A 72,089-nucleotide genomic window follows, 5' to 3' on the forward strand; every position below is an offset into this window, starting at 1 on the left:
CGTGCGATGGGGCGCTGTGCGGAGGCTTGCGATAGGACAGCAGCAGCTATGCGACGAGCGCATGGGCTGCGCGCACATGGCCAGCAATGGCTGTGTGCGTACGGCCCATGGGCGTGCAACGCGTAGGGTGTTTGCGTTACGATTAGATCGTTTTGAATGTTTAATTTGAAAATTTCAGTTCACGTAATTTTAATTAATTTTAAAATTAATAATTTGAATTAATTTCTTGGATTTTAATTTTGAATATTATAATTATAATAAATGGAATTTATTCTAATTATTTTACTAAAATTAAAATCATGAATTAATTTAAATGCGACTGAAATTAAATTAAATTTTTGGATTCAATTATAAATTTATATGAGCTTTAAATTTTAATTAAATTTGTATGTTTCCGGTTAGACTAGAAATACAATTTTATGTTTAAAATTAGTAAAGCATATGAATTTATTGGTTTAAGTGGGAGCGCTTTTTAGTCATAAACTCTTGATTAGGTCTACAAATCCTTAAGGTTAAAACAACTTGATTAGAATTAATAAGGACTGAATAATTGGTAGATTATTGGTGCCCTTGATTAATTGCTGCAAATGTTTACGTGATGCATAATGTGTTTTACTAACCAGCTATGTGGGCCATTCATGATAATGAATGGGTGAATGGTATATATTGTATATGTACTGTTTTGCAGGTTATGAAGTGACTAGTATGGCCCAAATAGGATAGAAAATATGGTCTGCGTACCATTAATTTGAATGTAATTGGTCTAAAGCACCAAAGTTATTTTTCAATTCAAATATGGTCTGCGAACCATCAAATAGTTGTAATTAGTTATAGCTTATCCTATTTGAAGAAAATGGTGCCTCCCACGGAGATTTTCAAGACGGACTTTGAAGTCAAAGCTTCAAGATGAAGTCGGGCCATACTAGATCACAAATATCTTATGCATGTTTTAAGTTATTTATTGTTTTAAATATGTCTTAAAATGCATGAGATCAAAAGCTTGATTATGTTGCATGATTAAGGATTTTAGTTCACTTAAAATCTAACCAACATAGTAAGAGCCTTAAGTTCCAAACTTAAAAAAATTGAGTTAAAAGGTGCCATGCCAAAATATACACTTGCTTGGATATCCTTTACATCAATCTAGTAATAGTTTTCGCTCAGCGAGGTGTTACTTATTGGTCCTAAAGGGGCAAGGTACACAAATAATTGTGAGTACATGTTAGTTTTGGTGAAACTCAACGATATAAGTAAGGAGTCCTTTTATGTCGTGGCAAATTCGATAGGTTTACCTAATAAGTTCTTAGACGTACCTATCAACCAAGAATAGTTTCTAGACTATTAGCAAAAGGCTTTTGCTTACCTAAGATGTTCTAGGATTAAGTCGACAAACTGTGCTTAGTTCTTCAATGATTTTAGGATCTTGGAATCATTTTATTCACACCTGCCGGAACACATAACTTGAATAAAATGCTTAATAAACGCTGAATTATGCATGTATGCTAGAATTTAAGTTTATTAAGAGAAACTGTGAATGGTTATTTATTTGTTTATTCTTTTCAATTGTAGTTTTTAATATGGCAAACAACAATTCATTCAACATTCGATCAATTCTCGAAAAGGAGAAGTTGAACGGGAAAAACTTCCTTGACTGGCAAAGGAACTTGCAAATAGTTCTTATGCAGGAAGAAAAGGAGTATGTCCTAGATGAGGCGATGCCCGAAGCTCCAGGCGACGGGGTCACTCAGGCAGCCCTCAATCGTTGGATTGATGCCAACAAGGATGTGAAATGTCTAATGCTCGCCACCATGAGTGCGGATCTGCAGAAAACGTTCATCAACTCAGATGCTTTCACAATCATCAGTGAGTTGAAGAACATGTTCCAAGATCTGGCTCGAGTCGAAAGATTCGAGACTCATAGGCAAATTCTTAAGACCAAGCTTAAGAAAGGCGAGCCCGTAAGTCCACATGTTCTCAAAATGATTGGACTCATTGAGAATATGAGTCGGCTGGATCAGCAATTTTCTCAGGAAATGGCTATAGACACCATCCTCCATTCTCTTCATAGCGGGTATGATCAGTTCAAACTGAACTACAGTATGAATAGTCTGGACAAAACGCTCACTGAGCTTCACGGTATGCTGAAGACCGCTGAAAAGACGCTCAAAAGTGATAAGCAGGATGTGCTTATGGTGCGTGGGGGCAAGTTCAAGAAATCTGGAAAGAAGAGGAATGCTAAGAAAGGTGGCAACAAGGCCAGCCCAACTAAGCAAACTGGCGCCAAATCTGCAAAGAGGAAGGTCAGTCAACCCACTTCTGAATCCGAATGCTTCTACTGCAAGAAGAAGGGGCATTGGAAGAGAGATTGCTTGAAGCTAAAGGAAGATCAGAAGAACGGAACAGTCGTTCCATCTTCAGGTATTTTCGTTATAGACTGTATACTTGCTAATTCAACTTCTTGGGTATTAGATACAGGTTGTGGCTCACACTTATGTTCCAATCCACAGGGACTAAGAAGAAGTAAAAAGTTAAGCAAGGGTGAAGTCGACCTACGAGTGGGAAATGGAGCATGGATTGCTGCATTAGCTGTAGGAACTTACTATTTGTCGTTGCCCTCCGGGCTAGTTTTGGAACTGGAAGAATGTTTCCATGTTCCAAGTCTTACTAAAAACATCATTTCAGTTTCTTGCTTAGATGCTAAGGGATTTTCCTTTTTAATAAAAGACAATAGTTGTTCGTTTTATTTTAAAGAGATGTTTTATGGATCTGCTAGATTAGTCAATGGACTTTATTTATTAGATCACGACAAACAAGTATATAACATAAATACCAAAAAGGCCAAAAAGGATGATTCAGATCTCACCTATCTGTGGCATTGTCGATTAGGCCATATAAACTTGAAACGCTTAGAAAGACTTCAAAGAGAAGGAATTCTAGAACCATTTGACTTAGAGGATTATGGTAAATGCGAATCATGTTTACTTGGCAAAATGACAAAGCAACCTTTCTCTAAAGTTGGAGAAAGAGCAAATGAACTATTGGGTTTAATCCATACAGATGTATGTGGACCAATGAGTACAAATGCTAGAGGTGGTTTCAGCTACTTTATCACTTTCACTGATGACTTCAGTAGGTATGGTTATGTCTACCTAATGAAGCATAAGTCTGAATCCTTTGAAAAATTCAAGGAATTTCAGAGTGAAGTAGAGAATCAATTAGGCAAGAAGATTAAGGCACTGCGGTCTGATAGAGGCGGTGAATATCTGAGCTATGAATTTGATGACCATCTGAAAGAATGTGGAATTCTATCAGAATTGACTCCTCCTGGAACACCACAATGGAACGGTGTGTCAGAACGGAGGAACAGAACCTTGCTAGACATGGTCAGGTCAATGATGGGTCAGGCCGAACTTCCATTAGAATTTTGGGGACATGCACTAAATACAGCTGCACTCACTATAAATAGAGCTCCGTCTAAAGCTGTCGAAAAGACTCCATACGAATTATGGTTTGGAAAGCCTCCAAATGTGTCTTTTCTTAAGATTTGGGGATGTGAAGTATACGTCAAACGATTAATTTCAGACAAACTTCATCCAAAATCTGACAAATGTATCCTTGTGGGCTATCCAAAGGAAACAAAGGGGTATTACTTCTACAATACATCTGAGAACAAAGTGTTTGTTGCTCGAGATGGTGTCTTTTTGGAGAAGGATCATATTTCCAAAATGACAAGTGGGAGAAAAGTAGACCTCGAAGAAATTCGAGTCGAACAACAAACTCTAGAGAATGCTCAAGATGACATTCAGGATGAAACTCAGAGATCTTTAGAAGAATCTGGTGAGAATCATGGTCAATCTAGAAATGTTACCCCGCGTAGATCGCAAAGATATAGATCTCAACCGGAAAGGTACTTGGGTATTTTGACGAACGAGAGCTATGACGTTCTATTACTTGAAAGTGATGAACCTGCGACTTACAAGCAAGCTATGACGAGCCCTAGCTCCAAGCAATGGCAAGAAGCCATGCAATCTGAATTAGACTCCATGTCTGAAAACCAAGTATGGGATTTGGTCGATTTGCCAGATGGCTACCAAGCCATTGGAAGCAAATGGGTTTTCAAACTGAAAAAGGACAAGGATGGGAAACTTGAAGTTTTCAAAGCTAGATTGGTTGCAAAAGGTTACAGGCAAGTCCACGGTGTGGATTACGATGAAACCTTTTCACCAGTTGCAATGCTAAAGTCTATTCGAATAATGTTAGCAATCGCTGCATATTACGATTACGAAATATGGCAGATGGATGTCAAAACTGCTTTCTTAAACGGCGTTTTAACAGAAACTGTGTTTATGACACAGCCTGAAGGTTTTGAGGATCCAAAGAATGCTAAAAAGGTATGCAAGCTAAAGAAGTCAATCTACGGATTGAAGCAGGCATCCAGGAGCTGGAATATACGTTTTGATGAAGCAGTCAGTGACTTTGGTTTCATCAAGAACGCGGACGAATCTTGTGTATACAAGAAAGTCAGTGGGAGCAAAATTGCTTTCCTAGTATTATATGTCGACGACATATTACTTATCGGAAATGACATTCCTATGTTGAACTCTGTCAAGATTTGGCTTGGGAAATGTTTTTCGATGAAGGATCTAGGAGAAGCACAGTACATATTGGGCATCAAGATTTACAGAGATAGATCTGAAAAGATGATTGGACTTAGTCAAAGCACTTATATCAATAAGGTGCTTGATAGGTTCAAGATGGCGGACTCCAAGCGAGGCTACCTACCCATGTCTCATGGAATGACTCTAAGCAAGACTCAGTGCCCAAAAACACTTGATGAGCGTAGACGAATGAATGGGATTCCATATGCATCATTGATTGGTTCAATAATGTATGCTATGATATGTACACGCCCGGATGTTGCGTACGCACTCATTGCTACGAGCAGATACCAGTCAGACCCAGGAGAGGCGCATTGGACTGCTGCCAAGAACATTCTGAAGTACCTGAAAAGGCACAAAGATGACTTCCTGGTCTATGGTGGAGATGATGAATTAATTGTTAAAGGCTATACGGACGCAAGTTTCCAAACCGACAAAGATGATTTCAGATCACAGTCTGGGTTTGTCTTCTGCCTCAACGGAGGAGCAGTAAGCTGGAAAAGTGCTAAGCAAAGCACCATTGCGGATTCTACAACTGAAGCGGAGTACATTGCTGCACATGAAGCAGCAAAGGAAGCTATATGGCTAAGGAAGTTCATAGGAGAACTTGGTGTAGTCCCCTCCATTAAAGGACCAATAGCCCTGTATTGTGATAATAACGGAGCTATTGCACAGGCAAAAGAGCCTAGACACCACCAGAGAGTCAAGCATGTACTTCGTAGATTTCACCTTCTACGAGAGTTCGTTGAAAGAAAAGAAGTCGAGATAAGCAAAATTGGAACTGATGACAACATATCAGATCCATTAACTAAACCTCTGCCGCAAGCGAAGCACAACTCGCACACTGCAGCTATGGGAATCAAGCATATTGGAGAATGGCTTTGATGTCTCTGTTTAATGTTTTAAAGTTTTAGAGTTTAAATCTTTGTAAAACATTATTGGTTAATCATTCACAATAAATGAAAGAAATTCATTTTTCCATTTAATTTGTGGTTTATTAAATGATGAGTCCCTTCAACTTGACGATATATTCAAGATAGACTGTCAGGACCAGTCCTGTGACTAAGAAATGTCTATCAAGTGAACTTGAATGTCAAAGGTTGAAAATGGTCCCTAATCGGAGTTTTCTATAAAATTGGACGCATAGAAAACGTTAGACGATTAGAATGCAAGATGACTAGTAGTTCTGTTTCTTGAACTATGTGGACATGGCAATGTCATAATCATTTGCATAGATACTTACTTTGGGAAGACTAGTATCGGACAAGACCTATGAAACTTTACTGTAAGAGATGAAAGTCTGTCATAAGTAAATTTCATTAAATTATTAGACACTAAATCCTCAATACCTGAGTGATTTGAGATTACTTGTTTGAGAACTGGTTGCTTTGACGTTGACCAACCGTCGCACCGTAAAAGGAGGCTATAAAGGCAACGCTCAGGTAATCACCTATCAAACGAAGTCTAATCTCAAGATCGCAAGATTGGGATTGTCCTCCCATAAATCGGGAAGAGATGCTTAAAAGTTGTACAAGGCCACTCGGAGAGCTAGAAACTGTGAAATGCATGGCCGTGCTCGGATGAATCATAGGCTATGATTATCTGTTTATTTGATCAGTTGAACTCTGAAACCGAGGAACACCTCTGGACATAATAAGGATGACAAATCTTACCTTATGTTCAAGAGCAAGCATCGAGCGACAAAGGAATTAGGAAATGCACACTTGTCCCTAAGGACAAGTGGGAGACTGAAGGAAATAATGCCCTTGGTCCAAGTATGCATTCTATGTTAAGTCTAATAAATGCGGTTCAGTATTAATTAACAAGTTAATAATTCAGTGAGATCAAGTGAGCTGAATGCCTAGCTAGAGGCTGCTTCAGTTCAAGTGGAATTAATGATATTAATCCACAGCTTACTCTTGACTGAACCCGTAGGGTCACACAAATAGTACGTAAACGGATCAAGTATTTAATGGCATTAAATACTCCATCTATGAATATTCGGAACCGACGGATCTTGGTTTCAGTGGGAGCTAAGATCGTCACAGGCAAGAAATGAATACTCCGGAAACGATGATATTGCCGGAAACGGAAATATGGATCGTATCGGAAATATGAATATTATCCAAGTCGTAGATGTTGCCGGAAACGGAAACATGGTACGTATCGGAAAATATTATTGGAAATGGAAATATTACCAGAATCGGAAATATTGCCGGAAACGGAAATATTGTCAGAATCGGAAATATTACCGGAATCGGAAAATAATTCCGGAAACGGAAATATTAAATATTTGTTCGAAACGGAAATTAATTCCGGAATCGGAAATATTAAATATTGTTCGTATCGGAAATAGATTCCGGAAATGGAAATTTAATCGGAAGCGTATCGTACGAATTAGCATCGGACGAGGCCTGCCGGACGAAGGCCCAGCACGAAGCCGGGCCATCGCCCAGCAAGCACGCACGCCACAAGCCCAGCGCGCACCAAGGCCACGGATGCGTGGGCCGCGCTGCATGGGCTGCTGCTCGCATGCGCATGGGCAGCCCTTGTGGCTGCCGTGTGTGTGTGTGAGTTTGTGCTCATGCGTGATTCCTAAAACTGCAAGAGTTAGTGTGTGATTAAATTCCTATTCCTAATTAGATAAATTAATTAAATAGAATTCATGTAGGATTCTAATTTCAATTAATTCGTATCCTACTAGGATTGCGATTCCTTTTCCATAACTCTATAAATAAAGGCCTAGGGGTCATTATTTATATACAAGTTTTTAAGTATTCAAAACTAAGATTTTTAAGCAGAAAAATCAGCCAATATTCTTGCCTACCCAACCGAAAATATTAGAACCTTAAGGGCGATTCTAGTTGGTCAATCTTAAGGCGGATCCGGACGTGCTGTGGACTATCTACGGAGGGACGACACTTGGAGTCCTAAAGACTTGTTCTTGTTCGGTTCGGGCGCAGCTAGGGAAGGCACGCAACAAAGAGTATGCATCTAAACTATGCTAAATGATTATGTGTAAATAATATGTTTCCTGGCTTTATGGTTTTTCCGCATGATTTATGAACTGTCATATGAATCATAACCTAACATTAATTATTGTTTATAATTAAATATCTTGCACTGCAGTAAATCCTTTTAGAAAGGTAACAGTAAATTTCCTCGATTGGTAGTGAATCCAAGAACGATTCACGGAAATGAGAGAAAATGAGCAATTTAAAATGTACGTTTCTTATAGCGACTTTTATGGTTGTTTTCGAGTATCAAAATCGAATGGCAAACCAATTGGTGCTTGTGAATTCAAAATACACTGTAGTTTTGAGATCATAAAGCATTGAGCTTAAACACTCAGCTTTACCAATGGTTAACAACCTAAACATCTTTGTCCATTTAATTCTCGAATGAGTCTAGTCCCTAGACATTCGAATAGATCGATGCTTAGAGAACTTTAGAAGCTTCTGGTAAGATCATCTAGTTGAAACAAAATATTCAACATAAATTAAAATGGTAAAGAACCTTGTTGGTGACATTGGACATGTCTAACAAAGTATAAAAGTCAACACTAAAGAATTCAATTCTTAAGGCTATAAGAAAGGGTACAAGAAATAGGAAAACAAAGGAACAGATGAAAAGGAATTTACAATTCCGTTTCTACCTGTAAGTTTATGTTTAAAGAAAAGTGACCTAGCAATCAAACTTCCTTGGTATCATATACCGCTTGAGGTTCTTACTTCGGTAATAACTCAAACAATGGAAGCTAGGATACACTAATGACCTACAAGTGGGAAATGAAGCATGGCAATGCTACATTAGTTGTAGGGTCATCTAGTTTGTTTTAAGTCCTTTCAAAGGCTGGAACTTAATGGCTATTTTGTTCCATAATCAACATACCTAAATTTCTGTTTTCAAACACAGAAAGACTCACATTCAAGAAAAACAAAAAACAATGTTTGTTTGTTTATTTGAAAGAAATGGTCAATTACAGGTTGAGTCAATATGCTTGATTAAAACAAACAACTCTTTAAAGAACTTTACTAGGTTCAAACCAACCCCTTGATTTGAGTTCCACTAATCTTTGGCATTGTTGCTTAGACCATATCAACAAGTTAACATTCAAAAGCTCTATTTTGATGGACTTTTGAAAGTTGATTGATTTCTAGATCATTTTAAGACAACAAGTCTTACTTGTTGAAAGTAACAAAAGATATGAACTATTGTTAGAACGCCTAGACAATAGAGTTCAAAGCTAAAGAAAGATTTTATGACTTTATTATTTCACATGGATTTGAGTGAATATAGGTTTATTTACTCAAATGTGATATAAGTTGAATCTATTTGGCTAGTTCAAATATTCAGAAGTATAAAATCCACTTGGCAAGAAATCATAAAGATCTAGGTTAGATCATGTTGATGATTACTTGAGACCAAATATGATCATCAATGATTGTGTGTTGTAATTTCACAATCTAGGTCCATAAGATATGGCATATCTTAGTTGGAATAATCGAAGTCAATTAGTACTTGATTCGATCAATGATGAATCATAAAGACTTTTCCTATAATTTCTAAAACAAAATGCTCAACTACCACCAAACTAAACCAAATTCGTCAAAGCTATTGAAAAGTAATTTCAGGATATCTTTTCACTTATATATATCTAAAGAGTTGCTAAACTCAGTGGGAGCTTAGTGTTTGTTATTCAACAAACTAAGGCCCAATTCTAGATATATGTTTCATTGTGATTTATTCAAATGAGACACAAGGGTATTGTTTCTACCACGAATTTTTGAGAACATAATGTTTGTTTGCTCGAAATAATGTCCTTTTGGAGATTCGTTTCCAAAATGACAAGTGGGAGAAAATAGACCTCGAAAGTCTTAGAGGCAAACAACAAACATAAACGGACATTCCGGAGGCTTTTCGAAGTGCTTCAGAAAATCCGAACTTATTCTGTAAGGACTTTACAAGTGGCTTTAAAGAATAGACATCTCTTAGAAGACTTTACAAGTTGCTTCAAGGAGAACAGAATATTCAAAGGACTTTCAAGTGGCTATTGATATTCTATTGTTTGATGTTCTATACCCAAGTAGGCATAGAATTCAAGTCACTGAAACTATGAGATTCTTCTATTAGATAGTGAAGAAACATAGAGATCAGGTCAATGAAACTATGAGATTCTTCTATTAAATAGTGAAGAAACCTACAACTTGCAGTCAAACTATTATCATATAAATTAATGAGTTTGTGACTTGTAAGAAAGCTATGACGAAATATAGATTCCCTAAAATGGTTAGAGGCCATATATAGACTCAAATGTTTTAGATGGTTAAAGGCCATAAAACATAACCAATGTTTTGATGACAAAATTGAAATTTTGTTGATTTGCAAGAATAGTTTCACACCTATTGGTTGCAAGTTTGTTTTAAGGATAAAAACCATCAAACATGGAATTGTGTTCACACACAAAGCTAGATTAGTTGCTAAAGGTTACAAGCAAATTCATGGCATGGATTGTGTTGAAACCTCATGCATAATCGTAATGCTCAAGTCTATAACTCAAGCAATGATTGCATATTGGTACATATGACAATTGGATGACAGAACGTATTCCTCAATCAAATGTTGGAAGAAAACTATGTACATGGCATGTCATAGGATTTGTGGATCCAAATAAATGCTTGAAAAGGAATGCTAACTTATGAAATCTAAGTACAGATTTAAGCAAGCAATTGGGAATTGGAACTGTATTTTAGTGAAGCTAATAAGCATTTTAGTTTCATAAAATATGATTCTTATATATATATAAGAAGTTTAGTGGGAGTACGTAAAACTTAATTGGTCCTATGTGTATCACACACATATCTCTCTATTGTAAAATAACATTCAAATGCTAATGACTTAGATTTGAGATTATTCATCAATGATGGACCATGGAGAAACTTAGTACATACTGGGTATTAAGATCTATTTACAAAGATCTTATGATATTGTTTTGGATTAAGTAATGGCATTTACTAAATCAAACACGAAAGACTCCATTGGAGATATTCGACCCATGTGAATAAATCTAAGTAAAAGAATGTTTGAACTATGTATAAGCATTTACTAAGTTAAAACATCAAAGGATCTAAGTGAGATTCTTAACCTATATTATATGCCAAAGAATTTAGCTGGATTCAGTATCTACTGAAATTGAATGAGCTAAAGTTACATGAATACAATTCAATTGAGAATTATTCTGCAAAAGAATTTATCATGTATGATATAATATGAGGATCGCCAAAAACATATCGTATGACTTTAGGCATGACGAACATATACCAGTCTCTATTGATCTAAGTGAAGATCAACTAGATTGAGATCAAGAATACTTATGGTACTTGAAAAGGTACATAGGAATAGTTCTTGATTCAAGGAAATAAAGATATGCTAAATATTGATGCTACACGCATAAACACTGGCAAAGGATCAAGCAAAGACCCTTTGGAGTTAACCATTGACAAGGACGAGCTAAAGAGCATCGTGTTTCGAAATGGCAACATGGATTGGAGACCATGAGTTGTTGCGTGGGAAATTAAAATATTAATTTCTATGTTCTAAGATACAGTTGGAAAGTCTTCCACATATCTGTGAACTGCTTGGATAAGAAAATCCAAACAAAGCATCACTAGCAACATAAACAGTTGAAGTAAAAGTACTTATTGCCTAAGAAGCAATAAAACAGGGTTGTTTATGTTAACGAGTTCTTCACTGAACTTGGGAAGATCACCTATCTGCTGGCTTGATGGTTCTTCATTGAAAAATGCGTAGAACCACTCTTGAAGCAAGAAAAAGGTCTGCTAACTTGATGGTTCTTCATTGAGAAATGCGTAGAACCACCATTGTAGCGAGAAACACTAGATCACAAAATAAACATACTCAAAAGATCTTATCATCATATCTCGAAGAACATTCGATGAAAAGGATATTAAGATTGGCAAAGCATGATAACTAAACCTATGCAACAAGTGAGAAGCAACACTCACGTTGTAGCACTGGAAATCAAGCATAGCTTTGAATTCCATGAAATGTTTTAAAAATGGGTTAGAGGCCCATGGTTGTAAAACATTGGGGTTGAACATTTATCATATATGAAATGTATTTTCATATTCCATTTAATCTTGGTTTAGTATTAAATGATGAGTCCCTTCAATTTGACGATATATTCAAGATAGACTGTCAGGACCAGTCCTGTGACTAAGAAATGTCTATCAAGTGAACTTGAATGTCAAAGGTTGAAAATGGTCCCTAGTCGGAGTTTTCTATAAAATTGGACGCATAGAAAACGTTAGACGATTAGAATGCAAGATGACTAGTAGTTCTGTTTCTTGAACTATGTGGACATGGCAATGTCATAATCATTTGCATAGATACTTACTTTGGGAAGACTAGTATCGGAAAAGACCTATGAAACTTTACTGTAAGAGATGAAAATCTGTCATAAGTAAATTTCATTAAAATTATTAGACACTAAATCCTCAATACCTGAGTGATTTGAGATTACTTGTTTGAGAACTGGTTGCTTTGACGTTGACCAACCGTCGCACCGTAAAAGGAGGCTATAAAGGCAACGCTCAGGTAATCACCTATCAAACGAAGTCTAATCTCAAGATCGCAAGATTGGGATTGTCCTCCCATAAATCGGGATGAGATGCTTAAAAGTTGTACAAGGCCACTCGGAGAGCTAGAAACTGTGAAATGCATGGCCGTGCTCGGATGAATCATAGGCTATGATTATCTGTTTATTTGATCAGTTGAACTCTGAAACCGAGGAACACCTCTGGACATAATAAGGATGACAACTCTTACCTTATGTTCAAGAGCAAGCATCGAGCGACAAAGGAATTAGGAAATGCACACTTGTCCCTAAGGACAAGTGGGAGACTGAAGGAAATAATGCCCTTGGTCCAAGTATGCATTCAATGTTAAGTCTAATAAATGCGGTTCAGTATTAATTAACAAGTTAATAATTCAGTGAGATCAAGTGAGCTGAATGCCTAGCTAGAGGCCGCTTCAGTTCAAGTGGAATTAATGATATTAATCCACAACTTACTCTTGACTGAACCCGTAGGGTCACACAAATAGTACGTAAACGGATCAAGTATTTAATGGCATTAAATACTCCATCTATGGATATTCGGAATCGACGGATCTTGGTTTCAGTGGGAGCTGAGATCGTCACAGGCAAGAAATGAATACTCCGGAAACGATGATATTGCCGGAAACGGAAATATGGATCGTATCGGAAATATAAATATTATCCAAGTCGTAGATGTTGCCGGAAACGGAAACATGGTACGTATCGGAAAATATTATCGGAAATAGAAATATTGCCGGAATCGGAAATATTGCCGGAAACGGAAATATTGTCTGAATCGGAAATATTATCGGAATCGGAAAATAATTCCGGAAACGGAAATATTAAATATTTGTTCGAAACGGAAATTAATTCCGGAATCGGAAATATTAAATATTGTTCGTATCGGAAATGAATTCCGGAATCGAGAATTTAATCGGAAGCGCATCGTACGAATTAGCATCGGACGAGGCCTGCCAGACGAAGGCCCAGCACAAAGCCGGGGCCATCGCCCAGCAAGCCAAGCGCAACAACCACACGCCAAGCATGCGACCAGGCCCAGCGCAAAAGCCAGGCCCAGCCGAAGCTTGGGCGCGCGCGCGGGGCTGCGACGAGTGGGCTGGCGCTGTGCGTGGGCCGCAAGGCCTGCGTGCGGTGCTAGCGTATTACTCGAAGTGTGTTACTCGAATCCTAAAGCGTATAGAATTCGTTTAATGATTAAATTCCTAATCCTAAAAGATAAATTAATTAAATAAGAGTTCCACTAGGATTCTAATTTAATTAATTCGTATCCTAGTAGGATTCCAATTCTCTTTCCATACCCCTATAAATATGTGGCATGGGTTCACAATTTATAACGAGTTTTCAAGTATTCAAAGTGAGTTTTTGAGAGAAAAATTCAGTCACATACCTTGCCTAAAAGTGCCGAAATTATTAGTACCTTAAGGGCGATTCTAGTTGGTCAATCTTAAGGCGGATCCGGACGTGCTGTGGACTATCTACGGAGGGACGACACTTGGAGTCCTAAAGACTTGTTCTTGTTCGGTTCGGGCGCAGCTAGGGAAGGCACGCAACAAAGAGTATGCATCTAAACTATGCTAAATGATTATGTGTAAATAATATGTATTCCTGGCTTAATGGTTGTTTCCGCATGATTTATGAATTGTCATATGTATCATAACCTAACAAAATTGTCCCTTTTATTTGGCGATGAGGCCTAGAAGGATGTCTTATTTTTTTGGGCAATTCCATTAGCCCAAACACAAAACCAAAAAGAATCCCTCAATTACCCTCATGATTGGAATTTTCTCAAAATACAATTATCAAAGAGAATCCCTAACAATTTACTACAAAAAACCATTTTGATCCATTCAAGTCGCCAATCAGGACGCACATTTTCGTTGAAACCGTCTTATTCAGAAGACCTTTATGGTAATCACTAATCGGTGTGATTGCCTCAACCCTAAGTGGATCATTTTGATTCTTAAAGTGAATTGATTAAGGATCACAAAACCTTATTCTGAGCAAAATAAACCCAATATTATTATCCCTCAAACCCAAATGGAATTGGCCATTTAAAGTGAGACATTTTTCCGAACTACGATGTTTTGATCCAAGAGTGGATTTGAACCCCATGATGATCGGTATGTAGTGCAACTTCAATGCTCAAACCTACCATGCGTTAATAATCTTTTCTTGGCTTAATGAAACCTTTTTTAGTATGCTTCTGTGTGTATGACAATGTGAAACCTATGTGTTTTTATCTAACTTTCCAAACAACCATAAACCAAAAAAAATAGAAATTAAGTCAGAGTAAGAGCCTATTCCTTAGAATAGAAGAGAAGCCGAGTTCCAGACGTTCGATTCTCTTAACCTAAACCCCGAACCCAAATTTTCGATTTCAAAAGACCAGTTTTCAATAAAGAAAAAGCCTTTATTTTATGGAGTTATTAATCATTTTCGAATTTGTTTTCTTTAAAATTTTCCTAAATTGTTTTACAAAAATACGTTCCCTGTTCGGATAAAAATAGGGTGGCGACTCTAAACCTTTAATAAACAGTCTGAACAGACTCTCATGTAGGATTCTCAAGTTAAGTTACAGTCGGTCGAGAATCAGGTCCTACAATCATGAAATCAAGATACTTATCAACAATCCTCTTTAAATACATACTCATTATCAAACTCATTCTCATCCTCACACCTACTTCTCATTCTCACAATCAATCTCATTAAAAAAAATGTTGTTTCAAAATAGTTCAAGCTCAGAATCTTTTGAATAAGATCAAAAGCAAGAAATTGATCAAATGATTGACGAAATCGTCACTCATCATTTACCAAACACATTTTTCCCTCGAGGTCTTAGACTTCAAACTGTGAATGATGGTGAAATTCCTATTCTAGAGGATAGAAACCGTGAAGAAGGGCATAACCGGTTGTTTAACGATTACTTTGAGGTTAATCCAGTGTATTTAGAAAAGCAATTTCGTCGGAGGTTTCGAATGAGAAGACCATTGTTTTTTCGAATAATGAACAAAGTGGTTGAAAACGATATTTTAATGCAACAGAGACGAAATGCTGCTGGCAAGCTAGGGTTATCAGGATTGCAAAAATGCATTGCAGCTATCATAATGCTTGCGTATGGTCTGGCTCCGGATGGGGTTGATGAATATGTACGAATGGGTCAAACAACTTCAAGAAAGTCATTATTGCATTTCACTCAAGGGGTGATCAAGCATTTTGCAGAGGAGTACCTAAGAAGTCCTACAGATGAAGACTTAAGAATGATCCTTTATCAAAATGAAATGCGCGGATTTCCTGGCATGATAGGAAGTATTGATTGCATGCACTGGGAATGGAAGAACTGCCCTAACGCCTGGAAAGGACAATACCAGGGACGTAGAATGCTAGCCTCATTCTTGAAGCTGTTGCGGATCAAAATCTATGGATTTGACATTCATTTTTTGGTATCCCTGGTTCATGCAATGACCTTAATGTTCTTTATCGTTCACCTGTGTTTGATGATGTTTTGCAAGGTACGACACCTCCTATAAATTTTCAGGTGAATGGAAATGAATACAACATGGGGTATTACCTAACATATGGTATTTATCCAAATTGGGCTACTTTTATCCAAGGATTTACTCATCCTCAACTTCAGAAGAATAAGCTATTTGCTGATAGACAAGCACATGTTCGGAAGGATGTTGAACGTGCGTTTGGAGTTTTACGAGCGAGATTTGCCATTATACGACAACCTTCTCTTGCTTACGATGAAGATATATTATCTGACATAATGAAGGTTTGTCTCATCATGCACAACATGATAGTTGAGGATGAACGAGACATGTATATCCGAGCTGATGTGTTAAGAAGGTACTATGAACAAGACCTTTCGAGTTTCAGCGCAACGGTGAATAATGGTGAAACTTTTTAGTTCCAAGCTGGCCATCCCGTCAACATTAACGATTACTTGGGAGAAGAATAGCTATGCGTAACCGTCAAACTCACAAGTCTCTGAAAGATGATTTAATCGAACATAAATGGCAAAAATATTGACCCAGTAATCATTAAACCTCTTGTGTCGAGTTAAGATTTGTCATTGTGATGCTTGTGTTTTTTAACATTGAATTTGGTTTAATGATGTGTGAAACGTACTTTAATTTGGCTTTATGATGTTCAAGTCTATCACGGAATATGTTTTGGTTGTTGCAATATTCAAGTTATCCAAAATACATTATGCAATTTAAGTTATGTCCCTTCATGTTTTTTACATTAATTATATATTTACATGAATAAAAAAACTAAAGTAAATATAAATTAAAAAAAAACACGGAGTATAATTTTAAAGAAAATAAAAAATATAAAAAATTATTAACTTACAATTATTTACCTTAAGTGTTTTAAATCATTAAGCTATTAATGTAAATGAACATTGGTGAATAGTAAAAATAAGATTGGTGAGTGGTTTTTTTGGTGAGTGGTGGGATGGGTTTTTCAAAAAAAAAATATATTTGTGAGGAAAATTATGTGGAAGAGTAAGAAAGTGGTAGAGAGAGAGTGGTGAGTGGGGTTTTTTCACACATTGGTGATAGTAAGAAAGTTCCCCAAGAGTGAGAAACGGTGAGAATTAAAAAGCTCGCACATCACATCAACGGGTAAAATAAAAAATGCTCGCGAGGAAACACTAAAAGCCTCGCACGGCGTTCTGTTTTTCATTTTTGCTCACGAAATTATGGGCCCCAATTGTTGTTTGTTGTAGGCGAAAATCAGAGGCCACATGCATTGAAATAGCCAAAAAGTGTCGTTGGTTTGCAGAGTAATCCAAAAAAATAAAGGAAAGATTCCTTATGCTGACTAGGCGCATGTAGAAGGCTAATAGGCGGTCGACACTTGTCACATCATCAACCACTCACAAAATTGTACAATTTGCTATGGCTATATTGTGTTAACGGCTAATTTAGCCGAAAATAATTAATAAAAAAAAAAAATTACACCAACGGTCATAAATTTTCAAGATCTATAAATAGAGACCAAATTTGCTATATTTTGACACACTTTCAAAAATCAATTTTCTCTCTCTAAAATCATCAAAATTATTTTCCATACTATAATTTGTGATACATTTGGAAAATAACTGAGCATTTCCAGTAACATATATTTTTGAAAATTAACGTAAATTAAATAATTTATCTTAACTAATTGTTAAAATTCATTTAAGTTATTAATATAATTGAATAAATACAAAATGGATGGAGTATGTGGGAAATAGAAAGTGTAGTGTGGTTTAGTGAATAGTAAAAGTAAAAGTGGTGAGGAGTTTTTTTTTAGCTCATTGGTGGGATGAATTTATTGTAGCAAAATTTGTATGTGAGAAAAGTGATGTGAAGGAGTAAGAAAGTGGTAGAGAGATAGTGGTGGGTTTTTTTTTTTCCACTAGTGAGATTGGTCTTAATATAATTGAATAAATACAAAATGGATGTAGTATGTGGGGAATAGAAAGTGTGGTGGGGTTTAGTTAATAGTAAAAGTAAAAGTGGTGAAGAGTTGTTTTTTAGTTCATTGGTGGGGTGAATTTGTTGTAACAAAATTTGTATGTGAGGAAAGTGATGTGGAGGAGTAAGAAAGTGGTAGAGAGATAATGGTGAGAATTTTTTTTACCCACTAGTGAAAGTGTTTTTAATAGCGTCTCCACTATCTCTCTACCACTTTCTTACTCCTCCACATCATTTTCCTCACAAACAAAGTTTACTACAAAAAGTTCATCCAACCAATGAACTAAAAAAAGCTCCTCACCACTCTTACTTTTAATATCCACTAAACTCCACCACACTTTTTATCTCCCACATACTCCATCCATTTTGTATTTTATTCAATTATATTAATAACTTAAATTAATTCTAACAATTAATTAAGATAAAATATTTTATTTACGTTAAAATTTTTATATATATTTGGATATTTATATATTTTTAATACTATAAATTTAATTGAAAATATTTAATAAATGCAAATAACATATATGATTTTGCTGATTTTAGAGAGAAAAAAATAAATTTTGAAAGTGTGTCAAAATATAGCAAAATGAGTCTCTATATATAGATCTTGAAATTTTATGACTGTTAGTATAACTTTTTTTTATTATTATTAATTATTTTCGGGTAAAATTAGCCGTTAAACAAAAGAGTCGTTACAATTTGTACCTAATTTTGTGATTGGTTGATGAATCTGATTGGGACACCTGGCAAGCGCCGATTGCGCCTCACGACAGTTAGATTTGTTGAGAGCATGCTTTTTTCTTTTGAATGTTGTGGTTCAACGGTAACATTTGGCGGAACACATGTCATTTTCAACTGAGATATGACAATTGGTGGGGCCAAATTTCAAGCGAGCAACTTCATGAAATTGAATGTCGCGCGAGCATTTCCCCATTTGCTCGTTAGCAATTCCTCGACTCCTCATTGATGTGATCCGTGATTTTTTTTCCTCGCGGATTTTTCTTCGTGAGCTAATTTTTCCCCCACCATTAGGAGTGCTCTTACAACAATGGTGGGAAGGTTTCTATTTTCATTTTTCTCAAATGGAGAACATATTTTCCCACCAATGTTGATGGTCTGATATTGAGAAACAATCAAACATGTGGTCCCCTCTCCCCAAAATTGGTGGCGGGGAATGGAAAAGTAGGAGAGAAAAAGTAAATGGGAAGGTTAAGAGCATTCCCAGCAGTGGGGAAAAAATTAGCTCATGAAGAAAAATCCGTGAGGGAAAAAAGATCATGGATCACATCAATAAGGAGTCGAACAATTGCCCACGAGCAAAAGAGAATTACCTCGCGCGACATTCCCTTTTGCCATTTTTCTCGCCAATAATGTTGGCCCCACCACTCAATTTATTGAGTTGAAAAAGTCTGGCTTTCACATGATTTCAAGAAAAAAATTTACCGTTTGAAAAGAACAGCTACTCTATTGTTCACATTTGCTACCGTTTTTCCACAACATTCCAAAAAAAATATGTTCACCAAATCTGATTGGGCGAGTCAGTAGGCCCAATGGGCGTTTGCCACGTGTCCCAGTTAGATTTACCAACCAATCACAAAATTAAGTTCAAATTGTAACGACTCTATAGCTTAACGACTAATTTTAGCCGAGAATAATTAATAATAAAAAAATATACCAACGGTCATAAAATTTCAAGATCTATAAATAGAGATCCATTTTGTTATATTTAGATACACTTTCAAAAATTAATTTCTCTCTCTAAAATCATCAAAATCAGTTTTCATACAAAGTATAATATAATTTGTGATAAATTGAAAAAGTTACTGAATATTTTCGATAATCTTAGTTCCGATATTTTTTTTATTAATTGTATTATTAGTATTATTATTCTCATTATTATTATTATTATTATTATTATTATTATTATTGTTGTTGTTGTTGTTGTTGCTATTATTATTATTGTTATTATTATTATTATTATTATTATTATTATTATTATTATTATTATTATTATTATTATTATTATTATTATTATTATTATTATTATTACTGTTACTAGTACGTATATTTACTATTAAAATTATTATTGTTATTAGTGTGCTTGCATATTTTTTTTAAAAATAAAATGGACCCTAATTACTTTTCTCAAAATTCAGAAAATGTTGATGATTTTGATCTTAACCTTGACAACAATCAGCCTCCCGGCTTTAATTTTTATTCATAGGGGAATTCTTCCACTCAAAATTGTCAAGAATATTTTTATTCTAACAATATTGTTGACAGTGAAGCTGTAGAGGAAAGTGTCATAGAGACAAAGGAACCAATCATGACGCATCTATTGTCTGTTAAACCAAATCAACCACTTAATGTTGTATCTAATTCTCGAAGTTGGTCAATTTCGGAGGATGAAACTATGGTTGATTCCTACATGAGAGTTTGCTCTGATGCGGTTATAAGCACCAAAATTAAAAAATACTCCCTCTGTATTTATTTAAGGGATACACTTGCCTTTTCCGGCCGTATTTATTTAAGAGATACACTTGCCATTTTTAGTAACTTATCAACCCCACCACCTAATTAAATAATCTATATACACCCCACCCCCACCCCCCACTCCCTAAAATGACATGGTCCCCACTTGTTTTCCTTATTAAAATATCTACTCAACCCCACTTGTTTTATTACTTTATTTCATTCAATTCTTTTTCTTAATACACATGCCCGGCCAAGTGTATCTCTTAAATAAATACGGAGGGAGTATGAGATATGGAAACTAGTTGTTGTACGCTATAACAAAATTCAAGAAGGTAGACCGTATGAACTTGTTTTAAGAGGTGCAAAATGTTTAGAGAGTCGTTGGGGAAAGATGGCTTCATATATTATTTTGTGGGCTGCTAGTTATAGTGGGAATAGTGATGCGGACCAAATTGGTACCGCTCACAAGATATTCCGCAATAATTTAGAAAACAAAAATAACTTCACATGTGAGCATGGTTGGAAGATGCTTACTGAAGACCCAAAGTGGAGGTTGATGATGAGGTCGGGTATGTCAAAGAAATAGATAAAAGCATACGATGTTAGTCTAGCAACTACTACTGAAGATAGTAAAGGAAGTGCAAGATAAATAAACTTGGTGATGATACCATCTTAGCAAGTGGTGGCAGCTTCGTATCTGGAAGATTATCTCGACCAGATGGTGTAAATAAAACTAAGGCCAGAAGAACAGGCAAAGGGGCAGAATCATCCGAGGTAGTTTCGTCTTTTGGATATCATTTGCAAGCTAACACTGAAATTACGACTCAAGAGCACCAACTAAATTTAAAGAAATTTTTACGAGATGAATCAAGGGAAACAAGGAGGATAAAACAAATTGAGATAGAGTAGAGGAATGTTGAAGTTTATGAGGAGAAATTCTCAACTGGAAGAAAAGAGAATCCAATTGGAAGAGCTAAAGATGAAACATAATTTCTTGCAAACATTGATGTTGAAGCCATATCTAATTCCTAATGATGAAAATGCAAAGGATAGTTTGATTATGGAGCTTTATGGTGGTGCTAATTAGTTTCTAATTAGCAAAGTGTTTAATGTTTAGTTTATTTCATGTGTTTAAATTTTATGTCACAAACTAGTTTTAATTAGTTTTCAATAAGCTTGTATTAATTCGTGTTGTGCCTTTAAACTTGTATTAGTTCGTATTATGTCTTTAACCTTGTATTACGTTGTGTTATGTAATATATTATTTTTCCTTGACAAGTTGTATTTTACACATTGTTGTTATTATATTCTAAGAAAATTTGTTGTCTTAAAACAATTGTCATGTCTACGAAAATCCAATAAAATATTATCAAGAAATCCATAAAATCTTATCAACCAATCGAAAATCTTAGAAAATCTAAGAACATCCAATAAAATCTTATCAAGAAATTTGAATACTCTTATCAATACATCGGAAATATTAGAAAATCTAAGAAAATAAAATAAAATCTTATCATGTAATCCATATAGTCTTATCAACAAATCGGAAATCTAAGAAAATCTTAGAAAATCCAAAACAATCTTATCACGTAATCCATATAATCTTATCGACAAACCTCTTTAAATACACACACATTCTAAAACTCATTTATCACACTCACTTCTCAGTATCACATTCTATTCTATCTCACAAAAAATGTTATTTGAAAAAAGTTCAAGCTCAGAATCTTCTGATGAAAATCCATACAGAGAAATTGATTGAATGGTTGGCGATTTTTTTACTCATCATTTACCAAACACATTCTTTGCAAGAGGTCATAGACTTCGAAATGTGAATGATGACATTCTGATTCCAGCAGATAGAAACCGCGAAAAAGGGCGTTACTGTAATACCTCGTATTTTCGGAATTTATAAATATATTTTAATGTATTTATAAAGGATTTTACGAATTTAATTACATTTAATGTGATTTAAATGTATTTTATTTTAAATAATTTAATTATTAATTATTTAAGAAACTGGATTTTTATTAAATAAATTAAATGAATTTATTTATTCGGGAATTGTTGGGTCGTATTTCAAAACTATTTTAATTATATTCCGAGCCCAACCCAATTCCGTTGGTAAACCCAACTATAGGCCTGCACGCAATTAATTCTAATTAAATCCAATTGCAAGCTTAACACAATTTCCTAAAACTTAAGCCCACTAGGGGTGGAAAACCTATAAATATAACCCTCCCTTCTCTTGATCCCCACACAAAAATTCAGAAAATTCCTCTCTCCCTTTTGCTCTCTTCGTCTCCCCCTCCTCCTTGCCGCAAAACACGAGCTCGCTGCTCGTTGTGAGCTGCTCACCTCGCCTCACCCGCACGCACGCAGTCGAGCATTGCTTGTTGCTTCCTTGCCATGTGCTCGTACGCAGCGCCTCGCCCTCGTCCCTCTTCGTGCATGCTGTCGTGCCTCTCTCACACGACCCGCACACTTCCTTCATCTCTCTACCTCTCGTGTCGCACAGCAGCACAACCCGCGTGTTGTTGTTGTGCGGTATTGTTGTTGTTGTCGAGCGAGCCAGCGCCCAACGCCCAGCGAGGCCTCACCCCGCGACGCTGCCCTGCTCACTCGTGCACGCCCCTGCCCCGCGCTGCACCTGTTGCTGATGTTCGTCCCTTGTGCCGCACACACACACAGTGCTCGTGTGTGTTGTGTGTTGGTGTTCCACACACTCCGTATACTTTTATCCTAATTCAATTCCGTATTTAAATTATTATATTACTATTATTTATTTTGATTATTTAAACTGTTGGGAACGGTTATGAACACCGTATATTGATGTTTTTCGTATTTAAATTCATGAGATTGATTTTGATTGCAAAGGTAATAATTTTCATATTTAATAAAATATTAAAGTGTCAATTTTTATTATCAAAACATGGTTTTATGATGGTTTATTGCTAGGGTTTTAATCTCAACTTAATAGGGAATTGATTTACATAATTTAATGACGATTTAAATTATGGGAATCAAACTTAATTTTTAGATTTAATATATAGCCTTAAAGTGTTGATTTTTAATGATTTTAAAGGCCAAAAGTCAATGTTTTTTTACTAGGACTTTAATTGACCCATTGAGACTATTAATTTATTAATGAACGATTAATTTCTAATTAATACAAATGTTTTAGAATCTATAATAGTTGCTGAAAATTTAGTAAACATGGATAATAATCACGTTTCTCTATTTTAATTATAGGAGGTGATTTCTAGCTTTGAGTCGTGATTCGCAAAGTGGCCCCCGTACTTTGGTATTCAAGGTACGTACATGACTAGGGTGACCACCTATTCCATGAGGATTATGTGATGCTTGTTAATTGTGAATCATGTGAACTTAAAGTGTTGAGAATTCATGTTTGATGTGTGAACAAGCATGTTGTGAATTATTATTGAATCTATGAATTCTATGTGGACAATCATGTTGTGATCTTTTATAATCGTTGAATTATGTCAAGCATGTTGTTCAAGTTTATATGCATGTATGAGTGTTTCACATGCAAGTTTTTATAGTTATGCTATTATACGGGATGTCTAGCATACTTTGAGCCTAGTGGATATGCCGCAGTGCATTATTTATTCTACCGCTGAGTAGAATATGTTTGGCAAGTTTATGTGAATTGAACTAATGACTATTGTGCTATGGGAACACCCCGCTTATTAACTGGCAATGTCGGGTTATCTCAACGGTGTTTGAGAAGGAACACTGGGAGTAATATCACTTGATTCCTATGTTTGATCACAAGTCCTAAAGGATTAAAATAAAGTGTCATTGTTTAATTGTTTGTATGTTATGCTTTGTGTTGAGTCTTAAGTCGTCTTGAACATAACATATTAATCAGCGTAAAGTGTAACCTGAATGAGCTTCAAAAATCTTGGAACGTATATACCTTGAGTATGAACAATGGGGGGAGTCTTGCCGAAAAACTTGTACTCCTTGAATGATACAATTAAGACAGTGTTTCATTCTTTTGTTTTATCGCTTTTATGCGCATGAATTCCGTCAGTATGGCCCGACTTTCGGTAGAAAGTCCGACTTTTATTTATTTGGTGCTTGGAGGGCTCCCAACACCTTTATCTTTCCCTTTGGGAATATTTTCTTTTACCCGTTCGAAGCTACTTTTTTATTAAACTGTGAGTCAAGAGTCGTGCAGTGTCAAGTGTCGAGTCTTGTCTCCATGTTTACTTGTTTATTTAATTGGCTTTCGCATGTGGATTATTAATTCGTTGAGTGGAGCATGTTAGGATAGAATGTTATTCTAGCTTGTTCGTACTCAGCTTTCGCTGACTTCGTGCTTCATGTCTTTCGGTCATGGCCTTTGCCTTAATGACCCTATGATGATCCACCATTGCATTTGCATTGTTGGGGAGTAGATTTCGAATAAACAGGTTGTTAGAGATAACTTGCAGGAGAAGTTATCATGGGATTGTGATGAGAGTTTATGTTTTCATACTTCCGTATTTTATAAACTCTATTTAATCTTATAGTCATGACTAAACTAATTATTTGGCTATTAGTTAATGGATTTTAACGGTTTTTGTTTTGGGCCGTAACGGTTCCACCTTTGTAGTCACACCATTAACTATTTATTATATTTTGAAAGTTAGTTATTTCCGCTGTGTAATTCTGGTAAATAGCCTTAGCCGTTATCACGGTGGCGGTGATATCTTGGTAATTCTTTTATATTAGTTGGAAAATGGAATTATAAATATAAGGAATTATCAGGGTGTTACAGTTACCGCTTGTTTAATGATTACTTTGCGGTTAATCCAATATATTAAGACAAGCAGTTTCGTCGAAGGTTTCGAATGAGAAGACCTTTGTTTTTCTGTATCATGAACTAAGTGGTTGAAATGATGTTTTCTTGCAACATAGAAGAAATGTTGCCAGAAAACTAGGGTTATCAGGATTGCAAAAATGCACTGCAGCTATCAGAATGGTAGCATATGGTTTGGCTCCGAATGCGGTTGATTAATATCTACGAATGGGTGAAACAACTTCAAGAAAATAATTATTACATTTCACTCAAGGGGTAATCAAGCATTTTGAAGAGGATTACCTAAGAAGTTCTACAAATGAAGACTTAAGAAGAATCCTTTATCAAAATGAAATACGCGGATTTCCTGGTATGATCAGTAGTATTGATTGTATGCACTTGGAATGGAAGAACTGCCCTACTGCATGGAGAGGTCAATACCAAGGACGCAGCGGGAAAGTTACCCAAATTCTTGAAGCTGTTACATATCAAGATCTATGGATTTGACATTAATTTTTTGGTATTCCACTATTCCTGGTTCATGACCTTAATGTTCTGCACCGTTCTCCTGTTTTTGATGATGTTTTGCAAGGTAGGATACCTCCTATAAATTTTTAGGTGAATGTTCATGAATACAACATGGGAAACTACCTCACATATGGTATTTATCCAAATTGGGCTACATTCATTTAAGGATTTTCTCGTCCCCGACTTGAAACGGAAAGGTTGTTTGCTGATAAACAAGCGCATGTTTGTAAGGATGTTGAACATGCGTTCGGAGTTGTGTAAGCAAGATTCTCCATTGTACTAAAACCATCTCTTGCTTACGATGAAGATATATTAGGATACATAATGAAGGCTTGTATCATCTTACACAACATGATAGTTAAGGATGAATGTAATATGTATGTCTGAGTTGATGTGTTACGAAGGTACTATGAGGAAGACCTTTCGAGCTTAACTGCAACAGTGAATAATGGTGGACTGGACAACCCGTCAACATTGATGCATACTTGGGGAGAAGAACATCTTTGCGTAGCAGTCAAGCTCATCGCTCTTTGAAAGAGGATTTCATTAAGCACATGTGGCAAAAATACGGAGGCAATAATCATTAAAACCATGTCTCGAAGAAGGTTGTCATTTTAGTGGTTGCGTTTGATTTATCGTTTTTTTATGATGTGATTAACGCACTTTACTTTGGCTTTATGATATTTTAGTCCATAGAATAATGTGTTTAGTTGTTGTAATGTTCTAGCTATCCGAAACTTGTCTTGTTTTAGTCCATCTATTTTGTATTTTATTCAATTATGCCCCTTTATGTTATTTACATTTATTAAATAATTTCAATTACATTTAGAGTATTACAAATATATAAATACCGTGATATTATATATATGTATATATATATATATATATATATATATATAATATAAATAAAAAGTTTAACGTAATAAAATAATTTATCTTAATTAATTGTTAGGATTCATTTAAGTTATTAATATAATTGAATAAAATACAAAATGGATGGTGTATGTAAGAGATAGAAAGTGTGGTGGGGTTTAGTGAATAGTAAAAGTAAGATTAGTGAGGAGTTTTTTTAGTTCATTGGTGGGAATATTTTTTTTGTAGAATATTTTGTTTGTGAGGAAAGTGATGTGGAGGAGTAAGAAAGTGGTGTGAAATTTTTTTTTTGGATTTTCTAAGATTTTCTTAGATTTTCGATTTGTTGATAAGATTATATTGATTACATGATAAGATTATATTTTACTTTATTTTCTTAGATTTTCTAAGATTTCCGATTTGTTGCTAAGAGTATTTAAATTTCTTGATAAGATTTTATTGGATGTTCTTAGATTTTCTAAGATTTTCGATTGGTTGATGAGATTTTATGGATTTTCGTAGACATGACAATTGTTTTTAGACAAAAAAGTTTTCTTAGAATATAATAACAATAATGTGTAAAATACAACTTGTCAAGGAAAAATAATTTATTACATAACACAAAGTAATACAAGGTTAAAGACATAATACGAATTAATACAAGTTTAAAGGCACAACCCAAATTAATACAAGCTTATTGAAAACTAATTAAAACTAGTTTCTGACATAAAATTTAAACACATGAAATAAACTAAACATTAAACACTTTGCTAATTAGAAACTAATTAGCATCACCATAAAGCTACATAATCAATCCGTCCTTTGCTTTTTCCTCATTAGGAGTTAGATATTCCTTCGACATCAATGTTTCCAAGAAATTATGCTTCATCTTTAACTTTTCCAACTGAATTTTCTTTTATTCCACTTGAACATTCCTCTCCTCTATCTCAAGTTGTGGAACCCTCCTCGTTTCTCTAGCTTCATCTCGTAAAAATTTCTTTAAATTTAGTTGGTGCTCTTGAGTCCTAATTTCAGTGCTAGCTTGCAAATGATTTTTAAAAGACGAAACTGCCTCTAATTATTCTGCCCCTTTGTCTTTTCTTATGGTCTTAGTTTTCTTTCCACCATCTGGCTGAGATATACCTCCAGATACGAAACTACCACCACTTGCTAAGACGGTGTCACCATCATCATCAAGTCTAGTTCTCTTTCCACTTCCTACATTATCTTCATTAAAAACTGATAGACTGGCATCGTATGACTCTCTCTCTTTCTTTGACATACCTCACCTCATCACCACCCTCCACTTTGGGTTATCAGTAATAAGAATCTTCCAACCATGCACACATATGAAGTTCTTTTTAATTCTGAATTAGTGCGGAATATCTTTTGTTTGTGGTACCAATTTGGTCCACATTACTATTCCCACTTACGAAAATCCTACCAACTTCTGCATAAGTAGCCGCCCACAAAATGATGTCTTGAGACATCATTCCCCAACGACTCTCTAAACATTTTGATGTTCTTACAACAAGTTCATACGGTCTACCTTCTTGAATTTTGGTATAGCGTACAACAACTAGTCTTCAAATATCAGCTTCTTTATGTTGGTGTTTATAACCCCATCGGAGCAAAATTTAATGTAGGAATCAACCAGAGCTTCATCCTCCAGAATCGACCAACTTCGAGACTGAGATGCAACCTTAAGTGGTTGATTTGATGTAATGGGCAACAAATGTGTCATGATCGGTTCTTATGTCTCTATGACACTTTCCTCTACAACTTCATGCTCAACAATATTGTTAGCATCAAAAGATTCTTGACAACTTTGAGAGGAAGAATTCCCCCACGAATAAAAATTATAGTCGGGATGCTGATTGTTGTCAAGGTTAAGATCAAAATCATCAACGTTTTCTAAATTTTGAGAATAGTAATTAGGATCCATTTTATTTTTAAAAAATATGCAAGCACACTTAATAATTTTAATAGTAAATATACCTATTAGTAACAATAATAATAATAATAATAATAACAATAATAATAATAATAATAATAATAATAATAATAATAATAATGACAACAATAATGACAATAATAATGAAAATAATAATAATAATAATAATAATAATAATAATAATAAAAGTAAAAATAAAATTAATAAATAAATACTGGAAACAAGATTAACAAAAATATATTTTTCGTAAAATTTTCAGTAATATTGAGTACATCACAAATTATAGTAATACATTGTATGAAAAATGATTTTGATAATTTTAGAGATAGAAAAATGATTTTTGAAAGTGTGTCAAAATATAGCAAAATGGGTCTCTATTTATAGATTTTAAAACTTTATGACCTTGGTATATATTTTTTTTTTAATTAATTATTTATGGCTAAAATTTGCCGTTAAACAATAGGGCCGTTACAATTTGAACAAAAAAATTTGATTGGTTGGTGTAGCTGACTGAGACACGTAGCAAGCACCCATTGGGCATGCTGACGTGCCCAACCAACAAAAATAAGTTTCTTTTTGGATTTATTCGGCAATATTAGTGTTACTCCTCACCAATTGTGGTTAGATGCAAATACAATGTTCCTATTCCGGTCACTTTCCTCTGCAAAAGTAAGAAAGTGGGTCCCAAAAATTTTGGTGAGTAATTTTTAGAAATGGAACGCCCCACGGTTTTTTCCCCGTTTTACATTCTACCCATTGATGTGATGTGTGAGCTTTTTTAAATCTCACCGTTTTTCACTCCTGAGGAACTTTTATCCTCACTGATGAGAGTAATGTAGGTATAGAATTATGAAATGGGAAGAGTAGATGATAAAGTTAGAGAACTACCATCAGTCTCAAAAAAAAAAAAACTCACGAGAGTTTTTTGGTGAGTAAAAGATATTTCACAGAACCACGTTAATGAGTGAAAAAAATCTCACGCAAAACGCTCACGAACTAAACATCAAAATAATCCTCGTGAATTTTCTAAATTATGTGGGCTTGTGTAAATAGTGGGTCCCATTTTTTGCAAAAGGCATGCAATTTACTTGCAATCAGTACAATTTGGAGTCTGAATTAACGGAAACAAAAAAAAAGGCAGCAACGCTGACTGGGCGCGTCAACGCATCCTATGGGAGTGCGATACGTGTCACAGTCAGCCAAACAACCAATCAAATAATTCATCTTCAATTTGCAACGACTCTATTTGTAACGGTAATATTTTGCCAAAAATATTTAATAAAAATAAAATAAAAAATACCAACGGCTCTAAAATTTTAAGCTCTATAAATAGACACCCAATTTGATATTTTGACACATGTTCAAAAATCATTTTTCTCTCTTCTCTAAAATAAATCATTTTTCATGCAAAGTACACAATAATTTGAAATGATTGTGAAAATATCTGAAAATTTTCAGAAATATAAATACTCCGTATCTTTTTATTCTAATTTCGTATTTTTTTTTATTATTAGTACTAGTATTGTTATTATTATTATTATTAGTATTGTTAGTGTTAGTGTTATTTTTTTTTAATCTGAAAATAGTATTAATATTATCTATATTATTGTGTTTGTTTATTTTTTTAGTACAAAATGGAAAATAATTTCTATTCACAAAACTTGGATGATTTTGATCTTAATCTGAATAGCAATCAACGTTCTGACTTTAATTCATATGTGCAAGGTAATTCTCCCTCTCAAAACTTTCAACAATCATTTTATGCTAACATCATTGTTTGTAAAAGTGTAGATGATAGTGTCCCGGAGACACAACCTCCGATCATGATGCATCCGCTGTCTGTTAGACCAAATCAAAGAATTCCTGAAGTTGTTGTGTCTCGGAGTTGGTCTATTTAGGAGGATGAAGCTTTAATGGTTACATGACAAATTGCACCGATGCAGTATAGGAAACCGACCAGAAAGCAATTGAACTTTGGAAAAAAGTTTATGCATGCTACGAAAAAATTCAAGAAGAAAGACCTTACGAAGTTTCTAAAAGAGGCCTCAAAATGTTAGAGAGTCGTTGGAGAAGGCTAGCTGCAGACATACAGCTCTGGGCTGCTTCCTTAGAAGAAGCTGAAAAGTTATTTGTAAAAAGTGAGAATAACAATTGGGACGTATATGATACTTCCCAGAAGATTTTCCGCATATGTAAAATCAGGACCCAAGAACTTCACATGGGCATGCTTGGAATATGCATGGTTTGTGATCAACAAAAGTGGAGGAGAAGGATGAGGTGGGGTATTTCAAAGGAAGATAGAGAGTTACGTGACAACGGAGAAGAAGCTCCACAAGATAGTGAAGGTAGCGGCAAAAGTACTAGACTGGATGATGATGGTAACAATGTCATAGGAAGTGGTGAAAGTTTTTTATTGGGGGCATAAATTGACAAGATGGTGTTAAAAAACTAAGGCCGGAAGTAAAGGAAAAGGGCATCATCATCAGAGGCAGTTTCTAGTTTTGGTGATAAGTTGCGAGCTAACACTGAAATGAGGGTTCAAGAGAACTAGACTCGTCAAAGGAGACTGGAGTTTGACATGTCAAAGGAAGCAAGGATGAAACAGCAATTGGAAATAGAGACGAGGCATATTCAAGTTTCTTAGGAAAATGGTGAAACGGAAAGAAAGACGCTTGAGATGGAACTGATGAAGATGAAAAATAATTTCCTGCAATTATTGATGTCGAAGGAAAATTTAACTGCCTTTGAAGAACAAATCAAGGAAAAATTATGGAGCTTTATGGTGGTGCTAATTAATTCAGTTTAATTTTTAATTTATTTGGTAGGTTAAAGAATTTATGTCGTATACTTGTGTTAGCTAATTTTTGATAAGCTGGTATTAGTATGTGTTGTACGTGATACTCATTCTCAATCTCATTAAAAAAATGTTGTTTCAAAAAAGTTCAAGCTCGGAATCTTCTTAAGAAGATCAAAACCAAGAAATTGATCAAATGATTGACGAAATCGTCACTCATCAATTACCAAACACATTTTCCCCTCGAGGTCCTAGACTTTAAACTGTGAATGATGGTGAAATTCCGATTCTAGCGGGTATATACCGTGAATAAGGGCATAATCGATTGTTTAATGATTACTTTGAGGTTAATCCAATATATTAAGAAAAAACGTTTCTCCAGAGGTTTCGAATGAGAAGACCATTGTTTTGTCGAATCATGAACAAAGTGGTTGAAGACCGATATTTTCATGCAACAGAGACGAAATGCTGCTGACAAATTAAGGTTATCAGGATTGCAAAAATGCACTGCAGCTATCAGAATGCTTGCGTATGGTCTGGCTCCGGATGGGGTGGATGAATATATACGAATTGGTCAAACAACTTCAAGAAAATCATTATTGCCTTTCACTCAAGGGGTGATCAAGCATTTCGAAGAGGATTACCTAAGAAGTCCTACATATGAAGACTTAAGAAGGATCCTTTATCAAAATGAAATGCGCGGATTTCCTGGCATGATCGGCAATATTGATTGCATGCACTTGGAGTGGAAGAACTGCCTTAACGCTTGTAAATGTCAATACCAGGGACGTAGCTGGAATGCTAGCCTCATTCTTGAAGTTGTTGCGGATCAAGATCTATGGATTTGGCATTCATTTTTTTGTATCCCCGGTTCATGCAATGACCTTAATGTTCTTTAACGTTCAATATCTTCAAATTTGATGATGTTTTGCAAGGTACGACACCTCCTATAAATTTTCAGGTGAATGGGCATGAATACAACATGGGGTATTACCTAATAGATGGTATTTATCCAAATTGAGCTACGTTTATCCAAGGATTTACGCATCTTCAACTTCAGAAGAATAAGCTATTTATTGATAGACAAGCACATGTTCGGAATGATGTTGAACGTGCGTTTGGATACAAGCGAGATTTTCCATTATACGACAACCTTCTCTTGCTTTCGATGAAGATATATTAGATGACTAAATGAAGGCTTGTCTCATAATGCACAACATGATAGTTGGGGATGAACGAGACATGTATATCCGAGCTGATGTGTTAACAAGGAACTATGAACAAGACATTTCGAGCTCCAGCGCAACGGTGAATGATGGTGAACCTTTCGAGTTCCAAGCTGGTCATCCCGTCAACATTAACGCTTACTTGGGGAGAAGAATAGCTATGCATAACCGTCAAACTCATCAGTCTCTAAAAGATGATTTAATCGAACATAATTGGCAAAAATATGGATCCAACAATCATTAAACTCTTGTGCCGAAGAAGATCCGTCATTGTGATGCTTGTGTTTATTTTACCACTGAATTTGGTTTAATGATGTCTTTAATGTACTTTAATTTGGCTTTATGATGTTTAAGTCTATCACGGAATATGTTTTGGTTGTTGTAATATTCAAGTTATCCAAAATACATTATGCAATTTAAGTTATGCCCCTTTATGTTATTTACATTAATTATATATTTACCTGAATAAAAATTAACGTAAATATAAATAAATAAAAAATCTAAATAAAAATATATAAAAATAATAATTAACGTAAATACAATTATTTACCTTAATTAAGTGTTTTAAATCATTAAGTTATTGATGTAAATGACCATAAAATAAATACAAAATAGATGGAGTATGTGGGAGATAGAAAATGTAGTGGGGTATAGTGCATAGTAAAAATAAGAGTGGGGAGTGTTTTTTTTAAGTACATTGGTGGGATGGATTTTTCTAAGAAAAAGTTGTTTGTGAGGAAAATGATGTGGAGGAGTAAGAAAGTGGTAGAGAGAGAGTAGTTAGCGTGTTTTTTTATTCATTGATGAGAGTGCTCTTAGTGGAAAGTGATGTGAACTAATGAGGTAATGAGAGAGAAATTAAGGAGAACCGCACCAATGTTGATTCTCATGGGGTGGTACCTAAGACTTGGGACCGAATCCCGTCTACATTATTTGTCCCGTTGCCCTTCATGACTCTCTACACCAAAAACAAAGAAACAAAAAAAAAACTTATAAGGCTTGTGCTTTTTATCTAAACTTAACTTAATTGAACTTAACTTAAATGAACTAAAATAATATTACTAAACTTGAATAATAATAAAATAATCATGAATATATAATTATAAATAATAAACATAGTGATAATGAATAAATAAATTATAAATAAATACTCCCTCCGTATATAAATTATTGGTGCTCTCATAATCGGTCGTAGTTTAATGATTGAACTTTCTATTTATGGAACTTTCCTGGCTTATTTATTACTTCCTCTGCTTTAAAAAAATTGCAACACTTTGAGTTTTACCACTATTCATTTACAAACTTTGAGCATAACCTTTTACTAATTTACTAAAAGAAAATGTTATAAATAAAATATTTTTGGATTGATTTTATTGTATATTTCATAATACGTAATATTAAACTTTAAGATTTTTAAAAAAAGTATGATTAGAGATATTTACGGTCAAAGTTGTGTCTTGACAAAGGTGTTAATAAAATTGTTGCAATTTTTTTGAAACAGAATAAGTATATCATTCTTACACCAAATACCCCACTAGTAATTTTTTATCATTTATTCATTAGCTTTTCTTTCCTTTAAGTATTTTAACACCCCCACTATCTTTTATTACAAATGTTTATTATCCATTTATTCCACTTTAACTTACATCTTATTTATATAAAATGATCAATTCACATTTATTAAACTATTTGCCAGTCAAAGTGCATCAATCATTTTTACAAAGAAGAGTAATATGAGCACTCCTTTCGTTCTCAAATGTTAGTCTTACTTGGAATCTTCACACTGTTCGAAATTGAAAAGAATCTTTTATATTCTTTTCAATAGTTAATTTAAAATGTATTTATGTGAGATCTTGTTTTATTCGTCTCAATGTGTAGCTTTATAATGTTAATTTTTTTAGAAATTTTTAACATGCTATTTAGAGATATTTACTTTTAAATATTGAGTTTTAACGGGTGAAAAAAATTAAAGTATGACTAATATTTAAGAATGGGGGAGTAAATACTCCGTAATAAATAATCATAAATAAATAATAATCATATTAAATAAAAAAAATGAATTAATTATCGTATTAATAATAATAAATCAATAAATTTTTAAATAACAATAATAATAATAACGATACTAATCTAAATTTATTTAAACCAAGGGTAAATTGACTTTTAGCGCCTAAAAAAATTAACAAATTGTTTTTTACCACCTAAAAAAATTGTATTTTACTACCAAAAAATAAAATAAAAATTGTGTTTACACCTTTTAACGACAAGATGGACGAAAACGTTATGTGGGGCCCTTTCAATAAAATTTGAGAATAAATCTTGATTATACTAAGAGTCTTTCAATGAAATGTAAGACTCTACGATTCGATTCTAATAGTCCCTTACAATTCAAAATAGAATCCCGATTTTGACAACCTTGCCCTTATTGTCATTGGTGACAAATGCAGTATTGATTATGCCGAACTCCTCTTTAATATAGGAAAAAATATTGGAATAGGAAGAGGAAGAGGAGGGTGATAATGGGAAGCGATGTGGAGGAAAGAAAATGTGACGTCTCGAGGATAGAAGGAGAGAGAGTGAAAGAGATGTCGATAATTGATTTCCTCGGAAACAATTTAAAACATACATGGGGTTTAAAAGTTTATCTTACTACTTAGAACAACTTTAGGCCAGGCCCAACCCAGTCGATACGGAGGCCATGTTCTAACGTTATAAAAAAAGGCCCCTTTATTAAAAAAAATATTGATTTTTTAGGGGTTTGTAATCGACGTCCTAATTCGCTAAAATCGCTCGTGTATTAATGGTAAAAGTACGGTAATACCCTTTATAAAAAAAATTCAAACCCCCCTCCCCTTCCCCTTCAACCACCACCACCACTAAGCCCTTCACCACCGACAACCACCCTTTCTATTTGACATTACAAGCATTTGCAATTGTATAAATCTTCGGAAGAAAACACCTTTCATTTCAAACATACAAGTCATTATGCAAGGATCAATAACAAAGAACTGCAATACTTAAGAGGAAAATTTGTCAGAAATGACCTTTTAAAGTCCAAAAACTGTGGCAAATGACCTTTTAAAAAAAAGTTGTGAGAAAGGACCCAATTAAAAAATTTTGTTGTGAATAAGGACCGAAGACCATTTTTCGGTGGTCAACGCCAATTTTCTGGCGTTGACCGGCATGTGCAGTGGCTTGCACGTGATTTTTTTTTTTCTAACAATGTTTTTTTAAAACAATCCCTCCAAATCACTCCCCTTCCAACCAACCAGTGACCTTTTTTTTCTCTCTTCTCTGCTGCTTCTCCTTCCTCCACCCCATTTACAACTTCTCTCTCTTCTCTGCTGCTTCTCCTAACTCTACTCCTATTTTCTAAAAGTGTCGGGTTGCATAATAAGATGGTCAGTATGGGATCAAACCCCTTCAATTTTTTCTGCTTTGCAAAGAGCAGATGGGAGTTTGTCTAACAAACAGACTGCAGACGATAAGAGATTAGATGGCACTGGTGCTGCAACGAAGCTTGCAAAACTAGTAGATTCAATAGAGATGTTAAAAGGGCCACAACATTCACCAGGTCACTGGTTAGTAGTCGGTGCAAAGCTTGGTGTCGATAAAGGGAAGTTTGTTATAAGGGCCAAATATTCCCTTCTGAATTACAGATACAGTTCTTTTGTTGTGTGATTGTTCATTTCTTTAGTCAAATCCATCCTGTATAAAATAATCAGCAAAAAATTAATTAGCTCAAGAACCCTAATTGTAAGGATAAAAAAATTGGAGAAATTTGAGCACAAAAAATTGGGGCTTTTAGTGTTACCTTGTACGAAAAGGCACGACACACAAAAGAGTTGCGCGAATTTGGTTGGTTTCAACTGCAGAGGACAATTTCGTGGATTCAAGGAGGAAGAAAATGGTGGAAAACACAGTGGCTCAAGGAGAGAGAAATGCTACGAGTTTTTATTTTTTTTAGATTAGTTAGTAAGTTGGGGGAAATAAGGGGGGAGGGGGAAACACAGTGGCTCGAGGAGAGAGAAATGCTACGAGTTTTTATTTTTTAAGATTAGTTAGTAAGTTGGGGGAAATAGGGGGGGGGGGCGTGAAACACAATGGCTCGAGGAGAGAGAAATGCTACGAGTTTTTATTTGTTTTTAGATTAGTTAGTTAGTTGGGGGAAATAAAGGGGCTGGGGGGGTAATTTGGAGGGAATGTTGTTTTTTTAAAAAAATTGTTTAAAAAAAATCAGGTGCAAGCCACGTGCTGGTCAACACCGAAAAATTGGCGTTGACTACCGGAAAATGGTATTTGGTCCTTATTCACAACAAAAAAAACTTGAATTGGTCCCTTTCTCACAACTTTTATCTAAAAGGTCAGCCACAATTTTTGGACTTTAAAAAGTCATTTCTGACAAATTTTGCTACTTAAGATGGTGCACTCTCTAGAGATGAATGTCGACCGATAATCAATAAGATGACCAAGCCCCTTCACCAATGTTCCTTCAATAACCGACAACTACCCTTGCTATTTGACAACCACCACCACCAATAACCCTTCACCACCGAAGGCCGGAAAGATATAGTGATTGAGCAATCGAATTTCAACAACTCCGGATTCGCAGTAGTGTACACAGAACTTGCTACTTGTATGTTTTACACAACTAATTATACAAAACTATAAAGGCCGATTAATTTGTTTTTTTCAACTTTTGATCATATTTTGCTCTATATATATGTTTTAATTACTTCTGAAATTTAAGGGGAAGAAAATAATTTTGTTTTATTGAAAAATAAAAAATAATACAGACAATTTGATTGTTTGATGAAGTATATAGAAGGCCGGGTTTTTTTTAATTGACATGAGCCACCCAAAAATGGTGGCTGCCTCCATTATCTGGGCGCCCCACCATGGCTTTGTGCCTCCATTTTCGAGGCGGCAACCTCTTTTTTTTAAAATTATTTTTAAAAAGTTATTATTGTTATTATTATTATTATTTTATTTATTTATTTTTATTATTTTTATTATTATTATTATTATTATTATTATTATTATTATCTTTATTACTATAAATTTTTTATTATTATTACTACTATTATAATTAATATTATTATTATGAGATACTCCCTCCATTCCTTTTTTATCTTCCTGTTTCTATAAATGTCGTTCCTAAATGATCTTCCTGTTTCTATTTTTGGACATGACTTTTTACCATAAATTTCCCCATCATCCCTTATTTAATTCATTCACATTTCCCCATTCACCCACTCAACCCCACTTTTATGATTTTTTATTACTTTAAACAAAATATCTTCTCTCTCTTTCATTTCTTTATTACTTTCCTTCATTTATTTATTACTTTCTCTTACACCCAATCATTACAAGATTCCATTTTCTTAATTTCCACCCCAAACTCCAAATAGGAAGATCATTTAGGAATGGAGGGAGTATAATTTTATAAGGGAAAAAGAGTCTTTTCATGTAAAAAACGCGGGCAATTTTAGCATACACGGACGTTGAATAGCGATATAATTTTTTAAAAGGCACAATAATAATGAGGATTTTTTTTTCAATGAAAGCCATTTTTGTGTGGAAAAGTGTGATGAATAGCTGATGTGCTTTTTCTTAACAAAAAAATAAAAAATATTAAAGTAGATGTAGGGAAAAGTGGGAAACTATAAAAGAAAATAGAGAAACAAACAAGGAAACCTTTCCTATAAACAAAATGGCTTCCATTGGAAACAATTTATGTAATGGTGATTTGGGTTATGTTCTTATGTTCACTTGTTCAGTTTCAACCAAATTTGGGGCCCCTTTGAGCTCGAGGCCCTGTTTCGAGTCCCATTTTGGGCCAGTTAAAGACCAGGCCAGCTTTAGGCCCCGTAACCTATAATCAAACAATCAATAATCAACAATGCATGAGCATAATGGTAACAGTTTAGCAACTTATTCAGGCATTCACAATAAAATCAATCACAAAGAATCCATGAGATTTTTTTTTATTAGACTTAGCACAGTAAAAAACTGAAAACATTCCATGAGAATGTATACAGAAATCATGATAATCCATCAAAATTATGAGCAGCTCTGCTCTGTTCTGTTCTGTTCTGTTTTAAGTTGTTGTACAATCATGAGAATATTCAACCATGGAGCTCATACACTGATGAAGTTATTTCTTTACTTTCGCATAAATGATTATAACGATATTCCAATGAAATTAGGTTTAAGCATTCGTGAGAAGCAAGTAAATTTTTCAACTCTACAAAAGTCATACAGCTACCGCCTTTTGCACAAAACCTTTGATGTCAAATGTTTCATCCCTGTTTTTGCTGATGACTCCCTGTGAAATAAAACGACACATCCAAAAAAATTGTAAGCAACATCACTCGATCACCATGCCTATAATGGATGGGGAGAAGGGGAACGCAATTTAGATTATACACTAAGCGAACATTCATTTAATACCTAATGAACATGAAGAATGATTTTAATGTACGCGTACAAGTGGACCATTTTATTATATGTTCTTTGGATTTAGACTATATGTTTATTTACTATATGTTCTTTGAATTTGAACTATATGTAAACCACATTTTAGAAGGGGAAAGCATCTACCTTTTCTGTGATGATACCGGAAATCAGATCTGCCGGAGTAACATCAAAAGCTGGATTCCAAACAGAGATCCCAGATGCAGCAACTTGCTCTCCAAGTCCGCCACGGGAATTCAACAACTCCTTTGCAGACCGTTCCTCAATTACAATGTGTTCCCCGGAAGGCAATGATAAATCTACTGAGGTAAGAGGTGCAGCTACGTAAAATGGAATGCCGTGATGCTTTGCACACACAGCAAGGCTGTAAGTTCCTATTTTATTCGCAGTATCACCTGCAGATAGCATATCAAAACAATTAGAGCTGATCAAAGGGCGGGTTGGGCCACGCTTCGGGGTGATTTGGTGTGGCCAAAACTCGCTATTTTGGGCCAAAAATAGCAGGCTTTCGGGCCATTTTCAGACCGAGGCAAATTTATAACTAAAGTGTAGTTTTACGTTGCCCAAAGCCTGCCAATTTTTAAAAAATTTCGGGCCGGGACTAAATAGTCTGCCCAAAACCCATTAATTTTTGGGCCGGGCTTAATAAGTGTGCCAAAATCAATTGTGTCATGTAAATAAGAACGGAGGAAGTACCATTTGCAGCCACACGATCTGCTCCAACAATGACGCCTTGAACACGTCCAGCCTTCATCAGTGCTGCTGCTGCAGAATCTGCTATCAACGTAGCTGGTATATTGTCATGCACCAGCTCAAAAGCAGTTAGCCTAGATCCCTATAAGATGTAGTATGAAGCATGAGTTTAGTTTCTCCAACAACACATCAAAAGTTTGTAAACAATACCAGCAGAGCTTTGGATAATAAGGGTGAGGCAAGCAAGGAACCAGTTATGACACATTGACACAGATATACCAGAACTACTGGTTTTGGCTCCATATGATATCCTTTTAATTGAATACGTAAGTATTTTACATAATATCTTAACTTTCACATAGACAAGACAGAAAAGCCCATTCACCGAATATTTAAACCGGCCACTTGTTCGATGATTCTACTTATCAGCTTGCAGAAGAAGGATAGATGTCCATGGTCCCATGCTCAATATGTGAAGCATTCTAAAGAACATTTATGAGGATTACATTACAGTACAAGGACGATAGGATAGGTGTGCTCTTTTCTAACAAATCACTAATATCAAACAGAATAACACCAATTACTAGGGGATTGCAAAAGAGCAAATCCTGCAGAGAAATTATGTTATCCTCTTGCATACCGAGTTATTAGCGAGTTGACTTACGTTTCTAAATGCTCCCATTTTCTTATATGATAATAATATGAACAAGCATAAAACAAGAGGAAGCTGTCATCATACTTCTATGAAGTTGCATTTGAGCAAAAAACAAAATGTTCGGAATGGCATGATCTCTTCTGATCCAAAATAATTCCAGCAACCTAGATTACCAGTAGCATCAACTGCTCCACAGTCAACTTCTTCATTTTTCATATTTGATTACCATGGATTATTTGAACAATTCCAAATGGAAAAGTATATACTGTGCCATTCAAAATATCAGGGTAGAGAGAGTTGGATTATTTGGATATCTACAGTAATTTCTCACAAGGCGCCATGGCCCAAGACTGGCTAATTTATGACGTGCATCATTAACTCTAAAGGTTGATTTCGGAAATCAGCATCACCATCGCCCAAATGTCTCTAAATAGGGGATAGTTTAGTATAGCTGGTGAAGGGAAGGCCGGACTAGGAAGAATAGCCAGGAAAAGAACGGGGACAGACAGACAAGGGGGAAACACAAGTACATGAGAATAATTCTATAAATAATTATTTATAACGAACCTGGTATCCATCAATACTTCTTTTGCCTCCTTAACTCCAAACCCAAACCCAAAAAAAAAAAAAAAAAGAGGAAATATAAAAATTGATGAGCAGATAAGCGAGGTGATGACCCTTTAATTTCCACCAACAACAAAGCCAACCTATCCGACCTTTTGCCAAGATCTCAGATATCATGCATAAATGCCAATGTGTGTTGGCACCATTTTCTATTGTACCAATAAAATTTAATTATAAATAATGTAGTAAAATACCCTGTACATACTACAGATAGCATCTTAGGCTACTCCTATTAGTGCCATGAATCCCTTTTTCGTTTGTTCTATATTTGTTCATGGTAGTTGATATAATCACCACAATTCGGGTGTCATGCCTCACATGTACTTACTTGGTTGAACGGTCGAGTTTCTGTACAATATGCTCTCTCAAGAATTCCTTGAGCATGGACAGCACGAATTACTCCCAATGCAGTACCATATCCAGCAGTTGCAAGACTGTTAAGAAACAGCAATAGCAATCTCAACACAATTAGAATAATGGCATCCAATCACTCAATTCTAGGAAATGATATCTATCTCGCAATTAAATTGCATGAATGTGTGTGGATAAATTACAGAGAGAACATGTTCAGACAGCTCAACGCAAAGATTGGTAGGATCATGAGTTTTGGGAAAAAGCATACCTCCCAGTGTTACAATGAGTCAAGATAGATATTTTCTTAGCATCTTTCAACTGGCTTTCAAAACATTTAGCTCCATAAGAACCAATTGCTTTGTTTGAGGCAACATCATCCTCAAGCATTACCTCAGCAGCTTCTATGTAAGCCTAGACGGGAACAATATAATAGTAAAGGTAACTACAGAGAATTTTTTTTACTATAAAATACTCCTTCCGTTTCAAAATAATAGGGACACTTTGCGACACTATTCACAAATTTCATTTGACTATCATTTATGATTTATGGGTAAGGAAAAATATAGTCGTGTGGGGTCTTGTTTGATTCATCTCGATATGTACTTTCAGAATATCAACTTTTTATAATTTTACGAATACAAAATTAGGGACATTAATGTCCAAACATTTACATTGGCAAGCGTGAAAAGGTAAATTGTCCCCATTATTTCGAAACGGAGGGAGTAAGTGAATACCCCCACATAAGTAGGTTGAGTATATGAAGAATATAATGAATTTAAGATACAAGAAGTGAACTCTAAAGAATAACAAGAATAGTCATTCTACCTGAAAGACAGCATTCCCTTCTGAACAAGTAGAAGCAGCTTTCACTATTATCTCTTTAAGTTTTGTGGCGGCATCTGAAAGGTTCACAGCAGTTGGACGGCTGTACACATGCGATGAGTGCAAAATCAACTACCACACCATTGTGAGAACTCAAACAGGGAAAATTTTGATTGAAAGTTCATGATAATGCAACAAACCTAGAGACTAGATATTCCAATTTCTGTGCCAGAAAAGAAGCAGCATCATCAGCAGTCCCTTCAAATGCCTCTAAATTAACAGCTTCCACCGCCAGAGAGAGGGCTGCTGCAATAGCAATTGCTGGTGCTCCACGAACCACCATATCCTTTATCGCAGACCTGAAAAAAGTAAATATTGCTTAAGATGGGCAGTATATCAGATCACGATTGAAGGAAGAAGAACAGCCAGTTTTTCCTAAAGGTTGGTGACATCTTAACAGTCTAGTAGTAATGGTGATTGACGATAAACTGAATCATCCAACCATCCAAGGTACTTTAGGCACCAAAAACTAGACAGTGGTGAAATCAGAGAAATACCAAGAAGGTTTTAATGTCCATCTATGCCACAACCTAGATTCATGACAAGTAGCTAACTATTGCACAACGCTACGGAGAAAGGTTTTCACTGTGATTTTGGCAATTTCTTCACTCGAAGTTATGGCACAAGATTATCAAGATATGTATATTGCTGCTTCAAATTTCACGCTCTCAGGTTGAATAAACACCATAGAGTAAATTCAAAACATTTCCTAATTATTCATGATATCATATCCTACATTTGAAGAAATTCAATCACCAAATGACTCAATTAAAATCACCAAGGGTTTAAGGATACGAGGTTAGGCAGTATAGAGCTACACTCATTGAGTATATGTTAAAGATCCGCATCAGCACTCCACCTTTCTTACTGCTAATAGCTTTCTGGTATGAGGCCATAAGTTGTAGAATTAGTAATTAAAGTGCGCAATTGTACATCGAAAATTCCATTTAATGCCACTGGTAATATGTCTTCACTACCAAGCATATATTCTTCTTCACTTGTCTTAACTTTCCATTAAAACTCACCGATTAGTTGCCATTCCCTAATATCTTAACCTTGTATCAGATGAACCAAGTCTCAAAGCATTCTCTCTTAGTCACAAAATTGTGATTATAGTTCTTGGAGAATAACTTAAGGAAATGCACAGATTTCTACTCCCTCCATTTATATTATTAATCCACTTCATTGAGTTCTCTAGCCTAAAAGTATTCGAAACTTACAAGATCAATGCACTGTTATTCCTATTTGAGAATTTTAATTAAAAAAAAAACTAAGAACTTCTAAACATATATAAATAAATTAGAAATTCTTTTTATATATGGGTGGAATAGCATCATTCTTAACTTCTGCACAGACAAGTTGAAACGAGGATTTCTGAGCAAGTTGGGCATCATGAGCGAGGTCACAGAAAACCAAGCAACATACATATAGTCAAATGAACCAGTTTAAGAAAAATGGCATTCTATCTAGAAACACGTTTTTGGAAAGAACCCCGCCAAAGGGCTATCATTACGTAACATAAAATTATAAAGAAATACTTCGAAATTGATCAGTTAACAAAGTGTAAGAAAATACTTCCTAGTTCTTAACATCTCCCACGAAACAAAACCGTCTAAGAATTAAAATTTCCTAGAAAGTTCAACTTCCCTCGTCCAATCAAACAATCAGCCAGAAAGTACATTAATGAAATGCAACTCTCCGAGAAAGCTTAATCTCCAGCATCTAATCGGATAACCACGTAGATAGAACACCTTGATGAGACTCGAACTCCACAAGTCTATGTTCGTGACGGCTCGTTTGGTAGCCGGCCATAAATAGTGTCAATGGGAATGAATTTGTATGTAAACTTGTAAAGAAAATCAACATCCATTCCCATTGTAATGCTAATTAACTCAAAATTATCTCTTTTTTTTCATAAATTTCCATTACCATCCATTACCATTTGAGGAGTGGTATTGGGTGAGAATGCAAATTTATGAAGAAAAACACCATGTTTGAGATAGATTTAATTATCATGGATATTATGATGTTATTTTTTTCCAAATAACACTTAAATTTATTACTGTATCAATCTACCATTTATTACCGGCTACCAAACGGGTCGTGATCATCTCCACTACACATTAACCTCACAATCTATGAACTCCAAAGCAAAAAACTAAGAATAAAAAAGTTCCAGTGTAATCTCATACAGCTAGATATTCGTAAATGCAACCCCATAATCTATGAATTATTCCAAAACTTTGTGCATCTTACAAACATATTACAGAGAAATGTTGGACAATTGAACCCAAGAAAATTGCATTAAAAAAAATTAAATAATACGAAGTACTAAACCAAAAAGAAAGTTAGAAAAGTACCATCCAACGGAAGAATTTTGAATATCCAAGTAGACAGTTTCCAAGGGAAGCTTCCTCTGTTAAACATCAACCCGCAAAATTACAGCAAAATCAGCATATTTTTAATTTTTTTTTAAAAACCAAGTAATATTAAGAAGAAATTAGAACTTTATGATAATGAAAGAGGACCTGATCGAGAAGCCGAAGTGAACCTCGCTTGTAGCAGATTGCTTGAAGAGCGTGGAAATTATTGTGGTTGGATTCAGAAGCCATTTTTTTTTTTTTTCTGGTTCTTTTTTGCTGCAGATTGTACAAACCCCAGAACAATTGAAGTGTTTTCCTTTCGAAAGAGGTTTTGTTTTTTTTTTTCGAAAGAGGTTTTGAGTTGTGAGTTTGTGACAGTGTATTGCCTTTGCTCTGGTTTAACTAGTGGAAAGAATGTCTCTAATATTATACATCGGAGTAAAAGTTCACTCAAAATGCTTAAAAGTTACATTTATATATGTAAAAGTTATCTATTTTTTAATGATAAATTTTTTCATTTGAATAACATTTATTTCTTCAAAATCAATAATAATGTATAAATTAATCATTTAACCCTTTAAAATGTTTATCTATCAACTTTTTAATTTTATAATATTAAAGTTACAGAAAAATAGGTTAAAGTTACAAAAAAACTTCATAAAAGTTATCTTGGTGTACAATAAATTTATTGTACACCTTGTGCGCGCAAGACCTTTTGAAAGAAGATTCCGATTCTATATTAGGGATGTTAATTGGGATGGTTTAATTGTCAATTTGTCCAAATATGTTCTAAGTAAGGATAGACACAAATCAAGTTTTGGTGGGTGATGAACTGATGATGAGACACGATTAGGAATTTAGGATACAATTGTGATGGGTGGTGACTGGTGAGGCGGATAAAAACGGTTTAAATAATAATCCAAAGTATTCACGGCGCTACATATTTTATGGGCGTATTTTATGTCACATGGAATGATGGAATTAAAGTATAATCTTAAGTATTCACATGGCTACAAACAATAATACCACACTATGTACATATGACTAAAATATGACAATTATTGGCGGACATTTTTATCAAATTTAAATTTATCACGAAACTTACCTATATACTCCTATAGAATAATTTGTGAGAAGTGACAAGATGAGTAAACATAAGCAATATTTCCAATACAAGAAAATATCAAGATCTAGGTCACACTGTTAAGGGCAATATGCCAATATTACAAACGCATGTCATAGGGATTTTGACATATTCGCCCCCAAGTTGTTTACAGGGATTCCGAGAAGAAAAAAAGATTACACTTTCCGGACTTTTTGCACTATTCACATAATTCACTTTGACCCTATTTTATTTATAGTATATGAAAATAAGTGTTAGCATATAATATATTGTTGGCTTCATCTTGAAATGTTTGAATGAATTTTGAACACTGTTGAATAAAGTTAGAACATGCTTGAATAAAGAATTGCGGTTGAATAAAGTTAGAACATGGTTAATAAATTTATAACATGTTTAATAATTTTAGAACATGCTTGAATTAATTTAGAACATGCATGCTTGATTGGATTTAGAACATGCTTGAATAAATTTATAACAGGTTTAATAATTTAAGAACATGCTTGAATTAACATGAGCTTGAAATTTTAGAACATGTATATATGTATATGTGTTGACTATGTTCCATGTTCTAAATTTAGAACATTGTTAAACAAATTTAGAACATGGTTGAATAAATTTAGAACATGAGCTTGAAAATTGAGAACATGGTTCAATAATTTTAGAACATGCTTGAATTAATTTAGAACATGAGCTTGAAAATTTAGAACATGGTTGAATAAAATTAGAACATTCTTGAATAAATTTAGAATATAGTTGAATAAATTTAGAACATGGTTGAACAAATTTAGAACATCGTTGAATAAATTTAGAACATGCTTGAATAAATTTAGAACACGAGCTTGAAAATTTAGAACATTTATATATGTATATGTATTGACTTGTTCTAAATTTAGAACATGGTTGAATAAATTTAGAACATGCCTGCATAAATTTAGAACATGGTTGAACAAATTTAGAACATCTTTGAAAAGATTTAGAACATGCTTGAATAAATTTAGAACATGAGCTTGAAAATTTAGAACATGGTTGAATAAATTTAGAACATGGTTGAACAAATTTAGAACATGCTTGAATAATTTTAGAACATGGTTGAACAAATTTAGAACATTTTTTAATAATTTTAGAGCATGGATAACAAAATTTAGAACATGCTTGAATAAATCTAGAACATTGAGAGTGTATCATGTTATTCTTCCAGTTTTCTTTTTGATTTATGTTTTTTCCAATTGTTAGTTCATTAGCAGGAGACTCTCAATTCTTGATATTGATTATCATTGTAGAATACCTAAAATCGGTATTCAAAGTATCATTTGTAGTTTGATGGTGTGTGTGTCAGTGGAATTTGCTAGAATATGGAAGTAGGTTGTTTTTTGGAAGTGTATTTCATATCAACTTTATCAAGTGGGATATTGCATGACTATATGTCTATATGAGGTCTTATACATGAACTTGCTACATTTTTAAGTCGTTCATTATGCATGAAATTTGTGTCTTGTTAATGCTTGCTGCAAATTTCACTAATGCTTTTGTTCATTTCTTACACTTGTTGCTATGGTTAAGCAGAACTTGACCTACTGCTAAAACTGAAGGCCTCTTTGGTAGATCCTCGGAGCACAGCCCTTGAAGACTGGAAACAATCTTCATCTCAAACATCACAGTGCTCGTTTTCAGGAGTTTTATGCGACATGAATTCTCGAGTAATCAGTCTAAATATCCCATGTGCGATGTTGTGAGGGGGTCGAAAAAGCACGAGGCTAATGCGTGACCTCGTCCCTCGTGGGTGTGACGCTTCTTTTTTATTCAATCAAGTGTAATTGGATTTCCTGTGAGTTTACACCCAATTGACTAGTAATATAGGAGTCGCCATTCAGTTTTTAAAAACAATGAGAAAAATTGACAAAACCCGGTTATCGTGACATAAAGGGAGTGCAATTATGTTTGACCACGACGACCGTAGGTTCCCTTGTGATCCCTGGTGTGGGGATCTCTCAACATACACCCGCAAGGTAGAGATTGAGGGTTCGGGGGACTGTAACTACCGAGAAGAGTACTTCGCTCGTCGATAACTCCAGAGGCAGGATATCCTTACTAGCTCAGCATAAATAATTGAAGGGACATGCGTTAACTATTAAACTAATCTGAGTTGATTTTAGCAATATGTAACATATAATACTAGATCGATCGCGATTATCTGATTTAAATAGAATTAAGGGACCTAGCATGATAATCCAATTTCCCAAAAATATTATATTTGTTAGGCGTGATAGAACAATCAGATTTAGTTAGTTTAACAGTTCATAAAAAGGGCGAGGAAAGCAATTAAATCATCGAAGAGGGACACATTACGACGCACCCTTGAGAGGTGCGTCACGGTTCTCAGAAAACTAACCACTTTGACTTTGCTATTTCTCCTTTTTATTTAATGAACCTCAAATTATGGGACAGGATACGTTCTGTTCGATTTATGGATCGATTGCGACAGAACGCGTGAACAATTTCGCAGCGAGAGGCTTAGGCTGAGGGTTGGAGTCAATACTAAGAATATGAATTGTGTGTTCTTTTCACGTCGAATTTGGGGCTGTATTTATAGGGAAGAGTTTGTGGAAAGATAGAATTGCAGAGTTCTAATCCACAAAGAATTAGGAAAAAACACGTACCCAGGTAATTCCAGCGCCCAGGCCTGGGCGCCGAAGATTTCGGCGCCCAGAGCCAGGCGTTGAAAAGAGGGTCTGGGCTACCCAGGTACTTCCAGCGCCCAGGCCTGGGCGCCGAAGATTTCGGCGCCCAGAGCCAGGCGTTGAAAATAGGGTCTGGGCTGTTTTCTTAGTCAGATTCGGATTCCTGAAATCCATAGTGTTTGAGACTTAATCGAGTCTTTTAGTGCGTATCAATTTCATGACGGAATGCGCCTGGTCCCGTTACGAACTCTAGGCTCGTTAGGATTTTAATTAATACGTAACTCTTATTTCCGAATCATATTAGGAATAGGATTCTCGCAGTTTTCTATCTCATTTAGGATTTATGTTGGAATGCAACACCTAATTCTGACAGGTTTCTATCTTTTATGACTTGCCACTTTTAGAAGCTACCCTTTACGGCAGTTACTATTTTTAGCAGGTTTCTATAAATAGCAGGTTTCGGGTGAAATGAAGAGGGGAATTGAGATTCGTTATTTTATAGGAGATGCGTTATCAAGTGGAGATTTACGCTTTCATCATCGAGCCTTCCCTTTCGGGAATGGGGACAAATGTAGGTGTCTACAGTTAGCCCCCACTTTGACTGAGTCTTGGAGTAAGACAATGGTCAAAGTATTAGACGGAGTGTGTCACACAAGCCATGGTTACCTGTTTTGGTGAGGGTCTCACGAGCCCCCGAGTGATAACATTTGACTTAAGGGTCATCACTTGAAGTGTCGACATATCCCTCACGTGTCATTGGGATTTGTCAACGGATAGTATAGAAACTTCCTCACTTTGTCATTGGAAGGATCTAAAGAAGTGTAGAAACTCCCTCACTTTGTCATTGGGAGTAGCTACAGATGTTTTCGAAATCAAAGCTATAAAGTATAATTGGGCCTGGCCAAGCCCAACCACGAGGTAAAAATATTTTTAAAGATTCTCATTTTCAGGGCTAGTTAAACGAGAAAACCCCCTTGTTTTTATAGGACGTAAAACGAAGGAAAATCCAGCACATCGCTCTTTTTTGGAAAAAACGGAAAACCAATCCTTTTAATTTTTGGAAAAGGGAAACCAGAAAAAGTTATCGCTGCAGCGACTAAGGACCTACGCGACTTGTGACGTAGACCCTAAAGATGGCGAGCCTGTCCGCTAAGGGTGGACGCCTCGTCCGAAAAAGTGGACGAATCTTGTTTTTGAATATTTGAAAATAAGGACCTACGCGGCTTGTGACGTAGACCCCGCCGGCTAGAGATGGTGAGCCTGTCCGCTAAGGGTGGATGCCCCGTCCGAAAAAGTGGACGAATCTTGTTTTGAAATTTATTTTGTGTTTATTTTTTGGAAATAAGGACCTACGTGGTTTGCGCCGTAGACCCCGCCGGCTGGAGATGGCGAGCCTATTTCATTTTGTTTTTTGAAGATTCTATTTTTCGAAAACTGAGGACCTACGCGGCTAGTGACGCAGACCCCGCCCGCTGAGGGTGGGCGAGCCCATTTTGAATTTTTTATTTTGCCCATGTAGAAGGGCTTTTGTGATTACAACCTGTTGGTGGGTCGTAATATTTCCTGATCAGGTGTGTCCTATAAGTGGGCCCACACTGTGTATATTTTTAACGATATCGCAAAATACCGTTCTTGGGAAAGAAATATCAAGATAACAGATAATTTACACAAAATAGGGGAGTGCGCGTGCCCGACAGCGAATATTCGCTGTCTGGGAAGCATTTTCAGCGCCCAGCTCTGGGCGCGAGAATTTCTAACGCCCAGAGCTGGGCGTTGAAAATGCGAAGGGGAGACGGGTCTTTAAATTCTCGGACCGTCCTCTTCCTTTCCCATTTCCACCATTTTCGCTCAAGCTCCTCACCTCTTTCAACTGATTTCTTACTCGTTTCTTCACTTTTCTTTACGAATTCTACTCCAAATCACTTCCTAATCTTCCCAATGTAAGTAATTTTCAGTAATTTTGAGCTTTATTGTCAATTTCAGTATTTTCGTCAAGTATTTTTATGCATGAAATTGATTTGGGGGTTTTTGATTTTGTGCCCCTTTCCTTCAATTAGATAGTTGAAAATGTTCCACATAACATGTTCATTAGTTTGTGCATGTCAATTTTCGCAAGTATGTTGATTCTTGTTGAATTTGGGCATTTTTATGCTAGCCCCCAAGTATACGTACGACTCTAGTGTTTTCTTACAATGTAGGTGTTTTTGGTATATTGCTTGCGTTCCTCATAATTCATGAATGACAAATTATGGAAGAATTTTCATTTTGTTGGAGTTAATTAAAAAAATTTCACTTAGGGAATTTTTTTTGCTCGATATAAACTTAGTATCATGTCTTAGGAAACAAAAATTGTATGACTCCATTTTATGAGTGGAATGCACTCCTTTAGTGATTGGTGTGAGTGCCAGTTTTGTTAAAGGTATACTGCCTTATTGTATTATTGATCAGCATGCCTAATGAGTCGTTACCTCCTTCTGGTGGCCACGAGGAGCGTGGCATGACGCGTCAGTCTACTGGCGCGGGTCCCTTATGGGTGGGTCCTGAGCTCTACGATGGTCGTGATCTGCACTACGACCTAGAGCACCATGTGACTTCCCGCCTTCACGCGAGGAGAGAGACTACGGTTCGCGGCTACGGCGCAGCGACGAGTGAGACCGTTTTTAGTTTCCTGAGCTCGGACGCCCAGGCTTTGGTGAGGGCGAGCTCACTATTTCCGGTGGTCGAGACCTTCTGGGAGATACTGCGGCTTAACATCTCCCTGTCCTTTCTACAGTCGTTCATGAGGTGGTGGTGGGATACCACCAACACCTTCCATTTTCCTTGGGGCGAGATGACGATCATTCCCGAGGACTACACGGCTTTGACGGGCTTGACCTTTATAGGGAACCCCGTTCGTCTGAGGCCGGATGGCCCACCGCCAACTGTTGCTGAGGGTACCAGGCTCCTGGGCTCGTGGATGGGCAGGAGATTGCCTTCGTACCAGCCCCGTGGGATACCTTTCGCTGACCTGATGTGGGCCTTGGAGCATGGGGTAGAGGAGTCATCTTCGAGACAGGCTCGGCTGTTCTACCTCCATTTTATTACTTCCATTTTTCTATCGGGTCCGACTGACACCTTTGACCCGAGGTGGATAGGCATGGTGGAGGACGTGTCTACACTGGGTGACTATCGTTGGGGCGATTTGGGCTATGCGACGCTCGTCGGCCAGATGAGTTTGGCGGTGCGCGACTCGGACCCGAGTAGACGTCACTTTGTCATTACATTAGCGGGAGTGCAGCGTTTGATCGAGGTATGTGCCTAGACTTTCTTTTGTTTTCTTGTTTTTACCGGGCCTCTTTTTTTGATGTTTTATTGTCTTTTCCTTTTGTAGTTGTGGGCCTTTGAGCATTTACCTTGGCTGGCTCCCCGAAAGGGGCAAAGGCCTTTGGAGTACCCTGCCGGTCGTCATTGGGGTTGGAAGAAGAAGCTGACAGTGCGTCCACCGCCCGATACCGTGTGGGATCTCATTCGGGATGGGAACCCTGAGCATGTGCAGAATCTTATCCTCTATCTCGTATTTCGTCATTCTTTTTATTTTCTATGCGCGAGATCTGACCGTGTTTGTACAAAAACAGGTGGTTCGGACCCCATGGCTCTCTTTTAGGGGTACTTATGCTTCGGTCAGGGATAGTCATGCCCTGAGCCAGATGCGGGTCTTGTTCGTCGGCCGCCGGGACCCTGTCTGGTACCTGGGAGAGCGGGTACGTATGCAGACGGTCGGGGCTTTTTCGGTGCCTAGGCCTCCGCCTGCGACCATGCTGTCTACTCGTTCGATAGGCGAGTCGTGGAGGGTCCACTCGAGGACTGGCGTGCCGGCGACGGAGTTGGTGATAGAGGGAGCTAGCTATTATCAGTTTATCCAGGATTCTCTTCGTCTCCCGGAGCCTGGCGCTGTAAGTCGCCCTCTCTTTTCGTATTGATTTTAGTGTTTCCATGCTCGTGCCCATGTGTTTATGTCTACTGTGTTTTGTGCAGGAGTGTCCTGACCCTTCGTTGGGGGGATGGGTGCTTCCCGATGCTCGGATCTCGTATACCGGAGAGAGTGGATCCGAGATTGTGGAGACTTTCCCGGAAGACCGGGTTTTCCATGCTCCGCTCCCTGAGGGAGTACAGGCGGTATGCACCTTTTATTTGTGAACTCTTCTTATATTTTTTTCTTTTATTTTTGTTACTAACATTCCTGTTTCAGGTTCCGCCCCGTACGGCCAATGCGATGGTGGGGGTGATCAACCGGTTGAAGTCCGCGTTGGTTCGAGCCCGATCTGCACTTTCTTGCAGGAGCCCCCACTCTGCTCGGGTAATGTGCCCTCTTATTTTTTTCTCTTTTGATCTGTACCTTTTGTTTGGCTTTCTATTACTCATACTCTTTTGTCTTTTCTTGTAGACGGGTGCTGGACGAGCCGGGGCCGACGACGCGGGTCCCTCGGGCGGGGGACACGGTCGTGAGAGAGAGAGGGCGCGACACTCGCCCCTACGGCATCGCAGTTCCGACGCGGGGGTGAGTTCTTCCGGGGAGAGGTCCGAGCCGGAGCGTAGGCGACGTTCCGTGTCGGTGGCCCGAGAGCCTAGCCCCGAGTTGCAGTCACAGCCTCATTTTTGGGGTGATTCTGGCTGGGGGCCCTCATACCACGGGGAGTGGAGTGGATGGACCGGCGAGGCTTGGAGACATGAGGCCGATGACGAGTCTTAGGTTTATCTCCTGTTTTGTATATATTCATTCTTGTATTCCGCATGTATATATAAATATATTTTTTTTGTGATTTTTTGGTGCAAGAATGTTTTGAGCCTTCCGTGGGCTTTGCTTTAACATATTATAGTAATATTAGCTTTGTAAACCAACGACGAATTTTTTTTAAAAGAGAAAGAATTCCGTAAAAATAATGAGTTCATACAAGAGTGCACACATATTTTTAGACTAACCGACTACTTGGGGTATTTCATATGCATGTTCACTATTTTTCCATTTTTTGCCGACTCGTGCCATACTCCTTTGTTGGGCTTGTTCCTGAAAACTCTTGTGGTTTTGATTTTCATTCTATTTGGTCTTGCCCGTGCGCGGGTTAGGGTATAGTGCCCTTTGCAATATCCTTTCTTCTTGATGCGTTGCATAACTTTATTATTTTTTAATTTTTATTGGACCGAATCCTTGATAAGGATTGCCTACGTATCTTGTCAGAATCAGGTCGCGCGTAGTTCTAGCTTTTTGATTTTTGAAAGGGTGTTCATTACACGTCTGCTTCCCCCCCAAGTGTTCGTGGTTCTTTTGATGGTTCGAAAAAGGAGTACGAACACTTGCAGAAGCGGGAGGATAGGTGGCAAGAGAGAATGACGCCCATACAAGGGCGTAGGAAATATCGGCGCCCAGGCCTGGGCGTGAAAAATAACAGCGCCCAGTCCTGGGCGTTAAAACATGGTCCTTCGCCTTTTTCTACTTTATCGAGTTTTATGCCGTTTGCAGAATGAGTCTTAACGTGTTTTATTAGATGCCTTAACTCCGGACTGAATTTTATTAAATATGGTACTTTTTCAATTGGTCTAAGTTCGTGAGGTTAGCGAATTCCGCTCCATCTATGTCAGCTAGTGGGACTGCTCCGCCAGGTAGGATTGTCTTTACAAAATATGGTCCTGTCCAGTTAGGCCGGAATTTTCCTCGAGGGTCCGTAGTAGGTGCGCGGACTTCTTTTAATACAAAATCGCCTTCTTTGATATTTCGAGGTTTGACTCTTTTGTTGAATTTCCTTGCGATGCGCTTTTGATACACTTGCACGTGATGTAAAGCTCTCAACCTCCGTTCGTCTAAAAGGACGAGCTCGTCGTACCTAGCTTGAACCCAATCAGCCTCGGGTAGCTTGCTTTCTAGGACGATCCGGAGGGAGGGAATTTCCAACTTGATCGGTTGAACTGCTTCCATTCCATATACCAAGGGGTAGGGTGTTACTCCAATGGAGGTGCGGATTGAGGTTTGATAGCCCCATAATGCGAAGTGTAATTTGTTGGGCCAATCCTTATAATTTTCGGCCATTTTTTCGATTATGACTTTAATATTTTTGTTGGCCGCCTCTACCGCGCCGTTCATTTGCGGCCTGTAGGGAGAGGACTTATGGTGTTTGACATGATATTTTTCGAGCAGGTCTTGGACTTCAGCCCTAAAGTGGGAACCTTGGTCACTTATGATTTCATGTGGAACCCCGTATCGACAGAATATGTTCTTTTCTAGGAATCGAGCGACATGTTTGGCCGTTAATTTTGCATATATAGGAGACTGCCTCTACCCATTTAGTGAAGTAATCAATTGCGACTAAAACGTACTCGTGTCCCCCTACGCCTGTTGGTGTTACCTTGCCGATTATATCTATACCCCAGGTGGAAAAGGGCCATGGAGAAGTGAAGGTGTATAGTTCTGAGGGAGGCAGATGGTTAAGGTTACTGAAGATTTGGCATTTTGGGCAAGTTTTTACAAAGTGATGGCAATCGGTTTCCATAGTGGTCCAATAGTACCCTGAGCGGGATATTTTTCGGGATAGCATTTTTCCGTTCATATGGGGTCCGCACACGCCGTTATGGTATTCTTCCATTAGTCTTTGGGCTTGGTTTTGGTGGACACAAAGTAACTTGATTTTATTCGGCGTGTACTTGTACAGTTCTCCCAGAATTATGCTATATTGTGAAGCGAGGAGGCGTAGGGCCTTTTGTGCTCGCGGGGAGGTGTTTGGGGGGAATTCCCCACTTGTTTTGTAACGAAGGATGTCCGTATACCATGGTTCTTCTTCGGTGTTTTCAGGTTCGAAGTCTATGGCACAGCAATAAGCCGGCTCTTTCCTTCGCTCGACCCGAAGGGTCAGCCCGTCCCATTCATTCGGGATGTTGAGCATTGAAGCTAGCTTCGCTAGTGCATCCGCGAATTGGTTGTCGTCTCTTGGTAAGTACGTACACTCGATTTTTTCAAATTGCTCGACTATTTGGTCTAAGTGAGCTTGATATTTTGAGAGACTAGTGCTTCGGACCTTCCATCTTTTGGATATATGGTTTATTATTTGGGAAGAATCCCCGAAGACTTGTAGATGTTTGACTCCGAGGCTAACTGCGGCCTCTAACCCAACTATGCAGGCCTCGAATTCGGCGGCGTTGTTTGTGGCCTCGAAGTCAAGTTTGACAGAAATGGGTATATGGGCCCCTTCGGGACTGACTAGGAGAACTCCGACGCCGCATCCTTTCTGGTTGGACGCGCCATCGAAATATAGTGTCCAATAGTCGTCTCGTATCATAAGAAGTTCCTCGTCAGGGAGGAGGTAAGCTTATGTGGTTTCCTCATTCATGGCATGCTCGGCCAGGAATTCGGCTACCGCTCTTCCTTTGATTGTTTTTTCTGGCATGAATTTTAGGTCAAATTCTGAGAGCATGACTAGCCACCTGGACAGGCGACCATTTAGGGCGGGCTTTTCGAACATGTATTTTAAGGGGTCTAGTTGTGACACTATATGAACAGTGTGGGCTAATAGGTAATGCCTGAGTTTTTTGGATGCCCAGACGAGGGCGAGGCAGGTTTCTCAAGTTCTGTGTATCTCGTCTCGTACTGTATGAACTTCTTGCTCAAGTAGTAAATGGCTCGCTTGGATCCATGTACACACTGTGAGAGCATAGCTCCCGCTGCAGTATCCGTGACGGTTAGGTATAGGCGTAAAGGGATTCCAGGCAAAGGTGAGGAGAGGACGGGTGGTTTGCTTAGGTATTCTTTGATTTTATCGAAGGCAGTTTGGCATTGTTCATCCCATTCGGCTTTTTCTTCTTTTCTTAATTTCTTGAATATTGGCTCACAAGTCATAGTAAGCTTGGAAATGAACCTACTAATGTATTGCAGCTTTCCTAGGAAGCCCCTTATCCGTTTTTCAGTTTTTGGTGGGGGCATTTCGGTAATGGCTTTGATCTTGGATGGGTCAATCTCGATTCCTCGCGTACTAACAACATATCCTAGCAATTTTCCAGAGGTTACCCTGAACACACATTTTTGTGGATTTAGTCTCATGTTATATTTCAAGATTCGGGTGAAGAACTTTTTAAGTGCCGGGAGGTGACCGTGCCGGTCTTTAGATTTGACGATCATGTCGTCTACATAGACCTCGATTTCTTTGTGTATCATGTCATGGAGTAACGTGGTGGCTGTTCTTTGATAGGTGGCCCCCGCGTTTTTTAAACCAAAAGGCATTACAGTGTAACAATATGTACCCCAAGGGGTAATGAAAGTTGTTTTTTCCATGTCTTCTTCTGCCATGAGTATTTGGTTATATCCGGCATACCCGTCCATAAAGGACAGGAGCGCGTGCTCTGCGGTGTTGTCTACTAGTATGTCAATGTGAGGTAGAGGGAAGTCATCTTTGGGACTGGCTTTGTTGAGGTCTCGAAAGTCTACGCACATTCACACGCGTCCATCTTTTTTAGCTACGGGGACAATATTGGCCACCCATTCTGGGTAGTTGGAGACTTTTATAAAGCCGGCGTCTAATTGTTTAGTAACTTCTTCTTTTATTTTCAAGGCTATCTCTGGTTTGAGCCGCCGTAGCTTTTGTTTTACTGGCGTCATTTTGGGATCTAGCGGAATTTTATGCTCAGCGATTTCTCGATCTATTCCTGGCATGTGTTTGTAGGACCAAGCAAAGACACCCTCGAATTCCCGCAAAGTGGAGATTAGATCGGCTTTTTCAGTGGGAGTTAAGGTGAGGCCAATTTTAATGATTTTAGGATTTTCTTCTGTTCCAATATTTACCGATTCTGTGTCCTCAATTATAGGAGTTTTGAGTTCTTGCTCATTTACAGCTTTTATTAGTTCGGTATATTCCTTTTCTGGCTCTTTTTCGTGCTCATTAGTGGCGAGACATTCTGCATTATTACTCGGATTTTTAAGCGGCATATAATCAAAAGTTTTGTTTATCTTATTAAAGTCATGAAGCATTACATCAAAAAGATCTCCCGGAGTAGAGATTTCCGGGTCTAAACCATTTTTGGGAGGGTTACAATTTTGCTAGGTTCGGACTCGGAGTCAGACTCGGATTCAGACTCTAATTCTTCGTACATCGGACCCTCTCCCGCAGATATCTTGAACTTCATCCCACGAGCATTAGTCCATTTGAAAGTCTTGCGCCACCCTCGTTGGATTTGGTCATCTTTTGAGGGTGATGGAGCGATCAATTTAGTAGGATCGAACACTTCATCTTGAAGAGCTAATGCCATAATTTCTGTTTCATTCTTCGCTCTTTTCTTTTCTAACCCAAACAATAGCCCGAAAGCATGTGAGTTGGGGAGCGTTTTTGGCATAGCACGATTCTTTGGGGCGAGTGGCCTTTGAGAACGTAAAGGGTCGTGTCCCAGAGCATGCATCTCTTGGGTTTGTGCGACCTCTAGGTATAGGTGTTCGGGATATGCTTCTTCCATCGCGTTCCTTGATGGCTATCACGGGAAGGTATTCAGGGGCCCTGCATTATTGTTGTGGAGTAGGAGACACATTAGTTTATTTCGTGAGTCGGTTTTTTAGACATTCTATGACTACCGTTAAGTCGGACTAGTGTATTTGGACTGCTATGTGTGCACTTTGAACTCTTTATATTTTCGAAAATCTTTGCCCGTGTGACATTCATAATTATTTGCATGGTCGACTTTTAGTGCCGAGCATTGCCGTCGTAGGAGGCCTAACAACGACGCAAAGAGTTATTAATTTTTTCAAGAGTCGCTTTTGAAATCGAGTGCTTTTCTTACGCCCTCGTAGCAATTCTTTTTACGAACATTTTTTGTGCTACGTATTTTCCTTTCGCGCGGGCACCGAGGCTGCTGCGCCTGACCAGAAGGCAAAGCAGCAACTTCAGCGCCCAGCGTCGGGCGTGAGAAATTATGGCGCCCAGCCAGGGGCGCTGAAAATGCGTCCCTGGCTGGTTCTCGTTTTCGGTTTGCGTCTACTTTTGTTTATGCGACTTCGATTTTGCTTGCTTGCCTAATAACGTCCTTTACGGGTCGTGCAACGTTTGTGGGATTCGTTACAGGCCATCCCGAGCGTCGCTTATTTTTGTGGCGATCGTTCGGGTATGCGGAACACGTATTTCGGTATAACTCTTTGGCAAATTGGTTTATGAATGTTTGGGAAATTTTTAAGGTCGTTGGTTTTTCTAGGATAGTTTGTCACACACAATCACATATTTCGCTACACATAACTAACATTCATCATGAGGCGATAATAACATGTCATGTAGCTTATGATAGGCTTCTATGGGTAGTTATTTGCGCCTGGCTTGGTACCGCTTCTATCGTAGATCCAACACATGCCCCGGTCGAGGTAGTGTCTTCAACAGACGAATTTCGCTCAACAGGCCAACCCGCAAGTACAAGCCAAGGGGGCATGCAGGCGAGAGGGACCTAATGAGCGAGCGATTGGGTTCGGGATAGGTGTACTACCTGCACAAGTACCGAGTGGGCAACATGCGCGGCGTATGCACCCCCCTATTGGCGAAAAAAGGTATCCTTAGTCCCAACTCCCGAGGGAGCCGAGATTCGTTATGCGGTTCTGCCCGTTCACATTAATATGCTGATTTTCAGGTCGTCCCAACTTGATTGGGAAATAAACGCGGGGTAGGATCGTTTCACCCTTCAGCTACTTTGATTACCTACAAGCACGAGCATTTCCTTCACTATCCCTAGTGGAGTCGCCACTGTGAGGGGGTCGAAAAAGCACGAGGCTAATGCGTGACCTCTTCCCTCGTGGGTGTGACGCTTCTTTTTTATTCAATCAAGTGTAATTGGATTTCCTGTGAGTTTACACCCAATTGACTAGTAGTATAGGAGTCGCCATTCAGGTTACAACAATGAGAAAAACTGACAAAACCCGGTTATCGTGACATAAAGGGAGTGCAATTATGTTTGACCACGACGGCTGTAGGTTCCCTTGTGATCCCTGGTGTGGGGATCTCTCAACATACACCTGCAAGGTAGAGATTGAGGGTTCGGGGGACTGTAACTACCGAGAGGAGTACATCGCTCGTCGATAACTCCAGAGGCAGGATATCCTTACTAGCTCAGCATAAATAATTGAAGGGACATGCGTTAACTATTAAACTCATCTGAGTTGATTTTAGCAATATGCAACATATAATACTAGATCGATCGCGATTATCTGATTTAAATAGCATTAAGGGACCTAGCATGATAATCCAATTTCCCAAATATATTATATTTGTTAGGCGTGATAGAACAATCAGATTTAGTTAGTTTAACAGTTCATAAAAAGGGCGAGGAAAGCAATTAAATCATCGAAGAGGGACACATTACGACGCACCCTTGAGAGGTGCGTCACGGTTCTCAGAAAACTAACCACTTTGACTTTGCTATTTCTCCTTTTTATTTAACGAATCTCAAATTATGGGACAGGATACGTTCTGTTCGATTTATGGATCGATTGCGACAGAACGCGTGAACAATTTCGCAGCGAGAGGCTTAGGCCGAGGGTTGGAGTCAATACTAAGAATATGAATTGTGTGTTCTTTTCACGTCGAATTTGGGGCTGTATTTATAGGGAAGAGTTCGTGGAAAGATAGAATTGCAGAGTTCTAATCCACAAAGAATTAGGAAAAAACACGTACCCAGGTAATTCCAGCGCCCAGGCCTGGGCGCCGAAGATTTCGGCGCCCAGAGCCAAGCGTTGAAAATAGGGTCTGGGCTGTTTTCTTAGTCAGATTCGAATTCCTGAAATCCGTAGTGTTTGAGACTTAATCGAGTCTTTTAGTGCGTATCAATTTCATGACAGAATGCGTCTGGGCCCGTTACGAACTCTAGGCTCGTTAGGATTTTAATTAATACGTAACTCTTATTTCCGAATCATATTAGGAATAGGATTCTCGCAGTTTTCTATCTCATTTAGGATTTATGTTGGAATGCAACACCTAATTCTGACAGATTTCTATCTTTTATGACTTGCCACTTTTAGAAGCTACCCTTTACGGCAGTTACTATTTTTAGCAGGTTTCTATAAATAGCAGGTTTCGGGTGAAATGAAGAGGGGAATTGAGATTCGTTATTTTATAGGAGATGCGTTGTCAAGTGGATATTTACGCTTTCATCATCGAACCTCCCCTTTCGGGAATGGGGACAAATGTAGGTGTCTACAGATGTGTTCCTCTATATGGATCAGTCATACCTGAAATCGGTCATGTTTTGTCAGCTGAATACTATGGTTTTAGCAGCTACTGATCTGACAGACAGTCTTTCAACCCAATATGCAAATTTAACATCCTTGCAAGTCCTCATCATCCCCAACAACAATATAAGCGGGGATTTTCCCTCGATTTTGACCAACAAAATGATCCAACTAGAAGTCTTGGATTTCTATAACTTCTCCGGGCCACTACCTAACGAGCTTGCAAACCTTAAGAAACTGAAGCATCTGGATCTTGGAGGAAACTATTTCTCAGATGAGATCTTGTCTCAGTACTCCAACTCCAAGGCTTGGAGTACTTGGCTCTAAATGGTAATTCACTATCTTGTAAACTCCCTTCGAGTACGTGATTGATGATGAAACAACAACTTTGGATATGTTACAGGGTTGGACATTAGGAATGAATTGGCTAAATAAACAAGGTAAATTTTATGCCAAATTTTGCAGTTTTAGATACCATTTCTCAAGTTGTATACTAATAATGTGGAGCAAGGCTTCATGCATTAGCTAAATAATAGACCACTTAGCACTAAATAAATAGACACTTATCCGGGGTATTGGGTAGCAATATACTGGAAAAGGTGGAAGGGATTAAGGATCAGTGTGGGTTATAGGTGCTATTTTCATAATCATGTGACCAAATAGTATTCAAATTAGTTTTCTTTTGATGGTTGATCTCTCAACTACTCAACTGTATATTTTAATGTGAATGATTATTTATTGTTACTGACTTAGTGACTTTCCAGTTTTTCAATAGAAATGTATTTTAGACACCTAAGAAAATCTGAATTTCGTTTCAATTGGATCCATGAATGGGCTTCTTCTATGATCTGGTTTCATTTGAATGATATTCAAAATCATAGGTTAGATTATGTTGGTTATTCAAATCATAGGTTAAATACTCTAAATTTTAGTTGTAATCTAGGATGATGATTTATTATGTGGTGTGAAACTTAAGTGATGAGTTATCTGTGGCAACTTGATGCTTCTTGTTGTTGCTATATTGAAATGTTGTTAGCTACTCTTTATTATAGCAGTTTTAGGTACATGTGGATGAAAACTAAACTTGTTTCTTTTATATAGACATATTTTCTTGGAACAACATTATATTCAACCATGAATCACCAAGAAGGGGAGAGAACTTCGTGACCCGTAAGGTCCCCCGTGCAGCCGTGCTGTTGGCAGGATCAAGATCGGGATTCAGAGTCAGCTTTCCTTTAGGTAATTCGCAACCATCAAGGGACTTGGGATTCACGGGAGACTATGTAGAAGAAATATGGTTGATGCTTTAACAGGAAAAGCCTGATGACTATGTGGTTACCACCGAGACATCCCATAGCGTTGAGGAGTTTCTGGAAGCTGCATTTGGGTACGTAGGATTGAATTGGTGGGATCATGTGGTCGACAAGATTAGGCCAAAATGAGGTCGCCAATCTGAAGGGCAGTGCCAGCAAGGCAAAGAAAGTTCTAGGCTGGAAGTCTAACAAGGCCGGGTTCAAGCAACTGGAAAAATGATGGTTAATGTAGAGGCTAAGAGGGAAAAGGTGCTTGTCGGCACCAGTAACATGGATGCTCAGGAACAACCATGAGTGAGTATATGGTACCATCTAATCCTAAATATTTAAATTAATCTTTTGTGATTTAGTATACAGATCAAATCATAGTATACTTTCACGGTTGGCAATTAAGTTATTGATTTGTTGATTTTGTTTCAAAAGGTCCAGTTTTGAACTTATGTTAATTATAATTTGGGGTGCACGTTATTATTTATTATATTAAGTATAGATGCGCATGGGAATTTAGACGTGCATTTATATATATTCAGTTTGCTTGCTAGAGTTAGGACTTTGTGGTTAGCTTTAGGACTTTGTGATTCTCTATTTTCATCTCTCATCTGGTCAAACCTATACACTAGAGAAATGGTAATAATCTGTTTTATTTATTTATTTGAGTTTGAATTGACTTTAGCAAAGTTAATTTTGAAGGAAATAATGCCCTTGGTCCAAGTATGCATTCTATGTTAAGTCTAATAAATGCGGTTCAGTATTAATTAAACAAGTTAATAATTCAGTGAGATCAAGTGAGCTGAATGCCTAGCTAGAGGCCGCTTCAGTTCAAGTGGAATTAATAATATTAATCCACAGCTTACTCTTGACTGAACCCGTAGGGTCACACAAATAGTACGTAAACGGATCAAGTATTTAATGGCATTAAATACTCCATCTATGAATATTCGGAACCGACGGATCTTGGTTTCAGTGGGAGCTAAGATCGTCACAGGCAAGAAATGAATACTCCGGAAACGATGATATTGCCGGAAACGGAAATATGGATCGTATCGGAAATATGAATATTATCCAAGTCGTAGATGTTGCCGGAAACGGAAACATGGTACGTATCGGAAAATATTATTGGAAATGGAAATATTACCAGAATCGGAAATATTGCCGGAAACGGAAATATTGTCAGAATCGGAAATATTACCGGAATCGGAAAATAATTCCGGAAACGGAAATATTAAATATTTGTTCGAAACGGAAATTAATTCCGGAATCGGAAACATTAAATATTGTTCGTAATCGGAAATAGATTCCGGAAATGGAAATTTAATCGGAAGCGTATCGTACGAATTAGCATCGGACGAGGCTTGCCGGACGAAGGCCCAGCACGAAGCCGGGGCCATCGACCAGCAAGCATGCGCGCCACAAGCCCAGCCAAGGCAGCGCCCAGGCCTACCGCAAGGCAGGCCCAGCGCGCGCCAAGGGCCACGGATGCGTGGGCCGTGCTGCGTGGGCTGCTGCTCGCACGCGCATGGGCAGCCCTTGTGGCTGCCGTGTGTGTGTGAGTTTGTGCTCATGCGTGATTCCTGAATCTACAAGAGTCAGTGTATGATTAAATTTCTATTCCTAATTGGATAAATTAATTAAATAGAATTCATGTAGGATTCTAATTTCAATTAATTCGTATCCTACTAGGATTACGATTCCTTTTCCATAACTCTATAAATAAAGGCCTAGGGGTCATAATTTATACACAAGTTTCAAAGTATTCAAAAGTGAGTTTTTTTGAGAGAAAATTAAAACACATCTTGCTCATAAAGTGCCGAAATTTTCTAGTACCTTAAGGGCGATTCTAGTTGGTCAATCTTAAGGCGGATCCGGACGTGCTGTGGACTATCTACGGAGGGACGACACTTGGAGTCCTAAAAGACTTGTTCTTGTTCGGTTCGGGCGCAGCTAGGGAGGGCACGCAACAAAGAGTATGCATCTAAATTATGCTATATGATTATGTGTAAATAATATGTTGTCCTGGGTTAATGGTTGTTTCCGCATGATCTATGTAATGTCATATGTATCATAACCTAACAGTGGTATCACGAGCCCCTTATTATTTTCATAATCTAAATTGCATGAACATGGTTAAATATTACAAATTTGCAAGAATTAAAAGGGGTGATTAATTTTCGTAATTGTTAATTAATTGCAAATTGCGTTTATTTAATTATACGTACGCAGTTTTTCGGCAGTTTCTTCATTACTCATCCGAATTGAGTGATTTTTGTGTCAATTCCGCATGTAAAAGGCATTCTAAAATTTTGACAAAAATAATATTTTTCTGCCGAACCCAGAATTCTCAAATTCGAAGCCTAACTATGACTTTTCGAAGGTTTTAGTTTTTCGAATGCAAAATTTCGTAAATTTAAGATGTTAAATTAAATATTTGCGATTCTTGTTGATAAATCTTGAATTTTTGATTGACCTACTGCATATGTTTAACAAGTTTGAATGCCTAGTCTTGTTAATTATGCAATCTAATTTGTAATTATGATTAATTTGTTGAAAATTAGAATAATTTAGAATTAATTTGATTTTCATAATTAATTGTAATTTAATTAGAAACCTATGATTAAAAACCACCATAAAAATTGTAAATTTACGATAAATTTTAAATTTTTATGACCTAGACTTGAATCCATATCAATCGGAAATCAATTGGATAATAAATTTTCGATTTTTTCGCCCTAAAATTATGAAATTAATATTATTTATTAATTTGTCATTAATTTTAAATATAAATTTTAAATTTTTATGCGATTCGTTCAAATAACTTGCACGCACGAAGCAATGGACGCTTCGTGTTACCCTTAAGGGGTGTTGTATAATGCGGGCATGCGACGACGAGCAAGGGAGCTCGTCGCCCGTGCGGCACGAATGCAATGAGCAAGGGCGTAGTGCACGAGCACAAGGCAGCAGCCCTGCCTTGTGTCGTGTGCCACGAGCAATGAACGAATGGGCATGGGCGAAGGGCGAGCCAAGGCAGTCGCGTGTGGGCAGCAAGCGAGCTGCGCCACAGCGCGCGCTGCCTCGCACAAGAGCGCGCAGCCTCGCGCGCAGCGAGCGCAAGCTCGCGTGCCACGAGCGCTGCGCCCAGCATCACTCGCGCGCACAGCGCGCGATGTCGCGCGCCCAGCGAGCGATGTCGCGCACCAGCGAGCGATGGCTCGCGCGCACAGCGCGCGATGTCGCCCGCCCAGCGAGCGATGTCGCGCCCCAGCGAGCGATGGCTCGCGCGCACAGCGAGCGAGCCAGCGCGCCCAGCGAGCGATGTCGCGCGCCCAGCGAGCGATCTCGCGCGCGCGCACTGCGAGGGATAGCTCGCGTGCGATGGGGCGCTGTGCGGAGGCTTGCGATAGGACAGCAGCAGCTATGCGATGAGCGCATGGGCTGCGCGCACATGGCCAGCAATGGCTGTGTGCGTACGGCCCATGGGCGTGCAACGCGTAGGGTGTTTGCGTTACGATTAGATCGTTTTGAATGTTTAATTTGAAAATTTCAGTTCACGTAATTTTAATTAATCTTAAAATTAATAATTTGAATTAATTTCTTGGATTTTAATTTTGAATATTATAATTATAATAAATGGAATTTATTCTAATTATTTTACTAAAATTAAAATCATGAATTAATTTAAATGCGACTGAAATTAAATTAAATTTTTGGATTCAATTATAAATTTATATGAGCTTTAAATTTTAATTAAATTTGTATGTTTCCGGTTAGACTAGAAATACAATTTTATGTTTAAAATTAGTAAAGCATATGAATTTATTGGTTTGAGTGGGAGCGCTTTTTAGTCATAAACTCTTGATTAGGTCTACAAATCCTTAAGGTTAAAACAACTTGATTAGAATTAATAAGGACTGAATAATTGGTAGATTATTGGTGCCCTTGATTAATTGCTGCAAATGTTTACGTGATGCATAATGTGTTTTACTAACCAGCTATGTGGGCCATTCATGATAATGAATGGGTGAATGGTATATATTGTATATGTACTGTTTTGCAGGTTATGAAGTGACTAGTATGGCCCAAATAGGATAGAAAATATGGTCTGCGTACCATTAATTTGAATGTAATTGGTCTAAAGTACCAAAGTTGTATTTCAATTCAAATATGGTCTGCGTACCATCAAATAGTTGTAATTAGTTATAGCTTATCCTATTTGAAGAAAATGGTGCCTCCCACGGAGATTTTCAAGACGGACTTTGAAGTCAAAGCTTCAAGATGAAGTCGGGCCATACTAGATCACAAATATCTTATGCATGTTTTAAGTTATTTATTGTTTTTAAATATGTCTTAAAATGCATGAGATCAAAAGCTTGATTATGTTGCATGATTAAGGATTTTAGTTCACTTAAAATCTAACCAACATAGTAAGAGCCTTAAGTTCCAAACTTAAAAATTGAGTTAAAAGGTGCCATGCCAAAATATACACTTGCTTGGATATCCTTTACATCAATCTAGTAATAGTTTTCGCTCAGCGAGGTGTTACTTATTGGTCCTAAAGGGGCAAGGTACACAAATAATTGTGAGTACATGTTAGTTTTGGTGAAACTCAACGATATAAGTAAGGAGTCCTTTTATGTCGTGGCAAATTCGATAGGTTTACCTAATAAGTTCTTAGACGTACCTATCAACCAAGAATAGTTTCTAGACTATTAGCAAAAGGCTTTTGCTTACCTAAGATGTTCTAGGATTAAGTCGACAAACTGTGCTTAGTTCTTCAATGATTTTAGGATCTTGGAATCATTTTATTCACACCTGCCGGAACACATAACTTGAATAAAATGCTTAATAAACATTGAATTATGCATGTATGCTAGAATTTAAGTTTATTAAGAGAAACTGTGAATGGTTATTTATTTGTTTATTCTTTTCAATTGTAGTTTTTAATATGGCAAACAACAATCAAAACATCATCATGGGTTCTGAGCTTATGGTCAAGCTGAACCTGACAAATTTTCTTGAATGGGAAGCTAAGCTAGTTGAAATAGTCAAACTCAATGGACTTGAGTATGTACTATCACATCCCATGCCAAGCTACTATGCCAGAGACATGACCCCTGAGAGATTTTACGCCTGGGATGCGGATCTCAAAAAAGGTTATGAGTCTCATGCTGAACAATATCCCTGATGATTGGGCTAGAAGGTTTGTAGCCTATGAACCTTTTACGCTCATCAAGAATCTGAGGGATATCTGTCGTGGAAGTACGGAGGACAGGGACCTGAACGTCCATGAGTTGATTGAATCAATGTCTGGGCTAAAGGTTAGTTCTCCCAACAGGTGTTATAGGATGGAGGTCCAAGAAACACATGTTCAGCTCCTTCGCACTAAACAGAGGGTAGGCGTCCCACTGAGGTTCCATGTGGATCTTATGTGTTCATATTTTGATCGCCTAAGTCTACTAGGAACACCAATAAGCGAAAGGATGGCAGTCTCTGTCTTGCTCAATTCACTACACAGTGGGTTTGGTCGCTTCAAGCAACAATACCTAAGTGAACCAAGAGAAGAAACAGTTGCAGAATTTATTCACCTTGTCAGAAAGGCTGAAATAGTACTGGACTGTGAAGCCAAAGATTTACTCAAGGCTAGAAAGAGACCATTCAAGAAAGGTGGAAAGTCCAAGGGCAATGCTAAATCAAAGCAGGACAAGTCCACATCAAGCTGTCTTTATTGTGATGGAATAGGCCATTACAAAAGAGAATGTCCAAAGCCAAAGGAAGATCAGAAGAACGGAACAGTCGTTCCATCTTCAGGTATTTTCGTTATAGACTGTATACTTGCTAATTCAACTTCTTGGGTATTAGATACAGGTTGTGGCTCACACTTATGTTCCAATCCACAGGGACTAAGAAGAAGTAGAAAGTTAAGCAAGGGTGAAGTCGACCTACGAGTGGGAAATGGAGCACGGATTGCTGCATTAGCCGTAGGAACTTACTATTTGTCGTTGCCCTCCGGGCTAGTTTTGGAACTGGAAGAATGTTTCCATGTTCCAAGTCTTACTAAAAACATCATTTCAGTTTCTTGCTTAGATGCTAAGGGATTTTCCTTTATAATAAAAGACAATAGTTGTTCGTTTTATTTTAAAGAGATGTTTTATGGATCTGCTAGATTAGTCAATGGACTTTATTTATTAGATCACGACAAACAAGAAGGCCAAAAAGGATGATTCAGATCTCACCTATCTGTGGCATTGTCGATTAGGCCATATAAACTTGAAACGCTTAGAAAGACTTCAAAGGGAAGGAATTCTAGAACCATTTGACTTAGAGGATTATGGTAAATGCGAATCATGTTTACTTGGCAAAATGACAAAGCAACCTTTCTCTAAAGTTGGAGAAAGAGCAAATGAACTATTGGGTTTAATCCATACAGATGTATGTGGACCAATGAGTACAAATGCTAGAGGTGGTTTCAGCTACATTATCACTTTCACTGATGACTTCAGTAGGTATGGTTATGTCTACCTAATGAAGCATAAGTCTGAATCCTTTGACAAATTCAAGGAATTTCAGAGTGAAGTAGAGAATCAATTAGGCAAGAAGATCAAGGCACTGCGGTCTGATAGAGGCGGTGAATATCTGAGCTATGAATTTGATGACCATCTGAAAGAATGTGGAATTCTATCAGAATTGACTCCTCCTGGAACACCACAATGGAACGGTGTGTCGGAACGGAGGAACAGAACCTTGCTAGACATGGTCAGGTCAATGATGGGTCAGGCCGAACTTCCATTAGAATTTTGGGGACATGCACTAAATACAGCTGCACTCACTATAAATAGAGCTCCGTCTAAAGCTGTCGAAAAGACTCCATACGAATTATGGTTTGGAAAGCCTCCAAATGTGTCTTTTCTTAAGATTTGGGGATGTGAAGTATACGTCAAACGATTAATTTCAGACAAACTTCATCCAAAATCTGACAAATGTATCCTTGTGGGCTATCCAAAGGAAACAAAGGGGTATTACTTCTACAATACATCTGAGAACAAAGTGTTTGTTGCTCGAGATGGTGTCTTTTTGGAGAAAGATCACATTTCCAAAATGACAAGTGGGAGAAAAGTAGACCTCGAAGAAATTCGAGTCGGACAACAAACTCTAGAGAATGCTCAAGATGACATTCAGGATGAAACTCAGAGATCTTTAGAAGAATCTGGTGAGAATCATGGTCAATCTAGAAATGTTACCCCGCGTAGATCGCAAAGATATAGATCTCAACCGGAAAGGTACTTAGGTATTTTGACGAACGAGAGCTATGACGTTCTATTACTTGAAAGTGATGAACCTGCGACTTACAAGCAAGCTATGACGAGCCCTAGCTCCAAGCAGTGGCAAGAAGCCATGCAATCTGAATTAGACTCCATGTCTGAAAACCAAGTATGGGATTTGGTCGATTTGCCAGATGGCTACCAAGCCATTGGAAGCAAATGGATTTTCAAACTGAAAAAGGACAAGGATGGGAAACTTGAAGTTTTTAAAGCTAGATTGGTTGCAAAAGGTTACAGGCAAGTCCACGGTGTGGATTACGATGAAACCTTTTCACCAGTTGCAATGCTAAAGTCTATTCGAATAATGTTAGCAATCGCTGCATATTACGATTACGAAATATGGCAGATGGATGTCAAAACTGCTTTCTTAAACGGCGTTTTAACAGAAACTGTGTTTATGACACAGCCTGAAGGTTTTGAGGATCCAAAGAATGCTAAAAAGGTATGCAAGCTAAAGAAGTCAATCTACGGATTTAAGCAGGCATCCAGGAGCTGGAATATACGTTTTGATGAAGCAGTCAGTGACTTTGGTTTCATCAAAAACGCGGACGAATCTTGTGTATACAAGAAGGTCAGTGGGAGCAAAATTGCTTTCCTAGTATTATATGTCGACGACATATTGCTTATCGGAAATGACATTCCTATGTTGAACTCTGTCAAGATTTGGCTTGGGAAATGCTTTTCGATGAAGGATCTAGGAGAAGCACAGTACATATTGGGCATCAAGATTTACAGAGATAGATCTAAAAAGATGATTGGACTTAGTCAAAGCACTTATATCAATAAGGTGCTTGATAGGTTCAAGATGGCAGACTCCAAGCGAGGCTACCTACCCATGTCTCATGGAATGACTCTAAGCAAGACTCAGTGCCCAAAAACACTTGATGAGCGTAGACGAATGAATGGGATTCCATATGCATCATTGATTGGTTCAATAATGTATGCTATGATATGTACACGCCCGGATGTTGCGTACGCACTCAGTGCTACGAGAAGATACCAGTCAGACCCAGGAGAGGCGCATTGGACTGCTGCCAAGAACATTCTGAAGTACCTGAAAAGGCACAAAGATGACTTCCTGGTCTATGGTGGAGATGATGAATTAATTGTTAAAGGCTATACGGACGCAAGTTTCCAAACCGACAAAGATGATTTCAGATCACAGTCTGGGTTTGTCTTCTGCCTCAACGGAGGAGCAGTAAGCTGGAAAAGTGCTAAGCAAAGCACCATTGCGGATTCTACAACTGAAGCGGAGTACATTGCTGCACATAAAGCAGCAAAGGAAGCTATATGGCTAAGGAAGTTCATAGGAGAACTTGGTGTAGTCCCCTCCATTAAAGGACCAATAGCCCTGTATTGTGATAATAACGGAGCTATTGCACAGGCAAAAGAGCCTAGACACCACCAGAGAGTCAAGCATGTACTTCGTAGATTTCACCTTCTACGAGAGTTCGTTGAAAGAAAAGAAGTCGAGATAAGCAAAATTGGAACTGATGACAACATATCAGATCCATTAACTAAACCTCTGCCGCAAGCGAAGCACAACTCGCACACTGCAGCTATGGGAATCAAGCATATTGGAGAATGGCTTTGATGTCTCTGTTTAATGTTTTAAAGTTTTAGAGTTTAAATCTTTGTAAAACATTATTGGTTAATCATTCACAATAAATGAAAGGAATTCATTTTTCCATTTAATTTGTGGTTTATTAAATGATGAGTCCCTTCAACTTGACGATATATTCAAGATAGACTGTCAGGACCAGTCCTGTGACTAAGAAATGTCTATCAAGTGAACTTGAATGTCAAAGGTTGAAAATGGTCCCTAATCGGAGTTTTCTATAAAATTGGACGCATAGAAAACGTTAGACGATTAGAATGCAAGATGACTAGTAGTTCTGTTTCTTGAACTATGTGGACATGGCAATGTCATAATCATTTGCATAGATACTTACTTTGGGAAGACTAGTATCGGACAAGACCTATGAAACTTTACTGTAAGAGATGAAAGTCTGTCATAAGTAAATTTCATTAAATTATTAGACACTAAATCCTCAATACCTGAGTGATTTGAGATTACTTGTTTGAGAACTGGTTGCTTTGACGTTGACCAACCGTCGCACCGTAAAAGGAGGCTATAAAGGCAACGCTCAGGTAATCACCTATCAAACGAAGTCTAATCTCAAGATCGCAAGATTGGGATTGTCCTCCCATAAATCGGGAAGAGATGCTTAAAAGTTGTACAAGGCCACTCGGAGAGCTAGAAACTGTGAAATGCATGGCCGTGCTCGGATGAATCATAGGCTATGATTATCTGTTTATTTGATCAGTTGAACTCTGAAACCGAGGAACACCTCTGGACATAATAAGGATGACAACTCTTACCTTATGTTCAAGAGCAAGCATCGAGCGACAAAGGAATTAGGAAATGCACACTTGTCCCTAAGGACAAGTGGGAGACTGAAGGAAATAATGCCCTTGGTCCAAGTATGCATTCTATGTTAAGTCTAATAAATGCGGTTCAGTATTAATTAAACAAGTTAATAATTCAGTGAGATCAAGTGAGCTGAATGCCTAGCTAGAGGCCGCTTCAGTTCAAGTGGAATTAATAATATTAATCCACAGCTTACTCTTGACTGAACCCGTAGGGTCACACAAATAGTACGTAAACGGATCAAGTATTTAATGGCATTAAATACTCCATCTATGAATATTCGGAACCGACGGATCTTGGTTTCAGTGGGAGCTAAGATCGTCACAGGCAAGAAATGAATACTCCGGAAACGATGATATTGCCGGAAACGGAAATATGGATCGTATCGGAAATATGAATATTATCCAAGTCGTAGATGTTGCCGGAAACGGAAACATGGTACGTATCGGAAAATATTATTGGAAATGGAAATATTACCAGAATCGGAAATATTGCCGGAAACGGAAATATTGTCAGAATCGGAAATATTACCGGAATCGGAAAATAATTCCGGAAACGGAAATATTAA

General features: G+C 37.3%; 2 protein-coding genes and 1 long non-coding RNA gene across 3 annotated transcripts; 2 read left to right on the forward strand and 1 right to left on the reverse strand.

Annotated features, from left to right (window-relative positions):
• Positions 1 to 15,077: 15,077 nt before the first annotated feature.
• LOC110780230 (uncharacterized) lies at positions 15,078 to 16,207 on the forward strand. Its single transcript, XM_021984656.2, has 2 exons — positions 15,078 to 15,737; positions 15,833 to 16,207. Exons 1-2 carry the CDS (start codon positions 15,078 to 15,080, stop codon positions 16,205 to 16,207), a joined length of 1,035 nt encoding a protein of 344 aa, XP_021840348.2.
• Positions 16,208 to 21,914: 5,707 nt separating this feature from the next.
• On the forward strand, positions 21,915 to 26,355 carry LOC130467757 (uncharacterized). The gene is made up of 3 exons (XR_008927495.1): positions 21,915 to 22,972; positions 23,496 to 23,556; positions 24,668 to 26,355. It is a non-coding gene; the product is annotated as an uncharacterized lncRNA (long non-coding RNA).
• A 12,006-nt stretch (positions 26,356 to 38,361) lies between these two features.
• Positions 38,362 to 44,847, reverse strand: LOC110793020 (methylthioribose-1-phosphate isomerase). The gene is made up of 9 exons (XM_021997848.2): positions 44,618 to 44,847; positions 44,450 to 44,505; positions 42,230 to 42,388; positions 42,033 to 42,132; positions 41,476 to 41,618; positions 41,182 to 41,287; positions 39,578 to 39,716; positions 39,008 to 39,276; positions 38,362 to 38,732 (listed from the first exon to the last, which is right to left on the reverse strand). The coding sequence occupies exons 1-9, from the start codon at positions 44,699 to 44,701 to the stop codon at positions 38,661 to 38,663; spliced, it is 1,128 nt and encodes a 375-aa protein (XP_021853540.1). The 5' UTR covers positions 44,702 to 44,847; the 3' UTR covers positions 38,362 to 38,660.
• Between the last annotated feature and the right edge of the window lie 27,242 nt (positions 44,848 to 72,089).

Source organism: Spinacia oleracea, chromosome 2 (assembly GCF_020520425.1).
Source record: "Spinacia oleracea cultivar Varoflay chromosome 2, BTI_SOV_V1, whole genome shotgun sequence".
NCBI lineage: Eukaryota > Viridiplantae > Streptophyta > Magnoliopsida > Caryophyllales > Amaranthaceae > Spinacia > Spinacia oleracea.

Excerpts from the sequence above, each read along its gene's own strand:
- LOC110780230 (XM_021984656.2), top strand. The coding sequence starts at position 15,078 with ATGATTGACGAAATCGTCACTCATCATTTACCAAACACATTTTTCCCT. Across the intron at positions 15,738-15,832 it reads GATTTGACATTCATTTTTTG|GTGAATGGAAATGAATACAA; the intron begins GTATCCCTGGTT and ends ATAAATTTTCAG.
- LOC110793020 (XM_021997848.2), bottom strand. The coding sequence starts at position 44,701 with ATGGCTTCTGAATCCAACCACAATAATTTCCACGCTCTTCAAGCAATC. Across the intron at positions 44,506-44,617 it reads CACTTCGGCTTCTCGATCAG|AGGAAGCTTCCCTTGGAAAC; the intron begins GTCCTCTTTCAT and ends GATGTTTAACAG. Across the intron at positions 42,133-42,229 it reads TTGGAATATCTAGTCTCTAG|CCGTCCAACTGCTGTGAACC; the intron begins GTTTGTTGCATT and ends GCATGTGTACAG.